General features: G+C 32.2%; 9 protein-coding genes and 1 long non-coding RNA gene across 11 annotated transcripts in view; 7 read left to right on the top strand and 3 right to left on the bottom strand.

Annotated features, from left to right (window-relative positions):
- Positions 1–2,458, top strand: part of LOC125855165 (protein C2-DOMAIN ABA-RELATED 11-like) — a 3,700-nt gene extending 1,242 nt beyond the window's left edge. The window contains exons 2-4 of the mRNA XM_049534848.1: positions 1–87; positions 963–1,058; positions 1,907–2,458. The exon at positions 1–87 is cut by the window's left edge and continues 74 nt beyond it. Coding sequence (XP_049390805.1) covers positions 1–87; positions 963–1,058; positions 1,907–2,209 — 486 coding nt within the window. The 3' untranslated portion in view covers positions 2,210–2,458. The remainder of the gene's footprint in view (positions 88–962; positions 1,059–1,906) is intronic.
- Positions 2,459–3,579: 1,121 nt separating this feature from the next.
- On the top strand, positions 3,580–6,643 carry LOC125855148 (DNA oxidative demethylase ALKBH2). The gene is made up of 4 exons (XM_049534830.1): positions 3,580–3,930; positions 5,854–5,970; positions 6,059–6,248; positions 6,437–6,643. Exons 1-4 carry the CDS (start codon positions 3,673–3,675, stop codon positions 6,631–6,633), a joined length of 762 nt encoding a protein of 253 aa, XP_049390787.1. The 5' UTR covers positions 3,580–3,672; the 3' UTR covers positions 6,634–6,643.
- A 395-nt stretch (positions 6,644–7,038) lies between these two features.
- Positions 7,039–7,747, bottom strand: LOC125855520 (uncharacterized). Its single transcript, XM_049535250.1, has one exon. It carries the CDS (start codon positions 7,723–7,725, stop codon positions 7,039–7,041), a length of 687 nt encoding a protein of 228 aa, XP_049391207.1. The 5' UTR covers positions 7,726–7,747.
- Positions 7,748–18,890: 11,143 nt separating this feature from the next.
- Positions 18,891–24,210, top strand: LOC125855605 (acetyl-CoA acetyltransferase, cytosolic 1). Its single transcript, XM_049535344.1, has 14 exons — positions 18,891–19,163; positions 19,930–20,028; positions 20,130–20,303; positions 20,386–20,491; positions 21,086–21,224; positions 21,459–21,536; positions 21,615–21,680; positions 22,226–22,311; positions 22,545–22,644; positions 22,720–22,830; positions 22,903–22,944; positions 23,099–23,185; positions 23,544–23,629; positions 24,018–24,210. Exons 1-14 carry the CDS (start codon positions 19,127–19,129, stop codon positions 24,049–24,051), a joined length of 1,245 nt encoding a protein of 414 aa, XP_049391301.1. The 5' UTR covers positions 18,891–19,126; the 3' UTR covers positions 24,052–24,210.
- A 2,161-nt stretch (positions 24,211–26,371) lies between these two features.
- LOC125855324 (WEB family protein At1g12150-like) lies at positions 26,372–28,916 on the top strand. Its single transcript, XM_049535043.1, has 2 exons — positions 26,372–26,689; positions 27,286–28,916. Exons 1-2 carry the CDS (start codon positions 26,372–26,374, stop codon positions 28,900–28,902), a joined length of 1,935 nt encoding a protein of 644 aa, XP_049391000.1. The 3' UTR covers positions 28,903–28,916.
- Positions 28,917–31,930: 3,014 nt separating this feature from the next.
- LOC125854352 (U-box domain-containing protein 36) lies at positions 31,931–34,144 on the top strand. Its single transcript, XM_049533869.1, has 4 exons — positions 31,931–32,406; positions 33,072–33,190; positions 33,593–33,708; positions 33,809–34,144. The coding sequence occupies exons 1-4, from the start codon at positions 32,085–32,087 to the stop codon at positions 34,059–34,061; spliced, it is 810 nt and encodes a 269-aa protein (XP_049389826.1). The 5' UTR covers positions 31,931–32,084; the 3' UTR covers positions 34,062–34,144.
- Positions 34,145–34,452: 308 nt separating this feature from the next.
- Positions 34,453–39,775, bottom strand: LOC125854351 (serine/threonine-protein kinase D6PKL2). 2 transcript variants are annotated; one of them, XM_049533867.1, is made up of 3 exons: positions 39,564–39,775; positions 36,930–37,985; positions 34,453–35,902 (listed from the first exon to the last, which is right to left on the bottom strand). In XM_049533867.1, exons 2-3 carry the CDS (start codon positions 37,874–37,876, stop codon positions 35,026–35,028), a joined length of 1,824 nt encoding a protein of 607 aa, XP_049389824.1. In that variant the 5' UTR covers positions 37,877–37,985; positions 39,564–39,775; the 3' UTR covers positions 34,453–35,025. The 2 variants fall into 2 exon arrangements, with proteins under 2 accessions (XP_049389824.1, XP_049389825.1); XM_049533868.1 differs by having other exon boundaries at positions 39,605–39,716.
- A 13,698-nt stretch (positions 39,776–53,473) lies between these two features.
- On the bottom strand, positions 53,474–59,266 carry LOC125856641 (phosphoglycolate phosphatase 2). The gene is made up of 11 exons (XM_049536230.1): positions 59,027–59,266; positions 57,827–57,894; positions 56,724–56,816; positions 56,562–56,633; positions 55,368–55,439; positions 55,185–55,244; positions 55,046–55,098; positions 54,786–54,883; positions 54,574–54,673; positions 54,324–54,427; positions 53,474–53,907 (listed from the first exon to the last, which is right to left on the bottom strand). Exons 1-11 carry the CDS (start codon positions 59,112–59,114, stop codon positions 53,813–53,815), a joined length of 903 nt encoding a protein of 300 aa, XP_049392187.1. The 5' UTR covers positions 59,115–59,266; the 3' UTR covers positions 53,474–53,812.
- Positions 59,267–68,009: 8,743 nt separating this feature from the next.
- LOC125854808 (uncharacterized) lies at positions 68,010–68,842 on the top strand. Its single transcript, XR_007445425.1, has 2 exons — positions 68,010–68,584; positions 68,704–68,842. It is a non-coding gene; the product is annotated as an uncharacterized LOC125854808 (long non-coding RNA).
- A 10-nt stretch (positions 68,843–68,852) lies between these two features.
- Positions 68,853–71,282, top strand: part of LOC125854807 (C2 and GRAM domain-containing protein At1g03370) — an 8,347-nt gene continuing 5,917 nt past the window's right edge. Inside the window, exons 1-2 of the mRNA XM_049534390.1 lie at positions 68,853–69,308; positions 70,934–71,282. The exon at positions 70,934–71,282 is cut by the window's right edge and continues 890 nt beyond it. Coding sequence (XP_049390347.1) covers positions 68,960–69,308; positions 70,934–71,282 — 698 coding nt within the window. The 5' untranslated portion in view covers positions 68,853–68,959. The remainder of the gene's footprint in view (positions 69,309–70,933) is intronic.

Below are 71,282 nucleotides of genomic sequence, written 5' to 3'. Positions count from 1 at the left end.
AAAGTGACTGTTATAAAAGGAAGACGTTTGGTGATTCGGGACTTCAAGACAAGTGATCCTTATGTCATTCTTAAGCTTGGAAATCAGGTAGCTTTATGTTTCTTCCTTGAGATATTTAATCTGTCATCTCGTGTGACTCTGATCTTCTTTATTCTTCGAAAGTTAAGAGCTTTTACAAGGACGGTTTCAAATGCATACTCTGAATCCTAGTTAACAATTTGTGATAATGAAATGTGATTGTCAAATCAAATTTAATTATTTGGAGTTGTGTTGAGGTCACAAATATCGGAAGCAAGATCTCTACCTTCACCAAGTAGGGGTAAGGCTGCGTCCACTCCACTTGTGGTATTACTGGGTATGTGGTTTTTGTTGTTGAGATCACAGATAGATTGATCTTTTCTTGCTAGTTATTTGCCTGTCTCATGGGGGTTGCCGGAAATAGGGCGTCTCTCTTTCGTTTACAACAGTGTGTTTGAAATTATTAGTAAAATTGCTCGGAAAAGATTATACTAGGCATAATACATAAATATGACCCTTGACTTGGCTTCAGCAGACAACTATGCTCTCCAACTTTGGGAGTGCACAAATAGACACCTAAACTTGTATAAAATTGAACAAGTAGACATACATGTCCTACGTGGCATAATACATGTAGGACGCCACGTACGACACAAAATTGTCATGTAGGGTGCCATGTAGGATGAATGTGTTTATTTGTTCAATTTATACAAGTTTAAGTGCCTACTTGTGCACACCCAAAGTTAAAGGTCATAGTTGCCCGCTGAAGTCAAGTTAAGGGTCATGTTTATGTATTATGCCATTATACTAATAGCATCTTTTATGTTGTATGTCACCTCAGACATTTTGTTGCGATTTGTGGTTCTACCCTTTCACTTTGCATGAGAGTTTTGAAATTGCTTTTCTTGAGCTAACATCTATATTACATTTTACTGTTATACTAGACTGCCAAAACCAAAGTCATAAATAGCTGCCTTAATCCTGTTTGGAATGAAGAATTCTGTTTCACTATCTCTGAGCCGGCTGAGGTTCTCAAATTGGTATTTGCCCTTTACCTCTTAACTTTTGTTTCATCATCTCTTATGTTCCTCCTCTGCATGACAATTTCAATGACTCGACTTTTGTTAGATGACGTAACATTATTTTGTACTTTTTCTGGTGTTGTTCCTCTGTGTAATTGTTACATTGCATGTTTTTTATATGTTTGAACTTGAAGATCAAATAAAAGGTGCTCTGAAGTTCTAGCACCATTGCTTGTCAACTATATCTCCCGTATCTAAACGAGTGCATTGGACAAACAGGAAAATAGATAAATCTAGTGAAATAGTTTATTAGGGGGAAAAAGGACAGCCCGGTGGACTAAGCTCCACCACAAGGGTCCATTGTAACCAGCCTTACCTTGTATTTCTGCAAGAGGTTGTTTCCACGGCTTGAACCCGTGACTTGAAATAGTTTATCAGGAAAGATAAATGATGAAACTTTCACCTAAGGAAACAGAAATCTTTAGTGGTATGAGTGTATGTAGACTCAAGTATCGAAGAAAAGAAATTATGAAGCTTCTGAAGAGAATACTTTTACCCCATTTGTATCTTGTAGGAAACAACCATAAGTAAAAATTTAAAGTCAAATGTCTCGGAAGAAAATCAGAATGTCGTCAACGTTCAACTCTTCAATCTTATGCATTCGACATAGAGAAAAAGAAAAGAAAAAGAGGAACAATCTGATGACGATATATATATTGTATTACATATTGAAAGGAGTGATATCTAAGGCTATTTAAAGTTGCCATTTTGCTGAAATGAAGCTAATAAGTAGTTTTCTAGTGTACATTTATTTTGAGTAATTTCTGTGAAATTCATTCCATGACATTGAAACACAATTATAACAGGAAGTGTTTGATAAAGACCATTTCAAAGCAGACGACGAAATGGGAACTGCTCATCTCAGTCTTCAGCCTTTGGTTGCAGCTGCTAGATTGAGAACGATTCTCGGGGTTGCTTCTGAGGGGACAACATTAAGGAAGGTTATCCCGAATAAAGACAACTGCCTAGCAATCGATAGCAGCATTAGTTGGGTGAATGGTGAAGTTGTGCAAGATGTTTGGTTAAGGCTTTGTGATGTGGAGTCTGGAGACATCGAGTTGAAGATCAAATTGAGCGATCTTTCCTGTGTTGTTCCGGCCTCCACGTAGAATGGTTATCAGTGACATCGATGCAGGTCTCGTTTGAGCTATATACGTCTTGTTGTAGGCGGAAAAAGACGTCTAGTAGAAGAAGCGCCTATGTTTGACATTTTTCGATTGGAACTCAAACAAATGATATTTGTAGATTTTGATCAAGTATGTGCATAATTCAAATTGGAGTGATTTAAGAAGTGGAAGGGGGATTTTTGTAGTATATGTTTTTATCAGTTTAATATCCGATACACATCTTCATTTCCCTTCTATTTTTTTAGCTTTCACCTTTTTGTTCCATTTGGTGACTCGAACTAACAACCTTTAGATTGAAGTGTAGAGTGCTTACAATTTGAGCAACCCCTCTTCTCGACATCTTCATTTTTCCACTTCCCTTCACACTCATCTAAATTTTTCATGTGTTCATGTTAAGTTTTATCAACATGCAAATTGCAAAACCTGCGACCAAATATATATAGTTCATTTAAAAGTTGTTTAGGGGTAAATAAACACCTGTGTATTTAAAAGTAAATATTTTTGTCAAGTTCAAGGCTGATTTGATGAATTTTTTCATATATTTATGACTAAATGTAACAACATTAGCCTATAAAATCATAACTGCTTCAAGTTTGAGTTGATTATTGACCCACATATATTTATGAAATACTTTTATGTAGAATATCATCCCATAAACTTTATTTACCATCTATTTAGCCATACAATTTTTTTTAAAAAATGATTGTTTAGTCATGTTATTTATAAAATAAAATGTCAGATGCCGCCTTTCTCTTCTTCTTCGTCCTCCCTCCTCCTCCTTCTTGCTCCCTTCTTTTTCTTTGTTGTTTTCCTTTTTCTTTAAAATTCAACATACTGTATTGCAAACGTGAATCATTTTGAACAAATTATATAAATATTTGAAATATCCAGAGTATTTCACATTTTAAATTTAGGAATGTTTTAGAGGATTTTTTGAATTGGTAGGGATTAGTATATTTCATGTATAATTTAACTTATATTCAACTTTTTGAGTTTATCATAATATATAGTCAGTGCAAGTAAACTATATTTTTTGAATCATAATGTATATTCAATATTTTTTTAATGTATCATAATGTATATTCAATGTATAGTCCAGATATATTTTCAATGATTTTGAGAAACCATTGGCCACAGACAATCGGACCGAGTCGGGTCATAATGTACTTGATCGTATAAGTTAACTTATATTCAGTCTTTTAAGTGTATCATACTGTATTGTCAATATAATGTATAGCTCATGAATAAATAAACTATATTTTTTGAATCTATCAAAATGTATAAACTATATTTTCTGAATATATCATATAATTTAGCGTATAATATACGTATATTTTCATGATTTTGAGATGTAAATCATTGGTCAAGACAATCGGACTGAGTCGGGTCGAATTTGCCGCCATCTTCTCTAGGGCCCAAAGCATTTCGAATCTCTTCCTACGCCAATGGCGACGGTGACGAAACTGAACCTGAAGGCGGAGACCGGCGACTGTCACCACCTTGAGGCGGAGCAGAGTGAAGCTCCGGCGGAAATAAGCGATTCTAGAACAAAAAGAGTAGTTGAATTAGGAAATGGATGCGAAGTAATATACATGCCTAGGTTCCTAAATTACGATCAGTCATGGGATTATTTAGAATACCTTAACAGAAATATACCATGGAATCGTCCAACGATTCGCGTCTTCGGTCGATCTTGTGTCCAGGTACTCATTTTTCTTCTGCCTTTCTCCTTCAATTTTACTCTGTATGTGAATTGTTTAGGGTAAACTGTAATGTTTTAAGAGGCAAAATGGAGACTAAAGTCTCATGCTTTATGATTTAGTAGTGCTGAGGAGAGGTAGAGGTAGGTCGAAAATATATTGGGGAGAGGTGATTAGATAGGAGATGAAACACGTGCAATTAATTTATCAAGGACATGACGCGAGATAGTAGGTTATGTAAGTCAAAGATTAGGGCAGAAGCTTAGTAGATAGATTTCTTCCATGGAGCTAGGAGGCCCAAGGTGTGAAAGGTTGACTATAGTATTGCTAAGGGAAGGTAGAGGTGGGTTGAAAAAGTATAGAAGAGAGGTGATTATATAGGACATAGCACATGTGCAACTTACCGAGTACATGACGCTAGATAGGAGGTTTATGGAGGTCGAGGATTGGAGTAGATTAGTCGAGCGTAGTCTAGGTATTGTTATTATTACTTTCTTATTATCTTACTCTTCGATTCCAGTATTATTTGTTGTTTCCTTTGCTTTGGTTATCATATTTGTTGCAATTGCTCTTTTCTTCATTATTTGCATACCTGATTAAATATGCTTTACTTGAGCTGAGGGTCTATTGAAAATAAGTTCTCTACCTCACAAGGCAGGGGTAAAACCGCGCACACTCTACTTTCTCTAGACTCTACTTGTGGAATTACATTGGGTATGTTGTTGTAAATAGTAGGTCTTAACTTCTTCGTGTGTTTACTTATTTATGTTTTGAATCCTCTTAGTGGAAATCCTAGCTCCGCTATATTGCATACTTTTAAGTTATAGATAGGCTGCTTTGTATTTCCTTGTCTGACTATAATCGTACAGCTTTGATGTAGTTTTATGTGACATACTGTTGTTTTTTTTTTTGAGGGGCTAGTCCCATGATAAGTAAAATGTTTCCACTTTGATCTTTTAGAATAGGGGGTGAATCTTAGGCAAGTTGACAAGTGCATGTGGTTCAATCTGTTCTCCAGATGTGATCCCTACACTGTTATGCTGACTGCTATGCGTATTGTAGGATTTCATGGATAATTACATTAGAAAATCAACTATGTTGCATTTGGGTTGAGGATTTGATTGAGATTGATAGTTTTCAAATTCCACTGTGCAAATATAGGTGATAGATTGATATAGTTTATCTGAAATTCACAAACTACCATTACATAGATCTCCAATGCCACCCGAACGAGAGGGTTTGGAATGGAACAAGGGTGATAATTCAAACATATAGTTACTAGAAAGAGCAACAGAAGAATTTACTAATCATTCGCTCCCATGTAGCTTATTCTCCCAAGAAATTTGTTGGGGTTGTGGTTGTGGCAAAACCATAGTAAGTTTGTTATAAAGAAAAGGTTTTTTTCCCTCGGAGATGGAATTAATGCTTTTATCTCTTCCAAACTTAGAAGCTTCGACTGGGTGGAAAGCAACACACACAACCATAAAGTTTGAACGCTAAAGCTGGATGCTATTTTTATTCTCTTATATTGGATCGCTTCTGCACTGACTTTTTTTGAGTAATGAGAAAGCACATGGACAAAGATGGTGTTCAAAGTCTGAGTCTGTATTGTGGGCAGTTTTGTTTGTCTGCCCATGACTGACTATTCAAATTCAAAATGTTGTTGTGTTCTCATGACGGACCGTTCACAGTGAAAGTGATAATATTGTTCCTTTACTCCCCTTTGGTGTGTTATATCTTAGCTTTGTTTGTCTGGCGCATGAATGATCATCCAAGTTGAAAATGTTGTTGCTTTACGCTCTCTCTCTTAGTGTGTTAGTTTCCCCTTTGCTAATATGAATGCTAAATGTTACATGTCATAACAATCTGATACCACATGTTCCTATGAGGAAAAACAGATTAACAATGTTTGTAATATTTCCACAGCCCAGAGACAGTTGTTATGTGTCAAGTGAAGGATTGCCACAACTAGTTTACAGTGGATACCAGCCTCATGCATATTCTTGGGATGAATTTCCTCCACTTAAGGATATTCTGGATGCTGTAAGCTTGCTCATCTTCAACCTCTCAAGTTGTAGTTCCCAGTGATCAAGCTAGTTGTCTTTCTTATACCATCAGTGTTGCACTTTAGGTCCATAAAGCTCTTCCAGGAAGTCGTTTCAACAGCTTATTACTTAATAGGTATAAGGGAGGCGATGACTATGTAGGTTGGCATGCTGATGATGAGAAACTTTATGGACCAACTCCAGAAATTGCTTCTCTTTCCTTTGGATGTGAACGTGAATTCTTGCTGAAAAAGAAACCAGATAAAACATCCCGAGGTACATATTGATTATGTAATATCTTTTTATTTGTCAAATGAGGTGCGAGTATAGCAGACCTTCCGTTCAGTTACATATTGAGGTTCGATCTCTAAGAAATCAACTCTTTACATTTTGCAAATGACAATGCTGATTCCATGGAAGTCGTATTTATCACTTCCTCTTCTGTTTGTTATTCATTACACAAGGTAAAAACACCAGTGTTGAACCTCCCAGAAAGCGATTGAAGAAGGATGCCTTTCCAGAAAAACACTCGTTTGTCCTAAAACACGGTTCATTGCTGGTAATGAGAGGTTATACTCAACGGGATTGGCTTCATTCAGTGCCTAAACGCGTAAAGGCAGATTCATTACGCATTAATCTCACCTTCAGGCTTGTTCTTTGAACAATCAATGCATTTCTTCATTGTTAATACCTGGGGGTTGGAAATTTTATGCAGTGCACTTAGCAACAAAAGGAAGGCGATTTTGTGCCTGTGGTTGATGAAAATTACTAGTACTAGATATTGGTTTTTCTTTTACTTATGAGGAATGCGTTTGATGCAGCAAATTTACTCATTAGCTGATTTCTATGTTTCTATGCTATGAACTATGAAGGTACGTTTCAGGTATAGGGAATATCCTAATGTCAGATTCCAAATCTGAAAATTAATGCAACTTGTTATAAAGATTGAACCTTTATTTAAACCATTAATATATATACAAGAAACCCAATGTATCAAAAACCTCTACAAATATTATAGACTAAAAACAAACAAAATATGTAATTATAAGCTAGCGTACGTACCTACCTAGAGAGAAAAAAGAGGGACAATTAAGAGACCAGTTAAGCCAGAAGAAGAGACGGCTTTAGCTGCATCTGCTTTAGATAACATTTCAACAAGAGCGTAACTTCTCTTCTTATTCTTAGAACTCGAACCCATGATTACATGTTCAACCTCACCAAAATTACTAAACAACTCTCTCAATCTTTGGCAAGTATAATCTTCACCACCACTTTTGCTCCAAGATACCTTAAGCACCTTTTCCTTGTCAACACACATCTCTGATGACTCTTTCTTTGACAGCAATATTTCACGAATCCTAGCAATTTCACCTAAAAGTTTTATAGCAATTCGTTCCTCCTCTTCTAATCGAGCCAAATTAATATCAGGTACAAAAGACATCATCTTTCTACGCTTTGAATCTTGTTGTTGTTGTTGTTGTTGTTGATGTTGTTGTTGATGTTGTTGTTGTTGTTGTAATTGGATCATCTCATCAAATAACTTCCTCTTTTTGTCATCCTTGAGAATGTCATAGGAAGCCTTGAGCTTTTGAAAATTTAAGTGAGCGTTGATTGGATCATCGAGTCTCTTGTCTGGATGCAATTCTAATGCTTTCTTTCGATACGCTTTCGATATATCGATTTCAGAAAGCTTTGCCCCTTCCTCACCGGAGGGTAAATCCAAAGCACTATAATGATCAACTTCAATATCCATGGTAGAACCCTAATTTCTAAATATTAGGACGATTCAATAAACAGACTTGTTCTATTTATAGGTTTCGAATTATTTTTTCTTAATCCTACAATGACTCCAACTACCTTGTTATTTCGATTCCTAATAAGTTAGGAATTCTATACTACTCCATCCGTCTACTTTTAATTGTCATAGTTTCCTAATGTTTTATGATGTATTTTTCATTATATTGGTATGCAAACAAATTGCAACTTATAGTACTTTTCGTATAGTTTTTGAATATCTAAATTTTTTGTTTAAAATATTGAATTAATGTAATCTAATTTAACTTCGAAAATTAGTCAAATTGACTTTTGAAAAGCGCAACATGACAAATAAAAGTAGACAGAGGGAGTAGTGGTTTTTAGTTTGAATTTTTTTAAAATCAAATATTTTTATATTAGTAATTATAAATTGAGAAGTTACCTACGGTTAATATAACTTCTATTTTTCAGTTTCAATTTTATTCTTTTACAAAATAAGCAAAAACGTGTAGTTACTTTTGGAATCAACTTCCCTGAAATGGTAACAATCATGGCTTACATATTTTTATTTAGAAGAAAAAAAAAAAAGCAAAAACGTGCAGTTATAACTTATGGAATCAAGTTGCCGTGGAATCAGCAAAAACATATTGTCTACATATTTTCTTCTATATTATTGTATTTGAAAGAAAAAAAAAGTATAAAAAAAATTCTCTCCAATCTTCTATGCAACTCACTTTTTATTTTTCAATTTGAAAATTGCACAATTTAAATCCCTTTTTTCTTATTTTTCCCTATGTAAACTACACATGTTCGAGCTGAGAAAAATAAATAATCAAGGCAAAAAATTGGAGTTACAAAATATAATATTTTATTTTCTATGAATCCTCAGATTCTTCTTTTTGAATATAAATTCAAGGGTCTTTGAGCTTGATCTTGAATTTGTCAGGTTTGATCTTTGATGGATTTGGTCTCGACTTGTACTTGAATTCAAGGGTTTGTGAACTTGTTCTTGAATTTGATGGTCTTGATCTTAAGTTGTGAATTTGATCTTGACTTGTGCTTGATTTCAAGGGCCTTTGAACTTGTTCATGAATCTGGTGGTCATGATCTTCAGTTGTATCTTAAACTCAAGTGCTTAACGCTTGAACTCGTAGCTTGTTGAAAAATCTTTGTGTTTGATCCACGAGTTCAGGCTTCTTGTTCTTGAAAGACTCATCCTTTGAGAATAATGACGACCCTTTTTTGTGGTGTACCCGTGAGATTTGATTGGTTGATTAATCGATTTGAACTGATTATGTACATGTGACATTATTCTAGTGGCTCATTTAATTTGACTTGGATTGCCACATAACTTTGACACGTGACATGATTCTAGTGACTCATTTAATTTGACTTGGATTGCCAATACAGTATATATATATATTGTATTGGTATCATTAAGGCTGATAATTTCGTTGAATTGATATTAAATCAACATATATAGATAATGTATTGGTATCGTTTAGGTTTCTTGTTAAGAAATACTCATTAGTTAGTGATACTATAAGAGTATATATATACTCTTATAGTATCATTGACTAATGAGTAATTTCTGAACAAGAAATTACTTGATACCATAACATATATATATATATATATATATATACTCTTATAGTATCACTGACTAATATGTAATTTCTGAACAAGAAACATTAATGATACCAATACAGTATATATATATACTGATTTAGTATCAGTTAAGTGAAATTATCAACCTTAATGATACCAATACATTATATGATACCGATTTAGTATCAGTAAAGTGAAAATTATCACCCTTAATGAATGGGGGTATTGTAACACCCCAGAAAATTTTTAAGCTAAGACTCGAACCGTTCTTCATAGTGAGTGAGATTTTTGCAAGGAATTAAAAATTTCTTAAGTCTTAAGGTCACTAGAGGTAGCATCTTAAGTTTCAAGAAGAACTTAATTGGATATTTTTGGTGTCATTGCTGTCTATCCTATAATTGTTTTACTTCAAGCAAGATTTCACTACTTGGATATTTTTGGTGTCATTGGAAATTGAAAAATGTATTTTTGCTGTTTTATACAATAGAATGTATCATATAAGCAACATTCACTTTACATGCTTTTTTTCTTTTACAGGGATGTACAAAAAAATGAAGATGATGGAGGACTTGGTGGCACGGGAACCCAAAAACACTGGCCCTCGCTCGGAAAGAGGAGGAAGAATATAGAAAAACCATGAGACAGCAAATAGAAAAGATTGTAAAGAGAACTGAAAAAATAACAAGACAAGCACAAGCCTATAATAAGGCCTGTCTGGATGAGGAATCTCTAACTGCAGGAGAATTCAGAGCTATTGTATAGCAAAAACTGAGATGTAAAGCTAGGGAAGTTCGAGAAAACAACTGAGATTTGGATCCGGTTGTGAACTATGTCATTAAATTGATGCTTCGACACAGTATTTCGCAAGATTTCTTTCTTCAGCAAGGCAGCAGTGACTTCTGCAAGAAGTTCGATCCACAGAATTATTGATAGTTTTTTTTTTTTTAGTAGTGTGTAGTATGTACTCATGACCTCTTTAGAGAAACACATGAAAGATTTTGTCTTTGTATGTCATCCTTGTCACTGTCCCTATACTAGTGGCATATAGTTTACACAAACAGTAGCATTTTCTACTTCTTTCTTCTGCTTATATATTCTTCTGTCTAAGTTCATTTTCATTTTTGAATCTTGTGGTCTTAATCATGTCACGTGGAAAGTTGAAATTATGGAGTTGCCAAAAAGGAAAAGAGACATTTTGTTTTGAACGGAATAAAAATTTAAGACGAACTAATTGAAACGGAGGGAGTAACTTACAGGGGTCATCTTTGGGTACAATGAATGAACTAATACTCAGTCAGCTAATGTAGGCTTGTACAGTGGAGGATCTTCCCAAGCAAAAGTGATTTTAAGACAGCTTCACACACAACAATATCATACACAAGTAAATGGCCACCATCAGGAACTTCATGATACTGAATCCAAGGAAACATTTGCGCTACATATTTTTATAATTAAACTGGAATGAACTTGTCCTCGTAACCTTACCATATGTGAACAGAGCGTTCGTTTTGTGGGTACGGGTTACATAGCTCCAGCCTCCAGTGGATCAAAAATTCATAAATGCCACAATAAAGTCATGACAAAGGGAGTCGAATACCCTCCATTTCCTTATCCCATCCTGCCAATAGAAGTAAAATTTGTTACAAAATAGTTCCTACACTTGTATACATTAGTATGAAATCAATGGCAGCGAATGGACGGGTATATATCCTATGGAATCCACGATGGTATGATGTTATACAGATTGAAGAGGAGGCCCAATTCTTACATTGCTTAGTGAAAGGAAGAACTGATGGGTTTGAAGTCATAGTCACTGTCATATATGGCTTTAACAATCTAGAACAAAGGAAGTCAATGTGGCCGGAACTACATAGAATTGGACAAACGGTGAATTAACCTTGGTTGTTGTGGGGGTGATTTCAATGCTGTATTATCGCCAAAGGACAGACTAATGGGTAATCATACAGGATTTTTCTGACTCTGTACAACACTTATCCCTAAATGAAATATCTTGGAAAGGAGAATTTTTCACCTGGACAAACAAGCAACCAGGGGCTAATAGAATATGGAGTAGACTGGATGGAAATTTTGACTGGATGATGAACTGGGCATATGTATGTGCAGGTTGAGTATGACTTGCCCATGATCTCTGACCACTCCCCCATGGTTCTTAAGTTACACACAGCACCCCAGGTTAACAAAACTCCGTTCAGATTCATCAATGAAGAATTCTTTCCTATAGTCAATGAAGTATGGAGACAACAAAAAGACCACTAGAGTATGAAGAATGTATGGCTTAAGCTACGGGCAGTCAAGAAGCTGAATAACAGAGAATTCAAGAATGTGAGGCAACAAATTGACAATGTCAGGACTGAGTTGAAGGTAGTCCAAGCACAACTTACTAGGCAATGTAGCAATGAGCTGATCAATGCAGCTACGTTACAGGAAGTCATAGCCTCTATCATCTGGATTCATTCCTGGGAGACGAATTGTATAAAAACATTCGTGTATACAATCTTGAATCATACAGATTCAATGACATCAAAGAGAAGCTACAAGAAGAGAATCGATAGATCAACAGATTGTCGATACTTACCAGATTTGATCTTCAACCTGAACCATTTTCTCACTTTCCTAAATGATTGAGACATTAGTGTTGATTGTTTTTTGACTTATCAATAAAATCAAGGGAGAGAATATTACAAAAAAAAGATAAATATCACTTAATTTTCTCATCAGTTACATTTTCAAAAAAAACTCAAATGTGTGCCTTTCTCACAATGTATTTATGTTTTTTTTTTTCCAGAATTTTGTAACCTTTTTTAAATCGTATTCATTCCAATATGTATACTATTTGTACTCATTCTAGTTTTCATGTTGTATTTTGTATAATGAAACTTATTTTTTTTATTGGTTTGTATTCATTCCAATAGGTATGCCAAATGAATATGTAGTTATTTAAGAAACATATTTGTATTTATGTATTTTTTTACTGTGTATTTATTTTTCTTCAGAATCTTGTATCCTTTCTTAAGTCGTATTCATTCCAATATGTATTTTATTTGTATTTGTATTCATTCTAGTTTTTTATGTAGTATTTTGTATAGTAATATATAAAAGGCTTAAGTCATCTACGGCCCCTTAAAGTTGTCTGCATAGTTCACTTAGACACCTCAATTAAATCTGGTACCTATTGAACACCTCTATTACTTTGAATTGATACCACTTGAGCACTTTTTGCTTATGTGGCATTTTGGGTGTGATTCACTAATGAGAAGCGTGTGAAAGCACTAAATTTAACATTTTTTTAAAATTAAAATAATCTCTTTCTTCTTTATTGTGGCATCCGCCATGGCAGCCATATAAACCTTCCTTCTTCCTCATTTGTTTTTTGTTCCTTTAATTTATCATTATTATCATCTTATATTTTCAGATTTATTATTATCATCATCACATCCATTTCTTTCTCTTCTTTTGAGCAACCACCACCACCACCGCCTTTACCATTATCGCTTCCACATGGTTATTTATTTTCTAGATCTAGAATTAAATCTTGTCATATTGTTGATTTATGAAAGTAAGCAAGTTTATAAATTTACAATTTAACTCTTTGCCATAATGTTTTCTTCCTTGTCTTTTTGCCATCATTTCCTTCGCCACCATTGTTGATTTATTATAAAGAAGAACAACAAAAAAAAAGAGTGGTTGTTCTGATAGGTAGCAGGGGAAGAATTTGGATGGTGGAGTAATAATGTAACTATTAAAGTTTTTTTTAAAAAAAAAAAAAAAATTGAATCTACATAATCTGCCATTGTTAATTTATGATAAATAAGATGAAGAAGAAAAGAAGTAAAAAGACGTTGGGGGCCTAAAATCTGATGGGTAGCATGGGAAGGGTGGGTGGATTGTTTAAGGGTACAAAATATTTTATTTTATTATTAAAAATTTAAAATATATTTTAAAATAATTTTGTGGATCCAATGACACATGTCATAATTTAATTTATCATTGTGGCATGTCATCGCAAGTGTATCTCACACACTTAATATTTTAAGCTGATTGACAAAAAAATGTCAAATAGGTGTCAATTCGAAGTGGTAGAGGTGTTCAATAGGTACAAACCATAATTGAGGTGTCCAAATAAAATATGAGGACAACTTTAGAATGAATACAAACCTTAATTGAGGTGTCCAAATGAAAAAGAATAAGTGAATATTTGTTGCAATCATTCTTAAATAAAATACATAACTTGTTGATATACCTTTAGAATAAATACAAATTAGGAACAAATACCAAATTCATAAACTATGCAACATGATTTTTGAATGAATACAAATATTAATAGCATACATGCACTTTTGAATACAAATTGAGAAAGGATACAAAATTTTGGAAAAAGAATATAAAAAAATAAAACAAACTAATAGGAAGTTGTTCTTACTATAAATAAAATACATATCTATTTGACATACCTTTGAGATTAATTCAAATTAGAAACAAATACAAGATTCATAAACTATGTAACATGAGATTTTGAATGAACACAAATATTAATAGCATACATATTGATTTGAATATTAATTGAGAAAGGACACAAAATTCTAAAAAAAAAAAACTATAAATTCAAAACAAACTAATAAGAAATTGTTCTTCCTCAACTTGGTCTTCAACAATTTTTTTGAAATCTTCGGCACCCATTTTTTTTTTAATAGTGTCTTTATATAATAGAGGGAAATCTCAAAAGATACTTGGTGACAATGTATTTACCTTTATTAGTTGGTGAAAAATATTTTAAAGGAATTGTGAGATTTCTTGAACAAATTGAAGAAAAATAGAAGAGGTGATTTTCTTAGACAAGGAAAGGAGAAAACAATGGTGAAAAACTCGAGAAAGAGAAAGAAGGAATTTTGGGTAAAAACCTAGAAAGAAAGAGGGGAAAGTGGGTAATGAGAGCTTTTTTCTTCTTCTTTCCGATAGAGGAATAAAATTAGTCCAATATGGGGCCTGATTTGATAAATAAAAGGAAAGAAAATTAATTATATTAGGATAATTTTATTTGCTAAAATATTGACATATTGACATTTTTAATAATTATTTTAAAGTACAGATATTTTTAATAATTTTGTTAGGGAGTTTGATTAGTTTGCTACCATTTAAGGCCGAAAGAGAGGTGGCATCTGAAAGGCCCACCAATTAAATCAAAGATTAATAATGGTGTTACATTTAATAAATTCAGTCCATAACTACATGCGTAGCATTTAGTAGAAGATTTGTGTCAATTGATAGTCTGACTCATTACAATTTTAAAAAAGTTATCAAAATTCCTATAGATTTTCTATTTTTACACATAAATAGTAATAACAAAATATACAAAACAAAAGATTTGTCGTTGACAGAATTTTTGTTAGAAGTTAAGATTCTACATGTAATTTTTTTCAACGTCACTCTCATACATCTGATCAAAAAGATGTGTATCAATTTTAACTATGATTTAAATAACACTCCTCAAATCAACTATTTGTGCACTTATCCCATATGATACTCAAATAAGTTTAATTTTTGAATGAGTTGAATTGAAAGGATCAAAATTGTTTGAATCATCAAATAGACAGATCTTAAGGGAGTGGTAGAGGTGTAGGGCTTAGCCTTATAGTGAGTTGAACGTTGCTTGTACACATACAATGGATGTCTTTTCAACGGATGCCTTCTCAAATTATCACATATGTTACCACATTTTATTTTCTTTTTTTAACCTTCAAGAGACCTTTTTTTGGTCCAACCTAGCAGCCCAACTTCATTCTCACCAAATTCAGCAAACCACCCGATCCAATACCACACCTACTCTTCTTTATCAAAAGAAACGCAAAAGCAAACAACATGTGTACAATCGTCAAGATAGACGACCATACAGACCAAAAACAACAGCTTTCACTCACGGCGTCTTCATAGAACTCCAACGTCTCAATAGTACGTCATTGATACAACAATTCCAGTAGAGCAGTGCACTCATAGCTTCTTCCGAATGAAATATTTTCGTCTTCGTTTCTTGATTTAGAAAGAATGGATGAAGTATTTTCGTTGATTCACCAAAACCTAATCAAACCACTAGCTCCATAGGGTTCAACAAGAAGTGAAATGTAACACCATGACAACTAAATTTGTTATCAAAACCGGAAAAGTAAGTGTTGGTATTTATTGTAGGTTAGATTTTATTTTTGTATCTGATTTTTGTTTGTTTTCAGGCCAATCATTGTCTTAAAACAGGGCCCAATCCTAGTGAAATAGATGAAGACCGGGCTTTAACTGTTGGGTCATATTTTTATACACAACTTCTCATATATGGGGTAAGTATTAAGTATGGTGAGGAAATTTAATCAGGTTTGATTTCAAAATGTTTAAAGTTTTTTTTTTAATATCAGGAGCTTTTGCTAGCGCATTGCATAAGAAAATATGAGATGCTAAGAAGATTGAAAACTTGAGACTGAAGTTGTCGATCTCAATGAGCATAAAAAAAGTGTTGGGGTTACTATGAAAATTTTTCATGGAGATGCTAATAAGATTGAAAAACTGGAGACTGAAATTGCCAAGCATCAAAAAAAGTGTTGGGGTTACTATGAAAATTTTTCACAAGTGGAAGCCCGACTTCAATTATCAATGCATAAGTTATTGAATTAGTTAAGTATTTTCCCAAAATTTTGTACTTCTAGTTAATTTTTTTTTTTGGCTACTATAAAGGCCCAATCAAACCCCCAAATTCTGTTATAAAGGCCCATCAGACCCCTTAATTCTGCTATAGAGGTCAATCAAACTTTTAATTCTGCTATAGTGGCCCAATCTGGCCCCCATTGATACTACTCAATTTCTGTTGAAGTGAATTCAGTTAAATTTTATTTTACTGTTTGGGAAGAAATTTTTGTAATACAAATAAGTAGAGAATACAACTTTTGTTTAAATAAAAAATTAAAATAAAAGTGAATAATTAATTTGATGGACAATTAAGAAACGACTTTAGAATACAATTTTTGAAATACAAAATCCAGTTTAGAATACAACTTTTTTTGTTTAATCAAAAGTTAAAATGAAACTATATGAGTACAAATAACTGATATATAACATAAAAAATACATTTATTTTGAATACAAATATAGTTGATAATTGAACTTGAACATAACATACAAAATGAATGACTTGATTGCACATGAATACAATACAATATGTTAAAATAAATACAATATCACTGAAAAATACAATTAAAATATAAAGAATACAACAAACATATTAATTAGTATGAATACAATTTTAAGTAAGACTATATATAATTTATTTCACTTATAATTTCATTCAAACAAATGCAATGTTCTGAAAATATAATTGACAAATGAAAAATACAATTGACAATACTAATATGAACACAAATTAAATAGTAGTGAGGTTAATAAAAATATTAACCCAAAAGAAAATTTACTAAATAAACGATTTTATATTGAAACACAAAAATGCATAAAAGACTCAAAATATACAAATCAAAACTAAAAAGTACTGATATGAACTTAATAAATATAAACTCAATAAGAATTTATCCGATCAAATGATAATCTAATGCATATATACTGATATGAACTTAACAAATACAAACCCAATAAGAAGTTATCTGATCGGATGATAATTTGATGCATATCTTTTGTATAATTCTTTTTCATTTTGAAAAAAAAAAAGAAAAAAGAATTTGGACGGAGAGATGGGAATAAAAATAATGAATAGAGAGGTGGGATTGAAGGAGAGTGAAGATTGTGATTGAAGGGGAGTGAAAATAGGATTTATTTTATGAGGATAATTATAAACATATAATTTGCTATATATGACAGAGAATATGATGAATACTAAAATATTGACATATTGACATTTTAAATAATTATTTTAAAATATAGTTATTTTTAATAATTCATCATCACCAGCCCAATTACTATCACAATAGTCAATACTCAATACTCAATAGCCAACAAAATTGAGGTGAACTTTGGAAGATTAAAAGAAGAAGAAAAATTCAAATATATACAATCAACAAATATAGTCATATTTTTATTTGTATAAAAAGTAGTCAAATGTCATACAAAGCAAACACGGATTATTGATGCACTCAAAAAGTTAAATATAATTTACCTACATATGAATTATACATTGAGTATACATTATGATACACTTAAAAAATATAGTATAATTTAACTATACATATGAATCTTTCACGAAGGGTTAACCCTCTTCCTATACAAGCCCTTCATATGGGCAATTTTGTACCATGTGAAATTTACGTAGCACTTATATGGCGTTACAATGTGACGAATCAGTACATTTTTGTTATGTAATGGGTCTGGAGTTTTAAAAAGGAATAAAGATTTTTGGAATATTTGTATTTTAACTATGTTATAATACTTAATTTGGAAATTTGGGTATGTCACAATATTTACGTGAGTATGAAACTTTTTATATTTATTAAGGATAAATCCAAAAATGCTAGTTAAATTGATTCCAAATTTAGAAGGAAATGATATCATATATCCATTGAGTAAAAGAATACCATCTATAAAGATCTCCTATTTAATTTTTGCACAACAAAAAATTGATTCTAAATTTTTCACTCAATTAAACACGTTTAGCATACTCTTACACAAAAAGCAAGATCACAATAATGGGTGATATTGAATCTAAATATTACTTTATCTTATTTATTTTGATTTGATTAAAAAAAATAAGATTTTTAAATTTTTTCAACTTAAATTAAATATTCATATAATATGTCAAAATATCTTGTAATCTTATTTTCTTAAGAGAAAAGGCTCAAATATGTTATCCATTAAATATTTGACTCACTTATGTCATTTTTATTTGAAAAAATGTTATGCTATTATTTATTAACTGAAATGGCATAGATGAACCTTTTCTCAAAATTCGATGACATATTTGAACCTTTTTTCCTTTAAAAAAATGATTTAAATAATGACGTGACCAAATCATAATTAACCACGTGTAAAAAATGATTTTGCAAAACTGAATTTGTTTTCAATTAACACATAATGACATGAATTAACCTTTTTCTCAAACAAAAATGACATAGATGAGTCAAACTTTACACAAATGACATAGATGAAGTATTTTCTCAAATTTTGATGACATATTTGAACTTTTTTCTCTTTTGTTAAACACATAGTAGTGCTAAAAAGTTAAAAAGTCACTCCTTCTTAAACGAATAAAGAAAAGTAGAACAAATAAATTAAAACGAGAAGAGTATATAACTAAAATAACATTTAGAAATTAAAAGAAAAACATTAAGAAATGATCATAAAACTAAATCTTTTCAGATTTTAAAAGAATTATTCCTTTTAAAACAAATTAGTTAGGAAATGTGATACTATATATTTTAGGAAGGAGATATTCAGATTTAATTTCGAGATTTCATTTTGCAATCCTTTACAATTTTTTTTTTAAATTTATGTTTTATTTATTAAAAAAAAAAGAATTCACTTTTCCATATAAGATCATATTGGCACGTCATTCTATGCAGCTCTATAAATACAAAATCCAAAATCTCCGCACAAAAAAAAAAAAAGATTTGAATCTTCCAAAAGAATCAAACTTTTTGTGAAAATCTTGTTTAGTGTAAAACTTGAATCTCTTAAAAAGTTTGTTATTGATCGGAGTTATTTCTTCTGTTGTTACTTTGTTTTGGTTCAAAATAAGTTAAATTGGGTCCAAGTCATTCTTGGTTCTTGATTGATCATTTTGGGAGAAATCTAATGGCAAAAATGGTTCAAGATTCCATCAAACCTCGAGGTAATTCTTTCTTTTTTCATTTTTCTCTCATGGGGTTTTCATAAATTTCATAGTTGATAAGTTTTGGTTTGGGGGTAGGGGAAGGGGATTTGGGGAGGGGTTTACAAGTTGAGGAATCAAACTATCACCAAAAGGTGGAAGTGAAAGTTCACGTAGTCTAACTAACTGAACTAAGATTTCGCTTAGTGATTTAGCTCATCTGAATTGGGATAAAAGGGAGTAGTTTGGTGCCATTAGTGTTTGTTTGGTTAGAATTCTGAATACATATAATTAAGCTGTGATTGTTTTTTTATTTGTCTAGACATGCTTAATTCGACAATTTACTGGTATTGGTGTAGTACTAAACGATATGATCGTAAAGATACGATTTTTTTATAACTATGGTGTGGAGTACCTGCTACTTTCCACCAATACAGGTATTAATTAACTCTGTCCACCAAACTTGGACAGTTGGAAATAAATCACCTAGTGTTTTTGCCTTGCTAGGGACTTGAGACCTCATGATTCTCAATTGACTACTAGGCCACACCGTGGGTGCCGTAAAGATCTGATTTTTAACATTGAATATTTTTAGTTTTGAGATTTGCCTCATATAGGTATGGATTAACTCTATCCACCAAACTTGAACAGTTGAGAATAAATCACCTAGTGTTTCATGATCCTCAATTCACTTCGTTGACTACTAGGCCACACCTTGAGTGCTGTAAAGATATGACTTCGTTTTGGGATTTGTTTCATATGTATAACAAAATGTTTGAAATTCCAGATGTATGCATTGTGGGTGTTGCTCGAACACCTATGGGTGGTTTCCTTGGTTCTCTCTCGTCATTATCTGCTACAGAGCTTGGTTCTGCAGCAATCCGAGGTGATAGTAATAGATAGCTAACTTTTCCATCTGTTATCTGATGTTCATTTACTTCAGTTCTTTATGTTGACAACCTTCCGATATATCTGTTATGACTGTAGCTGCCCTTAAGAGAGCAAATGTAGATCCATCCCTTGTTCAAGAGGTCTTCTTCGGAAATGTTCTCAGCGCAAACTTAGGTCAAGCCCCTGCTAGACAGGCTGCCTTAGGAGCTGGGATACCTAATTCAGTGATTTGCACAACCATTAACAAAGTGTGTTCTTCAGGACTTAAAGGTAGGATCTGCATCTATACATTTCGATTATTTCTATCATGTTTTTTGCCCACTTCTTCCTGACATGTTTACGTTTGTTGTAGCAACAATGATTGCAGCACAGACTATACAATCAGGAGCCAATGATATCGTTGTGACTGGTGGCATGGAAAGCATGTCTAATGTACCAAAATACCTAGCTCAAGCAAGGTCTGATTTTTTATTCTAATGATTGTATGTATCTGGACAATAATAAAATGGAAACTGCCACTTCCCAAGAAACAAGAATAAAAAAGAAAAGAGAGCGGAAGCACATTAAGTGTTGGTGTTAAACTGTGTTTCTTCCATCAAAAATGTTCAAATCCTCGATCTGTTGTGGCTGCTAAGCTGTCCTTACGAAACAATCTTCCTTATGTGAAAATGAGAAATCAAGATCTAGTTTTTTGGTTCTCCAGGAAATTTTGCATGTATTATAGTTTGCAATGCCTCAAAGTAAAATTGGCAATTTTGGTGGAAGACACTATGCCAATGCATTCAAAGTTTTTGCATTATATCTGTGTATTACGTTGTTTCTTGATGTTCTAGTATGGATCTTACAAGTGGCAAATCATAATCCTCTGAAAGACCTTTGTTTCTCTGATTGTCGGAAGACAACGTCCTTAAAGGATTTTCTCCTTCTTCTTTTTCTTTGTCTGCTTTGGGGAAGCTCTATTTTGAGGATGACTAGCACTTAGAATTTATCAAATATAACTTATAGTAAAAATAATTTTCCATAGTCATTTATGATTTTCCTTATTTTGATAGGAAGGGGTCTCGTCTAGGGCATGATGCTGTTGTAGATGGCATGCTAAAAGATGGACTCTGGGATGTCTATAATGATTTTGGCATGGGCGTCTGTGCAGAACTATGTGCTGATCAGTATAAAATTACAAGAGAAGAGCAGGTAATATCTGCTGCTTCCTGAAGTTTTGAGATTTATCTTTTCATTTTTGTTTTCTTGCTTCCTGTTTTCTTACTTCTCCTTCTGTGGGAAGTAGCTGTGCGTGTTTATGTAAAGCTTAGAGCTGTTTTGTTTTCTGGAAACAAGGCCTTGAAAATTCTTGAAAATAAACTTAGTTTTCAACACGATTGTCTATTGTATTTTCTAGTGGTGATTTGTCTTCACATTTTTCTGTAGGATTCTTATGCTATTCAAAGCTTTGAGCGAGGAATTGCTGCACAACGTAGTGGTGCATTTGCTTGGGAAATAGTACCAGTGCGGTTCTACATTCTTTCTTAAAATGATGCTCTAGAAAGGTTGAGAGTTCAGATTAAAATCTTGACGCTCATGCAGGTAGAAATTTCTGGTGGAAGAGGAAGACCATCTAGTATTGTCGATAAAGATGAAGGCTTAATAAAGGTGAATCGGATTGGTTAACAAACTCATGGATTGTACTTGAGTTATATGTATTTGTTTTTTGGTTTCCGGGTGAGATCATCTTTTGGTAGATCATTCTTTTTTATGATCTTCTTTACCTTTTTATGTATCCTTTACACCTACTTTCACCCTTTAACGTGGGATTTTTGCTTCACTAACTGTACAAAAATCCCTGTACGATCTATCCTTAATATTCTATCTTGTGCAGTAAAATAGTGCTTCCATGTGCAAGTTCGCTTTCTATCAATGCCATTTGTAAATCTTCTTTGTCAATTTTTTTATATTTGATTTCAATCAGTTATACTCTCGGACAGCAGACTTGGCAATTTTCACGTGTGGTTTTCTTTCCCCTGCCGTTGTCAAGCACATATACTTGATTTCCCAGTTTTCTTCCACACGTTCTTGATGAAATTTTTGTCTGTCCACCCTTGGTTTCCAAGTTCTGAATGTAAATGATACCTTGATCTGCTGAGTTGCTTATTTTACCTGTCAACACTTTGAACCTCTTTTCATTGTTGTTTTGCTAGTTTGATGCCTCCAAACTAAGAAAGCTTAGACCAAGTTTCAAGGAGAATGGAGGTTCTGTTACTGCAGGCAATGCTTCCATTATAAGGTATTCTTTCGTCTGTCTCTCTTTCTCTGTGTTACCACACGTGCATGTGCCTAGGCAGATTAATTTCTTTTCACGCATTTATTATAGCGTCTTTGAAATATATGACAGTAATAAGAACCTGCTCCTAGAGTTCCTTTAGTATTTTTCATGACACTGCCCTGTGTTTAGCGTTGCTTGATGTAGAAAGTAGGTTCATTTGCTTTATTTTGACCTCTTGTATGCTGTAACTCTAGTGATGGCGCTGCAGCATTAGTTCTGGTGAGTGGACAAAAGGCGATTGAACTTGGATTGCAAGTAATCGGTAGGATCAGAGGATTTGCAGATGCAGCTCAGGTAGAAGAGAATTTTCTTTTGTTGTCTCGAGTTTTACAACTTACCGTGACTTGTCTAACAAGATTTATTGGGCAGGCACCTGAATTATTTCCAACAGCTCCAGCTCTTGCTATACCAAAAGCAATTAAGAATTCTGGCCTCGAGTCATCTCAAATTGATTATTATGAAATAAACGAAGCGTTCTCTGTAAGGATCTGCACTGTGTCTTCTGACTGTACTTTTTTTGTTTGGCCGTAATTTATCATGTTTCCTTTGCAGGTCGTGGCTCTGGCCAACCAAAGACTGCTCAATCTTAATTCGGTTAGTCTCCCATTGCTGTGCACATTGGATGCTTACATAGTGAAATATTGTGGCAAATTTAGTTTTGATAAAAAAAAAATGGATTTCTAATCAATTCATCCAATTCCTGTCCTCTCTTTCTCAATCCCGGTGTAATTATGTTCTCTGGTCACAGGGAAAACTAAATGCACACGGTGGAGCTGTGTCATTGGGACATCCTCTAGGGTGCAGTGGAGCTAGGATTCTGGTAACTCTTTTAGGGGTATGTTGGCCGCTTCTTCCTCTAGTTATTAATCTTAATTCTTAAGCAATTAGACTTGGCGTGACTGGTAAAGTTGTTGTATGTGATCAGGAGGTCACGGGTTTGAGCAGGGTAAGGCTGCATACAACGAATCCTTGTGACCTGGCCCTTCTCCAGACCCTGTGCATACCGGGAGCTTAGTGCACCGGACTGCCCTTTTAGTTAAATTTTCATATTCTGCTAGTCATTGATTTGATATGATATGTCCATATGCTATACGTGGATATTGATAGATTGTTGTCGTAATGGACAACTGAATAGTATCTGCAGAAAGTTGCTGCTTTTGATTTGTCTCACACAAAGTGTAACTATGGTTCAGGTATTGAAGCAAAAGAATGCGAAATTTGGTGTTGCTGGAGTCTGTAACGGGGGAGGAGGAGCATCTGCCCTCGTTGTAGAGTTCATGTAAGCCTTTTCTTTTGTTAATTTCAAGATTTATTCGCTATTCAACCCCTTGAAATTTCTCGTATAACTTTGTTTTCTCTGCTTCTCGTCCTTTTGGATAGCTAGCTCAATCTCATCTGATTGAGAAAATTTGGCAATATACCCTTAAAACATCAGTGAATTATATCCGAAACAGCCTCTCTACCTCTAAGGTAGTACGGGTTCAGACCCCACTTTGTAGAATTACATTGGGTACGTCATTGTTGTATCACTGACTTCAAATGAGCTCAGGTTCAAGTCGGCTCTAAACGTTCTTAGAGTCTGAACTGCAATTGACTCGCTGCAATCAAAGATTGCAGTTGATACAAAGTAGTGTCATTTCTAAGTACATTGTGTTTGCATCTTTCAGGCCTGTAGGGATGGTGGCGCGTTCCTCGCTTTGAAACTGGAAAAACTTCTTTGCACTATCCGCGCCAACAGTAGCAAGACGTCTAAATCTTTTACTTTATTGTCGAAAACTATATTAGCAATGGTCTAAAGGTTCAACTTATATGCATTGACAGTATAAACGTTATATACAATAATAGTGGATATTACAACTTCTTGTAGCTGGTTATCTGCTTTATTTTCTGTATTACCAATCAAGGCTTATTATAGAAAGTTATTTGCGCTATGTCACTACTTATATAGTGTCTCACATAAAAGGGAAAATTACACGACTAAGTAAATATATACTAGTTAATTATTTAACATAGCTATTAGTTTGAAGAAATTACTTTTCGCCACTAACATATAACCTTATTTACTAGGCCATGTTCAGAATTTGTATAATTCAGTTCATAATTGTATAAATTCATAATTTGTATATGCTTACCCTAGCTTGTATATAATTATCATGTTTGTATATGATTTGTATATGTTTTGAAAAATTTCTAAATGTATAAATAAATACATAATTTGTATGTACTTACCTTGTTTGTATATTGGTAAGCGAATTATACATACCGAAATAATCATAGCAAATGAAACTATTGCTATGGAGTGTAATTAGGCAAACTGTATTTAAGGAGGTTTATTAAGTTTAATTTTTTGCTATTTATGAAATTTCCCTAGAAAAATACACCAAATCTCTTAATTTTATATTATTTTATATAATTGCTAAATAAATATAAATGTGAACTCCAAATAGGTTGATATTTTATTTTTAATTTTTTAAGGTGAGGAGTTTTAAAAGATCCTCCGGTTCATAGTAAATTCTGATTTTGATCCTCATGATATATGTATGACACAACATATTTAACATTTCGTTAATTAAAATAATTGTTTTTGATCCGCTTATGAAAGACATATGTTATATTTGGATCACTTTGAGATTATATTACCGTCAAGTATTGACTAATAACACATAACATAACAAATGGTCAATTAAGTGGCGGATTAATTCATAATTATGTTAAATTTATGAATATTCACAAACAAAGAAATAAAAAATGCATATTTAATTAATTAAAGATTGATAAATTTAATTAAATATCATAAGGATTAAATTATAATTTTTTAATTTTCATTTTTTCCTTTAACATACATTTGGATGATGGAGAATAATCATCGTGTAATTACCAACATATTTTTCGTGCTTAGTCCGTAAAAACCTCAAAAAGCTTTTGGAAAATAGTAAATGTTTTATCACCGAAAGAACAGCAAATAAAAATAGAAAAAATGAAATCACAAACATTTTGGACTCATTTGTTACACAAATATTAGAAAATATTTATATCTCATCTTAATTTTCTTTCATTCTATTCATATCCTTTGATCATTTTCTTGCACATAGAAAAGGAAAAAAAAAAGGAAAATTGTTATTTCTTGAGAATTGGAATACATACATGCAATGAGTTGGTAGCCATGGAGATCACAATTTCTTGATTCCTTGCCTTCTCTTTTATGAATAACAAGTGAGTTTTCTCTTTATATTTCCGGGCGTATTATTTGCGATAGACGTTAATTAAGCATATATAATATCTCTAGACTTATTTGAAATTGAGATTTATAATCTTTTAACGATCATAGAATTTTTATGAATGCAATGACCGAGACACCATTTTAGAAAAGGTGTCATTATGCATAACTTCACAACTTCACATATGTGTTTGTGAATTATTGATTATTGTGTCAGATATATAGGTTGTCTATATCACACGCTTTTGGAATAAAACCATTCCCTAGCGCCTGCATGAACATTGGATGATTCGTGCACCTATCTACCCTTTTTCTCATAAAATAATTTGGATATATATAGTAATGAAAAAACAAATCACCATCATTTTAAAGTGATAAAAAAGTAAATTGATTCGAGACGGGAAGTAACTTAGGTCTTAAAAATCAACATACTCCTAGATTCAAACACATTTACAATCAAAACTGATAATATAATGCTAACATCGCTTACATAAAATTCTGCGTGCCCTACTGCATACATGCACATTTCTTGTCCTTCGATTTCTGTTACTTTTTGTTGTTCTTTGTACCTCGATTATTGTATCATTTTGTTGTAGTTTTTGTTCTGTTACTATCAATTGTTTTGTTATTATCTATTGTTTCATGTATTACCGTTCATTCTTTTTGGAATTGTTTTTCCTTGAACTGAGGGTCTATCGAAAATAACCTCTAAGGTAAGGTTTGCGACCCTATTTTGTAGGACTACACTACACATATTATTGCTTCTTTTCCCTCGAAACAATAGAATCTCATAATCTTGAAATTATGTATCATTTTATGCAGGACAGAAGACGTAATTATAGAGATCATATTATAGAACCACAAAAGAATAAAATGTTTGGATTCAGTATAAGAACAGGTAGGCAAAATGCCTCAGGTTCACCAAGTTCAAAAACAGGATCTCCATCATCTGTTGGTTCACCAAAAACAGCAGGAAGTACAGGTTCACCAAAGGCAGAAGTTGGTGAAATTGACACAAGAGCACCTTTTCAATCTGTTAGAGCTGCTGTTAGTTTGTTTGGTGATACTGGTTCTTCACCTCAGGCTAAACCAACAATTAAAAGATCAAAAACCATTGAAGAGGTATGCTAACCGGTCAAATTCAATATCTAGAGTCAGTAGATTCAAAATAAGTGTGATCTGAATACAATATTTTTTGACATTAGGTCATAGTAGTGGCGGAGCCAGAAATTTATACAAAAGGGGATTGAATAAAATACTAGAATGTTCATATTTGAGATTCACACAATTTTTTAACCCATTTATCGCTACGTCAAGGACATTCAACAGTTTATAAATAATCAACAAAACTCATGTTTGTCGTACGTGAGACGTAGAATTTTTCGATGAAAGAGATTTGATTGAACCCTTACCTAAACTTAGCTCCACCCTAGGAAATGTGTAGTGGGCATAATAATAAGAAACTCTTATTAAATTTAAATTCTGAATTCACCTGTTAGTACTTTTTAATTTTATTTTAGTTTTGCATGTTTATTTATACATGGTTTATGCCAAAAGCAATAGGTTCAATCTACATTGTCTGGACTTTCCCGTGTTAGATCCTTAAAAAATGCACTATTTTTGAAGGATCCGACATGTATCCAACCACATTTTTGAAGAGTTCAAGCATTATAGGGTTCAATTACCATATACTAACAACTTTTTTTTCTCCTTCTCAGAGGGTGTTAGAGAAGGAAAGTAGGCTTCATTTGGCCCTAAGAGAACTAGATGGCTTCAAAGAACAGATAAGAAGTACAGAGACAACAAAGACTCATGCTCTTCGAGATCTCGAAAAGGCTAAAAGAACACTCCAAGAACTCACAGGAAAACTTGAGACACTATGCGAAACGAAGCAAGCAGCTATTGAGGCAACAGAGACAGCAAAGGCCCGAGCCATCGAGCTCGAAGAACAGAAATCAAATAAACCTCCAGTAGGCACTGATGCTTGGAAACAGAATGTTGAAGCTGAAAGAGAACAATATCGAACATCTTCTGGTGAACTAAATTCCGCAAAACAAGAGCTTACAAACCTCCGTCAGGACTTTGATGCAGCCCTGACTGCTAAACTGGCCGCGTTTCAAGAAGCTGCAGATGCACAGCATAACGCGGCCATCAATAGAGAGAGGCTAGGTAAGCTCTCGAAAGAAGTCACTACATTACGCGAAACATTAGGACAAGTAAAAGTTGCATCTCTCCAAGCACAAGACGAGCACGAAAAGCTTATCCAAGATAAAGAAGTTCACTTACATTCACTGAAAACAGCTAAAGAAGAAGCTGAAGAGAAAATCAGGACCCTCAAAGAGGACCCTGACTCTCAACTAGTAACAGAAAACCTCGTTGAGAAACTCGAGGTAACCAACGAGGCAATCCATGTCTTACAAGAACAACTCAATAAAGTCCGAGCCCTTGATTTAGACGCGTATAACAAAGCAAATGAAGAGCTCAATGCTACAAAGAACATGTTGAAAGAGATAGTCGCGGAGGAAAGTTCCCTCCGTGGCATAGTTGAATCCCTTAAACAAGAAGCAGAACGTGTAAAAGGCGAACTCAATGAGCTCAATAAGAAAGCAGAGGAAACAGAGTCTCTAGTGGAAAACTTAAAATTAGAGCTCGAAAACAGCAAGAAAGATCTGGAAACAAGCATTTCAGCTAAAACACAAGCTGAAGGAGATTCAAATGATTTACCTTCAAGAATCCAACAGTTAACTTCCGAGGCGAATCAATACACAAAAGAAGCAAATGAGATGAAGAAAAACACAGAGTTACTCAAACAGGACGCGCAATCAGTACATGAAACAACTAAAGAAACAGAGGAAAAGCTAAAAATCGCGCTAAAAGAGGCAGAAGAAGCAAAAGCAGCAGAGAAAGTTGCAGATGAAAAGATACACAATCAATCAAGAAACAACAAAACAGACAATTCCACTGATGATAACAACGACGAAAAACATTCATCATCAGAATCATCTAATGGGAAGATAAGACTATCAGTCGAGGAATTTGAGGCATTAAAACGAAAAGTAGAGGGAATCAAGAATGATGCTGACATAAAAGTTGCAACTGTGATGGCACAAGTTGAAACCATCAATGCAAATGAAAAACAAGCAAACGAAAAACTCGAGGGGTTGTTAAAGGAGAAAGAAGATATCAAAACCGCGACACAAGAAGCATTGAAAACAACAGAAATGGCAGAAGCAGCAAAATTGGTAGTTGAAGGAGAACTGCAGAAATGGAGAATAAAGGAACAAGAAGAAGAAGAAATTGGAGAATCATCTAATGGAAATGTTGAAGAGACATAGAAGAGAAAAATTGTATAAAAAACAAAATAAGAACTTTATAGTATAAATTATGGGAATTTTTTTATGTAATTTGGTGTAATGTTTGTGTATGTATATGATTTTTTTTTTCATTTTTATTATTGAAGGCATTCAAATGTGCAGAAAGTATATGAATGTCTATTACCTTTCGAGAAATGCAGAGTATGATTGCGTATAAATAGATCCTTTTAGTTCAATCTTAGGTCTTTGAACTTCTTTCTTCTACCTTAATTATCTTTTTCGTTAAAAATGCAGAGTAAAATTGTGTAGTAGATCCTTTTACTTCGGTCTTTTCGAACCCGGCCCATGCATTTATTACAAGGGATGTCTTTCTTCTTATCTAGGATAAAATTCATAAATAGTCACTTTTCGGTCGTTATAATTAAAAAATATTCGTTATTATCATGAAATTTCAAATTTCACGCTAAATCTCTAGGATAGTGTCATAGAGTTTCACTTTGGTATATTTGAAACTCCATGTCAATTGCTATTTTTGATTATAGAGCTACACCTTAATTGATGAAGTGTGTAAGCAACTCGCACTCAAAAGGTATAGTTTAGTGATCAATGAAATGACTGCGGTGAACATTGACAATCATGGGGCACAAAATATAAGTGAATTAATTTCTTTTTATCTATCTAAATCTTGATATACGCAGTTACATGGTATCTTGATATGCACAACTATACGATAGTTATGTTGGTGGAGGTAAAAAGTATCCGATCATATATTGCAATGCCATCCTGTTCACATCGAAAATTACATTATATAGATAAATTTTTAAAAGATGTTAGATATTACACTAGATATATTGAATAGTACCCTTGATTTCTTAGTTTGATAAAAAGTCTTAACTCCGTAATTGTAATTATGAGTGTGAAATAATTGAGATGATAATGTTTTGAATTTCAGTACGAATATTCATCGAACTTAATAATTATCATCAATAGGTTTCTTGTTCAATTTCCTTTTAAATAATTCAGTCAATATAATCATATAACAAATCGATCAGCACTGCGATTCTCATACAAGTTTCAACTAATAACACTTAATACATAAAATATAGTCATGTTCAAATTTCGAAAGTCAACGAAGTTTTTGTTTGATCGCGATTTTTTCATATCTTTTAAAAACTTAATTACTATGACTTATAGCACTTTTTTACATAGTTTACAAAATTCTACGCTTCAATTCTCTATCAAAATTTAAAAATTTGACTCTCAAAATTCGAACTATGACACGTAAATTAGGACGGAGAAAATATAATATAATATTGTAAGCAAAATGCATTGACTTTGGACAATTTCATTGGTTGAAAGCGCTGAGATGCTGGTACGTATATTCGGATATTCTTGTACAAGTCTCTATTAGAAAATAACGTCTCAACATTTATGTTTTTAAAAAATAATAAAATACTCATAACATCATTCATATTCATTTAATTTATTAAAAAATGAAATGAATAAATTAATGTTGTCTTTTTATTCTATCAAATATGCATATTTTTTTGGGTTGGGGGACCGTGTATTGTCAGACATATTGAATTGAATACTTTTCGTCGAAAAATAATACAATACATATTAAACGGATTTAATTACTATCCTTTTTTTCAAAATTAAATATTTTATTGATATTTTTTAAGAACAAAATGTAGGGGTGTGCATTTGGTTTTTCGATTTGGTTTTACACTATTCGGTTTGGATTTTCGGTTTTTGGTTTTGTAAAAGTGTAACCCAATCTGATCCAAAATAAATTTGGTTTGGTTTGGTTTTCCCCTATTCGGTTCGGCTTTTTTCGGTTTGGTTATTCGGTTATGTCAATAATTAATAACATATATAACCAAAGTAATAATATTTAATCCCTTAAATATTCTTTCTAATATAAATCATAAGTAAAACTTAAAACACAATTCTTATAAGTGTACCTATTATAGATGTAATTCAAACATAAAATATAAACGTAATCATCATGAAAGACAATAACCAAAAAGGGACAAAAGTGGTTAACTTCAACTTAATTCTAAACCTAAACATTATATATATATATATATATATATATATATAATTCGGTTTTTTCGGTTTTTATTTTTTAAAATTCGAAACCAAACCAAAAAATCAAATAAAGTAATTTATTAATCCAAAAGCAATCCGAAAAACCAAAAAACCAATCCAAATAAAAATTCGGTTTGATTTGGTTTGGTTATTCGGTTTAATCCGAATAGTACACACCCCTAACAAAATGAGAATATTAGAATTAAGAACTTCCTAAATATAGAAATGTAATGTTGTTTATAAAACACATGGAAAAAATAAATAAGACAAAAAAAGAGAGAGTACCACAAAGTACATTTAACATGATAAGTAGTGACATTACATTGAGTGGGTGGAGGCAAGATTTCTATCGGGGATTCAAAGAGAAACAAAAATGAACAGGCAAATATGTGAAAGAAAATTAAACATCTAATATATAATATGTTAAATAAAATATTAACATTTATATACATTGTATAATTTTTCGGTGAAAGGGCCGGGCTCAGATAAACCTCCTTCCATCCCTTAGCTTCGCCCATGATCACATTAAGAGCCGGGTGTGAATATTTTTCAGGGGGCGTGTGGATATTATAATCTACACGTTCAGTCAACTCCAATAATTTTAACTCAAATTTTATATATATGTTAACAAAAATCTATTATGTATGCAACAACAACAACATACCCAATGATTGTACACATATCTTGCCTTTATCTTTACATGACAAAGAGGTTGTTTCTAATAAATCCTTGGATCAAAGGTATGTAATCGACGAAGGTTTCGATTGTGCATACATGAAAATCTATTATGTACGCATGAATATTAAATTCTAAACTCATAAAATTTAAATCTTGAATCCGCTTCTACCTTATAATTCTAAAAGAAGAGTTATTTTATAGTTGCTAGCTTACATCATTAGTTTTATCCTCTATATAAAAATGTCTCACTTGGTAACAACTTTTTCCTACACTTGTCTAAGTTTTCCAAACAACTTAAATCTTTTGGAAGCAAATAAGAAAGGACAAACACAAAGTGAGTCTATCATCATTAATCCCCTCTTTGGGATTTTGATAATATTAAGGTTGATCACCTTCATCTTGATTTTTCACTAATTTTTAAGAAGAAGAAAACAATGAAAGAAATCAATGACAATAGTTTGATCAATGAAATTGAAGAAGAAGAGGAGGGGAATTTTTATAATTCTACAAGTGATTTGTTTGAAATTGATCATCATGGTGGTGGTGAAGTTGAAGGAAGTTTGTTTTCCTTTGACTTTCACAATCATGAGGATCATGATGTTGTTTATGTTGTTGTTTGGAATAAGAATGTTAGCCAAGAGGAATCCAGCATGGATGCTTTGCTTTGGACTCTCAATCATGTTGTGACTAATCCAAATTCTACCATTGTTTTCCTCATTCATATCTTTCCTCAAACTAACTTCATCCCCACTCCTTGTAAGTGCTTTCTCTCTATCTCTCTCTCACACACACACAAAGATGCATAAGAAAAATAATATTTAATTCTTGATTTCGTTACTCCTGTTATTTTCTTGAGCCAAGGGTGTATCAGAAACAACATCTATATATTTCAAGGTAAGAATAAAATCTACGTATGTATTTTTCCAGACCCCACTTATGAAACTATACTAAATATGTTGTTGTAGTTATAGTCTAATGGTTTAGTTGTAGGAGGATTTGGCCACTTTGATTAAGGGAATACTTTGTTCATTCATAAATTCAACCTTGTATCTTTTTATCTTTTTTTTTAAAAAAAAATCATGATATAATTTTACTCATAATTATCTTAATTTTACCTTCTATTATACTATGAGGTCATGCATACCCTTGTTGTTTAGCATATAGTCTTGTAGTCGTCCTTGATTGTAAAAGAGTTCTAACTCCAAACAAACGGAGTGAATTCAACGTGTCAATATATATTTCTCTAAAGATAAGAGTATGAATAATATCCAAATTATAACAGACGATAAAATTAAGATATTGTTTTGAATACTCCTGACTATTTTACTTTCTTATTATTTGAATTTAGATCTTATTTAGTTTGTTATACTCTATAAAGACACAAAATTATATGAAACTTATTTTGTGATGAAACAACACAGTGGGAATGATGCCAATAGGCCAAGTGAATGAAGAACAGAAAGAGAACTACATGACTAAAGAAAGAAGCAAGAGGAGGCAGTTCCTTCAAAAGTTTGTTGACATTTGCTCTGCTTCCAAGGTGCACATACGAATCACTCTTCATCGGAAAATTATATCACGTATATACGTCAAATATTACTTTTTATACATAAATATATTAATCTTATATTTCGGTTATCATACTATTTTATTGTTGTTACTGTCTCCATATTAGTTGTTAACGTTTTCTTCATTGTCGTTCTGAGGGTCCTCCAAAAACAACCTATCTACCTCCACAAGATAGGAGTAAGATATACATAAACTCTACCTTCCCCAGACCCCACTTTCAAAATTTCACTGAGTATTATTATATACATATATATAAATCCTTAACACTCTTAACGAGATTTCAGGCTTCGCCACTGGGAAACAAATGAGTGCAGGTACCCACTTGCATGCCCTGTATAACTAAGGCTGTATGAATATGTGCCATTTTTAACAGGTTAAACTGGACACTATACTTATTGAGAGTGACATGGAAGGCAAAGCTATACTGAACCTCATTCCCTTCTGCAACATAAGAAAGCTTATTCTTGGTACTTCTAAAGCCAATCTCAAGTATGAGCAAAAAAAAAAAAACTTTTTAACTTCTACTCCACTTCTCCATCAGTTTTCAGCTGTCATCTTCTTAATCTTGTTTCATGAATTTCTCTGATAGGAAAATGAAGTCAAGAAAAGGTAACGGAACAACGGATGAGATATTACAAAATGCACCAGAGTTCTGTGAAGTTAAGATCATATGTGAAGGCAAGGAAGTTGTTGAGCTGCAGATGTTTGAATCACCTTCTCTCCGATACTCCAGTGGCAGCCCAAAGTACATTGAAAGCCAGATCCAAAATCAGAATCAAGAAGTCCAGAATGATCAATCCATTGGATGTGGAGGATGTTTCAGAGCCAAGGTCATGTCTTAGATATCATATAGCTCAATAGTGTCCTACCTCAAGGACTTCAAGGATGTAAATTTCTATCACCAAATAGCTGGTTTCCATAAGAATCTCCCCTCTTCATCATACCACATATGACATGTTACTTTTTACAGTTATTGTACATACAAGAAGTAATAAAACAACAGCATACTCAGTGTAATCCCACGAGTTGGGTCTGAAGAGGGTAGAGTGTATGCAGACTTTACCCCTACCTCGTAGAGATAGAGAGGATATTCCCAATAGACCCTCACTAATAAAGAAGCAAATCGCTGTTTTACCATTCCATGAGCAAGGACTAATAAGTGGGCTGAAGATACTGATGTTATTACCTGATACATAAGGAATGACAATGACAAAGGAAAAGCAAAAAGGAAAAAAAAAGAACTCCCTCCTTTACTTCTGAAAGAGCAAAAAAGCAAATATTACATAGGAGAAAGTAAAATGTAGCAAAATTCACTGTGGTCTAGATGTCTTGGAAATACACCGACATCCAAAAGTATGGTTGTCGCATAACTTAAAGATAAGATTGAATCTAAACTTTCTCACACTGTACTATACCTTTGGGATGGAATACAATCTAGGCAGCATCGAAAAGCAATATACATTGAGCAATCATCTCGCTTAACTTGGTCATTTGGCCAAAAACAGTTTCCTGTTCATGGCAATGCCATCTCACCTAAAGCCACACACTGATTTTGAGTTATCCAATTGCATACTTCTAACACTTTGTACTTCAAGACACTCGCCTTTTACCGTTCAGACACCCTTGTATATATGGAGACTAATAATGGAAGGCAGCTCTAGCTTGAAGCACGTACAAATTCACAAATAATAAGGTCTAACACTGTTATGGACAGTGACAACAGGACCCTGTGCATATACCATTATCCCTGAATTCAGGATTTGCTGTCCACCAATTCATAAAAATTACCAGTCAGGCTGATAATTACTAGAAGAAATCAAATTCGAGGTAGTTATCAGAACCCTTTTGGCTGGGAGCTACTGCTGCTGGAACAGTCTTTTGATTGGTAGATGGTGCTGGGACTGGTAGTCTCTCAAATTCAACCGGTTTAGGCACCTCGGGAGGGCTAGCACAGCGTATTAGTGCCCAATTAACCCCTTCAAAGAAAGGGTGTTGTTTTATCTCAGTTGCCCCTCTTTTGTATGCCAATCTGTTCTGTGGTTCTTTTATGAGTAAACCTCTAATCAGATCCCTTGCTGCAAAACTAACAACTGGTGATTCTGGAAATCTAAGAGGTTGCCCGACGACATTGAATAATGTAGCTCGGTTACCAGATCCTTTGAATGGAGTTTTACCAAACAAGAGTTCGTAGAGAAAGATCCCAAAAGTCCACCAATCTACTGCACTTCCATGGCCTTCACCTTTGATAATCTCTGGTGCCAAGTATTCATGAGTTCCCACAAATGACATAGAGCGAGCACTAGTAGGTTCTGCCATGAGCTCTGGTAATGGCCTAACTTGATTACCTACGTCATTTTTGGGTTTCCGATCCTTCTTGGACTTGCTGGAAAAGATGCGGCGAGAGAAGCATGTTGTAGGAACGACACATGATGGTTGAATGCAGGAAGGCTCAATGCACGCCGGCTGAACACAGTATCCAGAGTTCTTCCTGAGAGGCTCCAACTCCAGGGAAGATGTCTTGACCAGCGTTGGGCTAAAAGAACAACAAAGTGACAGGTCAAAGTCTGAAAGCATTATATGTCCATCTTCTCTAACAAGGACATTCTCAGGCTTGAGGTCGCGGTAGATAATCCCAAGCATATGGAGATACTCTAGAGCTAGAAGGACCTCAGCAACATAAAATCTGAAAAGAGAGGAAGTTAATCATCATTAAATAGATCACGTCAATAAAATGCTTCAACAACAACATACCCAGAGTAGTCCATAAGTGGGGCCTGCGGAGGGGATTGTGTACACAGCCTTACCCCTACCTTGTTAAGGTAGAGAGGCTATTTCCGAAGGACCCTCTGGCCCAAGTATCGCATATACTAAAACAATATGAAAAGGAAATACAGTAGACCATATTTTGTTGCATAACTATAATTCTAGTTGGACCACGGGACAATTGTATGCTGAAGGGAACAGTAAATATTCATTTCAAATCTCTAAAATGAAACCTTGGAATATGCAAACCGGAATATGGGGACATAGTAATACGCTCCTAATACATTCAAAAACAAAATGCAAGTCCCACTTACTTAATTCGGCATTAAGCAACTGTTTATTAGATCCAAATACTGTTATCCCAGAGAGCTAAAACCATGAATTGCTGCTCAACCAAGTCAGCTAATACTATGCAGCAATATAGATGAAAGTTATAATGAAATTGATTTCACAAAGAAAAAACTTCTGTGACACAGAAGATGTCCAAGAAAAGGGGCAAGAATCCACCAAACTCCATAAAGGGAAAAGGAGAGGAATTTTGGTAACTTGGTGGAGGAACAAAAAGAATATGAACAGTCTAAACGCGAAAAATAACTGACATCACAGACAATGGACCTTATTACTCGACAAATGCAAATTCAGAACCTAGACATTCTCAAAGTGAAGGATGCTCCTAGAACTATGGTAATAGGCTTCCAACAAAATTTAAAGGCCTAGTGCGACATCACTCATCCAGCAGCATAAGGTTCAAGTGCATTTGACAACATAAATATGCACTTCCAAGTAAGATGAACAGCTAGACTGTTTTGTTGCAACAGCCTTCTCAATTGTGGATCTTCTATTGAAATTACAAAAACAATGATCTTGTAGAAAACAGTAAAATAACGTGGAACTCAGAAAGTATCAATAGGAAAAATCATATTCAAAAGACAGAAAAGAAGTTATACTTCACTGCTTGTTCAGAAAAATGTTTCCCTGGCTGTCTCTGCCTAAGAGTATGCAGATCCCCTCCAGGACAGAATTCCATGACCAAACATGAAAACTTATCAGTCTCAAAGTGGCTGTAGAGAGAGGGAAGAAAAGGATGATCAAGTGATGATAAAATTTCTCTCTCTGTCTGAGCACGAAGAAGCTTCTTGCGGCTGGCTAAAGATGCTTTATCCATGACTTTCATAGCAAAGTAACACTTGGTTCCACTCAGTTCAGCCAGGTAAACACTTCCAATATCTCCACAACCCAACCTTTTCAGCAGTCTGAAATGGCTCAAACCTAAGCTACCATCTTTAGATCGGACAGCTTGGATAGCTTCCCATCTCACGTCATTTGTTTTGTGGGGTTTATTTACACTGCTGCTAAAACTGCTAAAGGTGCTTTCATCACTCACATCAGTGCTGGTGCTTCCTCTACACATGCTGCTCTTTCCACTCTCAACAAGATCAGCATGATCACTTATCTTGCCACTTCCACTATTTTTGGCTAGACTACTAGTACCATCACTAACTTTTGCAGAAACTGAACTGTTCTTGCCACTAGTTTGGTTAGATGTTTTCTTTTCTTGATCGGTAGAAGACTCAAGTGAGCTTCTGGTTCCATTAACTTCATGATTCCCAGGTGTTGACACATTCTGAATATCAGTGGGCGCATTTTTAGATTTATCAATTGACAGATCATTAGACCCCCTTTGATACTTCTTATCATTCCAGACCCCGTCCACATCATGTGTTGTAATTTTGCCAGATTCTGGCAATTTACCAGAAAGAGCAAGGCTGAGTTCATTCATTTTTGACACCTGCGTAAGAAAAGAGCTAGAGTCATTTGTCTCTGCTGTCTGTCGAGCTCCAACAGGTTTTTGTTTCGGTTCAAGGGGAGCTCTAGCACCAAAATTCGAAGCCATCAGTGACACAATGATACAGATGAATAAGTTACAAAGGAGAGCACGTGTTTCCGTCAACCATTCCAATTGCCATCATCTTGCTACAAGATTACAGATGTACCTCGCCAATCTGCCAACAAGACAAAAAATTACCCATTAAAAGGACAATTACAAGGTCTAAGCATTCACTCAGATAATCTCTTCTTGGAGATAATTCAATGTGTTACTGTCAAGTTGTCAACAGAAAAACAGGTGTGTATATCAAAGAGGAGGAAATAAGATATTACTTGACCAACAATAATAACAACAACTACGTCTCAGTCCCAAACAAGTCCCAAACAAGTCAGGGGCGACTAATCGAATCCTCACTACTCCATTTAACCATTTCACTTGAGTTACAGTGTTTTGGACAGCGAAAGGCAACAAGGGTCTGCCTTGCCACAAGGCGAGGTGAGCAAGGCGCTTGCCTTATTGAAGTGTGGTGCCAATAATACCAAAAAATTAAAATATTTAATTGCATAAATAAATAATTAGAATCTCAATAGCAATAACATATTAGCAAATATTTCAATTCAAAAACTGAAAATGGATAGTAGATACTAAAAGTCAAGATCTTGAATGAGAAAAAAACAGAACAAAAGTCAAAACAGTGAGGACAAAACAGAGGTAGAAGTAACTCTGAAGTCTAAAGAAGAAGTAGAAATGAAGAACTACGTATTGGTTGGACTTTGGAGTCACCGGAAAAGTCCAGTCAAGTTGACGGGTTGGAGTTGCTGTCTAAGAGTACAACTGTGCAAATTTGGAAAGAAAACCTTAAAATTACTTTTTAACTTTTAAAACCCTAAATTGGTTGTCTTTTTTAAGAAAATACAAAAGGTAACGTCTTTCTTGCCTTTTTCGCCTCTCACCTTTGTCGCCATGGCGTGGCCATTTGAAGATCGCCTCGCCACAAAGCATAAAGGCGATGAAGGGTCGCCTCACCTCCGCCATTGGCGACGAGGCGATCACCTTTCTTAAGCTCTGATCAGATAATTACTGGATCATACCCCCACAGCTGGGAATCAACTAAAGTGCTGCTTAGGGTTCATTTGGTAGGATGTCATGTATTAGTCATGGTATTATTTAATCCATTGTTCCGTAGGATTCAGTCTATGTGGTGCATAACTAATACAAATCAAATAACCCCTTAGTATTTAATTATCCCTGCTGCAAACCAAATCAAAAACTTAAACCCTGGGACTATGTACAAGATCTAATTCTCTATTAGCCTCAAGTAAATTTGCATGTAGAACCTTATATACTCTACTTAAGACTGAAAAAACTGATAGCTAAAAACAGATATCAATAAAGTGAACAACCATAACTTACCATTTAAAACACAGATTACATTACTTTAAAGCTTATACAACACCATACATGGATTTCATATCCATCAAAGAAGCAGAAAAAAAAAAACAGGAAAAAAAATATATATTTAACAAGAAACCCACACATAAAAAGTAAATCAAGACTTAGACAACAACCCACAACTTAACCAGACACAAATACAGTGAACATGATTAAGGGTTAATTAATTAAAAATCAGATCTTGATCAAGATTACATTTTTAAGCAAGACCCATATCAGATCCTTAATGAAAACAACAACCCAGATGCCAAAACTGAATCTTGAAGCAACCCCATTTAGATTACAAGAGAAAAATAAGTACCTGAATTACCCTTGTAAACCAAATTGAAGATTTAGCTTTACCTGTGACTAAAAAAAAAGAGTACAGAAGAGAAACAATAGCTCTTTGTATACTCCTCCAGATTAGTACAGTTAGCAGCAGCATAGAGTGAGTGAGAGAGAGAGAGAAAATGAGAGATGTTTTGGACTATCAGGCAAATGAGGAAGAAGAGGGGTCAACAAATGCTAAAGCAAAAACTACCTTTTCTTTTTTCCTTTTTTAATGAAGGGACTTTATTTAGAGTAATTTTTATTAGGAAATTAGAAAGAAAAAAAAAAGTTGGGCTATGTGTAATTATTGTATGATTAACTTATAATAATGAGCATTTGTGAATAAGCACAAAAGAAATTCTAAAATGTGAGCCAAAGTATATGTCCACATAGGCGAAGTCAAGATTGAAAGCATAGTAGATTTTAAATTAATAATTTATTTATATTAAATATACTTTTTAATGCAAGTTTAATATTTTAACTAAAATTAGTGAGTTTGTTGAATCTGTATTTTGAAGGCTAACTTCACCTCAATGAAACATATTATAATTTGAGTTTTTAAATGAAAAATTACCGATAAATGATTTTATTTTTTTTTGGTTGAAGAGGAGAATTGTTTAATTTTCTTTTTCGTTGTTGATGAGTATGAGATAAATTTCATTTTTCATGTAATTGTCTTCAAGTCATATTAAACAAGTCTCGTACAATGAGCTTAATAATTTAATTTTTATTAAGAGAAAAAAACAAAAGAAAATATTGGGTTATGTGCAATTTTGTGTGTGTATGTGTGTGAGCGTGTGATTCGATATTTGCATTAATATTCTTTTGTAAAAATGGGTCCAAACTCCAAAATCCAAGCCAGTCTCTTTGCTGTCTGCCATGCCCATTGACATCAATTTGGCCTTGGCCTTCAACATATAGTTTGTAAAATGACATATATGCCCTTTTCTACAAAAATTTGTAGATTAACACATGTAAAAAATTATTTTATTTCATGATAATGAAATATCGAAGAAAGAAATGTTATTAATAAACCGGTCACCATATTTGTGAGGCTCAGCCTGGCCAAGTTTGGGGAATTAATCAACTAATTACCAGTAAATCAATGGATTAACACACATGAAAATTATTTAAAATTTAAAATTTTTATTTTGTGAAATCGAAATGCAAAAAAAGTGAAACTAACACACAAGAAAAATATTTAAAATCTTTATGACACTAAAATGTTGAAAAAAGAGGTCATTAATTAAAAAAAAATGCAATAAATATTGGACACCATGTATGTGAGGCTTGGTCCATCAAAATTTAGGAGCCATAGAGTCGACGATTAGTTTTTGAAAAATAAGTAGACTAGCCAATACTAGGGGTGTGCACTATTCGGATTAAACCGAATAACCAAACAAAATCAAACCGAATTTTTATTTTGATTGGTTTTTTGGTTTTTCGAATTGGTTTTGGATTAATAAATTACTTTGTTTGGTTTTTTAGTTTGGTTTTGGATTTTAAAAGATAAAAACCGAAAAACCGAAAAAAACCGAATTATATATATATATATATATATATATATATATACTGCGTGGAGTCGCGTGGTGTGCCACATAAGTCAAAAGGTGTACAAAATTACAAAAAAAATGAGTTCAAGGGGGTAATAGGACCTTAATTTAGTTAAGGTGTGTCTCTGTGATTTCGGTCATAGTCTAGGGGGTACTTGTGTCTTCTCCCTTTTATGTTTGAATTACATCTATAATAGGTACACTTATAAGTATTGTGTTTTAAGTTTTACTTATGATTTATATTAGAAAGTATATTTAAGGGATTAAATATTATTACTTTGGTTATATATGTTATTAATTATTGACATAACCGAATAACCAAACCGAAGAAAGCCAAACCGAATAGAGGAAAACCAAACCAAACCAAATTTATTTTGAATCGGATTGGGTTACACTTTTACAAAACCAAAACCCGAAAATCCAAACCTAATAGTGTAAAACCAAACCAAAAAATCGAATGCAGACCCCTAGCCAATACTCCCTCAATTTCATATTAATTAATTTATTGAGATATTTTTCATTTTTCAATTAATTTAATTGTTCAATTTTCAAGACTGCTTTTAGAATTTTCTTCCAAATTTACCCTTCATTAGTTAGTATTGGAATTAGTTATTAATTAATGTTTAGTTATTTTAATCATAAATTTGATAATAATCAATAAGGATAAAAATGGAAAGTTATGTCTAATTTATATCTTAATCTTCTTTTCTTAAAGGATGTGAAACATCTCAACAATTCAATTAATTTGAAATGGAGGGAATATGAAATATGCTTAAAATATTGAATTTTTGTTTCATGATATTGGAACACCAAAAAGTGAGACGACATTAATGAAAATGGAATGAATACTAATCATCAAGCTTATGAAGCCTTGACCAAGTTTGGGGACAACGGAGTCAGCCAACTAATTTTTAAAAAATCAGTGGACTAACACTTATAACAACATTTATAATCTTGAATTTCTATTTTGTGACATCAATATTCTCAAAAAAGAGACACTATTAATATAAATGCAACAAGTAACGGTAACCAAGACTATGAGGCCCAGCCTAGCCAAGTTTGGAAGCCAAAGGAGTCGATGGACTAGTTAACACACATGAAAAACACTTAAAAGCTTGAATTCATGAAAATGCAATGAGTATTTAACGCTGAAAAAGTGAGACGTCGTCATTAATGAAAATGCAATGAGTACTTATTATCAAGCTTGTGCGGCTCGACTTGGTCAGGCTTGGGTAATACCAATGGAATCGGTTGACTAATTTTTGAAAAATTAGTTGATTAACACACATGAAAACCACTTAAAATCTTGAATTTCTATTTCATGACATTGAATTACATCATTAATGAAAATGCAACAAATACTGTCACCAGGAATGTGAGGCTCAACTTAACCAACTTTAGGAGCCAATATATCGACTAATTTCTAAAAAATCAATGGGCTTCAATTGAAAAACACTTAACATCCTAAATTCATATATATTTCGTGACACTACGCTGAGAAAAAAGCATTACTAATGAAAATGCCACAAGTACTAATTATAACCAGACTTTCATCAATATTGCCAAACTCTAGATTAAAAAACTCATCCAAAAAAATTTCTCTCCATATCAAACACATCCATTATTAAGTTCGAAATGATCAAAGCTCACAACATATAGTACCAAAACTCCATACACCTTTTAGTAGGCAAATGAAAGAGAAATTAATTGGGTTGAAATTTCTGGTAAATGTCACAAAACTGTCGATATTGCAATAATTGAATATGTCTGGTTTTGATTTGTTATTATCCATGAATTTCCTCAACTGTGTTTGTACATATTCTTAAAGACTGCGTGGATGTGTTAGGCTTTTATAATTACCTTGTCAATATCACTTTATAAATGTCTTCATCAAAACTAGATGTGGTCCGTTTTGTACAATTATATTTTGCCAGAATTTTCCAGCACCACTTAATTATTATTATCCATTAAAAATTAAATTATTTATAATTTTTTTAAAAACTATCATTCTTTTTTTATAAAACGAGGGAAATGGGGTTGAGGTGGTTCGGACCTGTGAAGAAGAGGTGTGGAGATGTACCAGTTAAGAGGTGTTAGAGGTTGGTTGTAGCAGAGGTTAAAATCGAAAGATAGAGATAGCTATAGATAGAAAAAGAATTGAGGAAGAGGTGAGTGAGGATGATTAAATAAGACTTGACGCAAATTTAATTTACTGGAGACATGATCCTAGATTAAAATATATATGTGTAGAGGTTGATGAATATAATAAAAGGTTTATAGATAGTCGAGATTGTCGCACTTTATTCTGTGCATGATATTATAATTTATTGCTTCATTTGAATTTTTTTTATTTGATTTGTTGTATTTTTCTTGCAATCGTGTTTTAACAACGTAAATATTTTAAAATAAATTCAATTTGTTAAAATGTTGATGGATGAGAAGAGAAGTAGGTATATGATTATTTGATACATGTACATCGTCTCAACTCTCAACAATATTTAATTAGGAACATTGTACACTATTTATTATTTGTGTTTGGTTGTTGTCATTTGCACTTAGGTTGTCAAAAAGGGTGGGTTATACTTAAAATAAATTGAGTTAATAGATATCCCTTCAAACGTAGGTCAATGAAAGGATTTTGGAGATTCACCAAAGTACATGCACCATCTAGGTCTTTGTCGGGGCCGACTTTCAAATTATAGTCCTATTCTTGTTTTGAAAGAAATGGATTATTCACTCGATCAAACATTTGACACAACTAGGTCATAAAATAATCATTTTAAACGAAGGAAGAAAGTATACCTTAATAAATAGTAAAAAGACAATGTTAACCCTTTTTCGCATTAAATTAAGATGATACTATAGAAATTTATAGCATTGTAAATCGGTACATCATATAATATGCTCTTAGAGGTGGACCAATTTTTAAAGAAGTTTTCGCAACTTTTTATATATTTGACTAGCGAATGTAATTATTTTTGGGAAAAATTACAGAAATCCCACATTTTAGTTTACTTATTACCATTATCCCCTATAAGTTTTACAAATCTCCAAAATCCCTCATTTTCGCACATTCGATTAGTGTATTTCGCGCATCAGATTAGTGTATCATGTATAAAATGTACATCAGATTAGTGTATTATGTATAAAATGTAATGTATCTTACTTAACGATTAATGTATCTCGCGTATCAGATTAATGTATCAGCGCTTATATTATTGTATCCGTTTGAAGGATTTCTGTAATTATAAACTTTTAAGAGATAAATTATAATTTTGCCTTAAAAGTATGCGATTTCTGTAATTTGCCCTTATTTTTGCCAACTAGCCAAATGTATAACTTGCCCAAGTTTATATGATATGTATATCTTAGATGTATGGGCCTTTAACCTAAACACCAACTTTGAGATGATACTATTGGGCTTATAAGTTCCTATAACAGTTGAAGACATATTAACATTCATTTGGATCGTTCGTGGCCCATATTAACATTCATTAATAGAAGTTTTTTTTCGGAGGAAATTTCGCAAATAGTCATTATAATAAACTTAATTAGGCTCCTTAGTTGTAGCTTGCATATTTATGGGTTGTAGCTATAGCTTAAGCTGTTATAGGCGACCTTGTTTGTATAATTCGCGGGTACATTTGTATAATTGAGCTATTTTCGTATGTATTTTTATAAACTGGTTAGTATCAATTGATTTGTATTTATTTTTGTATAAACTCGAAAAAATGAATTTAAAAAACACAAACATCTTAACTTTTATACAAATTACATTTTACAAAACTTTGTCTGTATTTATATAAACTGGTTAGTATCAATTGATTTGTATTTATTTTTGTATAAACTCGAAAAAATGAATTTAAAAAACACAAACATCTTAACTTTTATACAAATTACATTTTACAAAAGTTCGTCTGTATTTATATAAACTGGTTAGTATCAATTGATTTGTATTTATTTTTGTATAAACTCGAAATAAGGAATTTATACAAACACAAACATCTGAACTTTAAACAATTATATAAATTACATTATACAAAAGTTATACAAATTATATTATACAAATATACACGCTTAAACAAACTGTAAAAAGTGGGCGACGTAATTATCACTAAATGTTGGTGATGAGTGGTAATTATAATCCTTTGATAATATGTCTTCATTTAGGCGATAAATTTATAGGAAAATTATGTGAAATGCCATATATTTAGAGGATATTATGTAATATAGCTATAGTTTCAATTATTTTTAATCTGTAGCTACAATTTCGCGAAATTTTGCTATTTGATTTTCTAATTGTATAAATCCAAAATTTATATAATTTGGTTCCTGATTATATATATTTAGAATTTATCTATGTTTATCCTATCTATTTGTATTCGATTTATAAAAAAATCATAATAAATTACCTTGTTTGAATTTTGGCAAGCGAAATATACAAATGGAGTTCCGAAAATTTTCTAAATGTATAAATACAGAATTTGTATATACTTACTCGATTTGTATATTAATAAACGAAATATATAAACAAACAAACGACAGTATATACTTACCTTGTTTGTATATTGCAAGTGAAATATACAAACATACAAGTGAAATATATACAAACCGTAATCTCCATAGAAAACAAAACTATAGCTATGAAGCCTTATTATTTCTATTATCTTTTCTATTTCTGGAATTTTTTCTAAATTTATTAATTAGCTATAGAATTTGTCTATCGCTAGCTAATTGTTGTTTTCTTTATACTTTCGGAGTATTCTTTGATTTGTATAACTTTAGGGTTTATAGAATTAGAATGGTGAAATTGGGTTATGATAAAGAACTACACTTGAACATTAAAAATTAAAGTTCATTACATATAGGGCGGATCTAGAAGGTTACATAAGGTTCAACAAAAACTAATAGATTCATAAATCCAAATCATGCATTTGTATTTTTACAATATTACATAAATAATATATTAATCAAACATATATAGAATCAGAGTCTAGTTACTAACATCTAATATATCATATCATAGAGATATGTTAGAATTTAAAATTCATAAAGTTCGTTAAATCTTATTCCGCCTTTGAATGCATGCATGCATGATCTTAACTAGGCCAAAATCCAAGCTACAAGAAGTTGAATAATAATCATCAAGAAACCCTTTGAAGCATAGCCAAAGTTAAAAGAATGAGCACTTGAATGACGATGCCCTCCTCGTCCTGCTCTTGCTCCTCCCCGTTCTGCTCCTGCTCCTGATCCTGATCCTGCTCCACCTCTTGCTCCTCCTCATCTTGCTCCTGCTCCTGCTCTACCTCCTGCCCCTCCTCGTCTTGCTCCTCCTCCCCCTCCTCCTCCTCGCCCTCCTCCTCCTCTTCCGAACACGGAAGGTACAAGCGTAACCAATACTAGTGTAAGAGCAACAATAATTACTATAACATTGATTTTTAGAAACAAGACTTGCCTATTTTTCTTCATTGTAATTATATGAGTACTCTAATGATGCATATAATCACTTTTGTGAGATACGATAGCAAATCTCAACAGCTATATATAAAGTACAAAACTCTCATATACTATGAGATTTTTTATTTTTTTAAAATTTTAATTTTTTTTAAAAGGCAATTTTTTTACTAAATTTGACTTTTCTTTTGAGTGCACATATAAAAGTTACTGTATATTGGCCTTTTATGTTTTCAGATAGGAAAATGTTTGCGTATTTCCATTAACAAAAAATCGTTTCCATTTTAGTAGTACTATAGATATTCATCATAAAATAAATTTTGGAAAATAGAATTTTAAGTAAAAAAAAAAAATACAAAAATGTATTAAGATACATCCGTATAAAAGCTTTCTAACAAAAATGAATTTGTAATTGAAATTACATGAATTGTACTTAAAATGAGCTGGTCTTTATTTTTTGCCCTTAAACTGACATGGTCGTTAATTTTTGCTTTGTAGCAATTGAGCTTATGTGTATAGTAGAGCATAAGTTCTTTAGAAACTGATTACTGAAATCATGTCGGGCATATATTGTGGGAATAGTACGGTACAAAAATATATACTTATGTCCACGACTATACAAATATAAATTAAAGTGAGAATTTAAGTTCTAACTTAATATTTTTGCAATTAAATTATCTCTAGACCAATATGCATTCAGGGCTCAAGATATCGTGGTCAGAGCCGGATCTAGCGTATAATTTATTGATTCATCTGGATACAATAACTTTGGCTCAAACTTTCGTATATGTTATTAAAAATGCACTAATAAGTGCAAATAATAGATTCGAACCCAAAAGATTACATGGACTCTGTTAAAATTAATCTGATTCTCAAACTCATAATATTCAAATCCTAAATTTGGTTCTTGTAACCTCGTTTGATCAGGTAGTTATCGTTTCTAAAGCATTTCACTCTTGGAAAATAATAAATGTTAATATTACTACATATATAAAGTATATTACATGAATAAATAATACAATCAACAAAATCCATAATTTAGATTGATCATCAGGTTAAAGTAAGTTGATATTATTAATTATACATATACTTTTTTTTGGATTTTCCCATGCATACAAATAACTCGGAACAGAAAAGTAATTGATTCAGTTAAATCTAATAAACTCGTGACTGTATAGATTTGTTTTTGCATATGATAAATCACATATGATGAATTAATTGACTTGAGATCATAGATTTATCTCTAGCTTTGTACTCACAACTCGTTTTAGATCCATCCTTGTATACAATCAATCACGTATATTCTGAATCCACTGACTCGATATCATAAATTTGCCCCCAACTTATGTACTTACATCCAAAAAAGAGCAACAAGGAAGTGAATAAATAGACTATTTGAAGCAAGGTTAGAGTAAGATGAAGCACTTGAATAATATTGGTGCTTCTTATTAGGATCGCCACCGGTTCTCCGCCTTGTGAATCCCCGGGAACTTCCTCCTCCTCCGCGTCCTCCTCCTCCTATGCCGCCTTTAATCGCCGCTGTTGACGGAATAAATACGGATGACATTAGTATAAGAACAAGAAAAAACTTAACCAATACCATGATATATAGTATTGGTTCTTGAAACAAGGTTTCTCTATTGGACTTAAAATTATATATATATTAAGACACATTGAAGGAAAACTAATTAATCAACATATATATACATATAATTACATGCCTATCTATGATGCATTGCACTTAAGAAAATAAAACAATAATGTAAAGTTAAAGCTGAGATGAAAAGAAGGAGACAAATCAAACAGCAAAATCTTGGCTGCTACCTATATTATATTTTTATACTATATATAAAAAAATAGAATTTAAATGGCTAAAGGAAACACTACACATTTATAATGTTTGCTTTTAACACCACTCTCCGTCCTTAATCACAAATCTCGATTTTTTTGAGTTGAAGCACTTTATCAGTTCCTTTTTTATTTTACTTGAATCGAGTGTCTTTCGAAAATATATGTAATCTATATCTACCTTCATGAGGTAGGGATAGAATATGCATACACTCAATTATACATCTCTGAAATTTTACTGAGTATGCTATTATTGTTATTGTTATTGTTGGGGGCACAATTCCTAGCTACTTAATTGCTATTATTGTTATTGTTATTGTTATTGTTGGGGGCACAATTCCTAGCTACTTAATTGAACCATACACATTACAATTCTAAATTAATTGATCCAGTGGGCTTTGAATATTAGATGATTTAAATTATAATAATTATCATATATTCGAATTCTTTCTTATTCTTAAGGGAAAAACTTATCAATTCACCGTGTATAAATTTTATATATATATAAAAAAAAACTAAGGAGAATATACTTGAAGAGTATCATATTTGATTTTTACATAGTGATCACATATTATTGGATGTATGCGATCTTTTCACTATTTATTATATATCTTAAATTCGAGTTTAGTGATTGAAAAGACATTTAATAAAAGACGTTTTTCACTTAATCAGGCCTAATATAAAGCGTGAATCTAAATTAATTTGCCTTTTCATATAGGACACGTTACTAATTAAAATTGAAGTACCATTTTTTTAAAAGTTCTCTTTTAGGCTGTGGATCTTTAAAACTTTGAAGAAATGAATAGACAACTTTAGGGTAAGTGGATGCATTATTATTGCCCCACATGCAATATAAATCAATATATTATAACGTGTACATGATTAATTAGCTTTGCAATAATATTACTAAGTTGAAAACTATTTCAGTCTAAAATGTGTTTAACGCAAGGAATATAAGTAAACATTATTGGAAAAAAGAAGAAGCATCATATTAATTAATTCCTCTCCTAAAACGTGCAGCCTTGTAATCAAATGTCTAATAGTATATTATACTCCTTTAGTTTAAATTTATGTAAATTTTTCTTATCAGGATATAATATAAAATTTTAATTTAAAAAGAAAAAGGCTTTTGAGAGTTATAAACTTACACATGTTATAATATTTGTGTAACTATAAGACTTTTGTAACTTATAATCTTAAGCATGTCAAGACGAATATAACATTGCAACAATATATGAATCCAGTACTTCAAATTAAAAATAAATTTTATATTTAAAATCTACTAAATTGCAGTAAATTATAGGTTTGAACTTTGAAGCCATAATTTTAGAGATATAATGTATCTAATATATGAAAAATCTTAAAACTTAACTTATAAAATTTAATCCTAAGTTAGACTTTGTAATTTTGCATGTTATAACTTTTGTATGGTGTCAATATATAAAGTAATATACTTCTAACAATCTGCTTTGTCAGAAGACACTTAACTTTTCAATATAAATTTTTTTAACATAAATTCAAATTTAATTAATTCTCAATTCAAATACAGAATGAAAAATAGAAATTGTAACACTCTACGGTCAATAATGAATCTAAATTGCGCCATCACTTATAAGAAAACACATAACACATATATAAGTATATAACTCGAGTTCGGAGTCAAAATAACAAATTTTTTTCTTTAAAAAATATAAATAACATATCAATTTTTTTAAAATCAAAATGGCAAAATCGATGTTGATGAAGCGATATCTTTCCTACAAAATTAACTAATTTTAAGCCGTTAAAGTAAATAAAGATTGTTGCCGCAGCTTGTACACTATTTCCTTTAGCACACTACTTAAGAAACAATAAATAATATGATAATACTACTATATTGTCCGTTAAATATATTAAATTTAATGTTTTAAAAAGTGTATTAGATATTGAATAATCCTTAATACCAAGGATAAAATAGACACAAAGTGGTAAATTATTTCTTAATTTTTCAAATTAGACAAGTATTATTTGACAACTATTTTTAATACAACGGACAAATAAAAATGGACTGAATAATTAAAAAAAACCTTCAAATAATAAGAGGATTACAAAGCTGTTAAATTTTTAAGAAATTAAAAAAAATGAAAAGTAAGTAAAAAAGGAGGTGGCAATAGAAGAGCAGTACCCTAAACCTAATGAATTAGATGCACTGCTCCTTGCCGGATGACCACCGTAAGGTATCGGCCGCCACCCAGCGCCACCGCGGCGGTCTCTGTTTTTTGAGCCTCGACTAGATCTTCCGCCGCCGCCGCCTCCCCTTCCTCCGCCGCCGGAGCTTCCACTGCCACCTTTAGAGACTGCTGAGGTTAGGAGAAGACAAATTATAGACAGCAATAGGAGAATTTTGAATAACTTCTTCATTAGCCAAAAATGAATTTTATTGAATTTGAAAAAATTTCGATCCTAAGTTGATGGTGGGTTAATATTATATATTTATAGATGATAGGTGGCAAAATAACAAAAGTGCTCCAATTTTTTGGAATTAATTTGGCCCAAGTATTTTACGTATAAAAGCGATGCAAGTAATGGTTATGGTTAAAAAATAAAATCAAACCGCGATTCGAATTAAATGATTAAAAAAATTGATGTTTGATTTGATTTGGTTAGGTTTGGTTTAAATTTTGAAAAATCAATACTATTTGGTTTGTTTTTGGTTTTACTAAAAAATAACTGCAAAAATAATTAAACCAAACCGATAAATTATATATAAAATTTTTATAATTATTTATATACCATTCATGAATAAAATATAAATATTTTGTTAAATTTTAAGTAATCTAAGTCGTTAACTTTACCATTTTCCCAAGTCCAACACTTCAATTTTAGTCCATTTATTATAATCATAAGTCCAAGTCAATCAAAATTTATTACTTTAGTCTTTACCTACCATACATTTCATAAGATTACATCTTCTCTTAATTGAATCACTTTGTTCGTGTAATGATAACTTTAGTATTGTTTAATTGCTTAATTGAACCGACAATAACTTTTCAATGGATTGCTCATGTACTAGGTGTTTGTGTCTATCAAGATACGTATGTCCTCAAAAATTTATTACTTTCAAACTGAAAAAACCAGAAAAACTAAGCCAAACCTAACCAAACCGTCAATAACCAAACCGATGGTTATTTTTTTCGTTTGGTTTGGTTTGGTTTTAGATATTTAAAAAACCGACTAGATTGATTTGGTTTTGGTTTTAACAGATCCAAACCGAACCACGAACACCCCTAACTATATGTATATTAAAGGGGAATAATTAGAGATGTCAGGTTTGAGTCCTGATTAGGGTGAAATTTGTTGGAGTTTTGTCATGATTTTCTTATAAAATTTGTTTTTAAATTTTTCCTTAAAAAATATTAAAGCATTATCATAATTGATTTTTTTTTCTAAAACGAAAATATAATTACCTTCCATATTTGGCTCCAACCGCGAGTGGCCCATACAGAAATGCTCAAACCTTGCTTCACCTACCCGAGTTAAAATCCCAATTTTGAATATGCACACCTAGACATATAACTTTTTTTTTATCGTGGTAGTTGAACACTCTAACTTATTAAATTATTACGTAGATATTTCTAAAATTTGTGTATCACATCAACATTGAATATCATAGAATACACTAAATACAAATTGAAGTGTTTAAATACCAATTGAGATCAAGTTAAAATGTTTAATCTCAAATACTTGGGGTTACGCGTTACACAATTGAGATTTTTTTGGAAAAACATAAATGACCCATAAAATTCAAAATAATTACATGTTCATACCACAATCCAAAGTAATTCAAGAAATATCCATTCTCTCAAAAAATTTACAGCACATATCCCATTCATTAAGACTGATAATTTTCGTTTAACTGATACTATATCAGTATCATATACTATATTGGTATCATTATGATTGATAATTTCGTTTAACTGATATATATATATATACGGGTTCTTGTTCAGAAATTACTCATTAGTCAATTATACTATAAGAGTATATGTATATTGTTGTGGTATCATTGAAGTTTCTTGTTCAGAAATTATTCATTAGTTAATGATACTACAAGAGTGTATATATATATTTTTATGGTATTATTAAGATTTCTTGTTTACACCCTACTCATTAGTCAATGATACTATAATAATATATGCATATTGATATCATAACAATATGTATATATTCTTATAATATTATTGACTAATGAGTAATTATTGAACAAGAAATCTTAATGATACCAATATAATATATAAATACTTATTTAGTATCAATTAAGCGAAATTATCAACCTAAGTGATACAAATACAGTATATGATACTGATTTAGTATCAGTTAAGCGAAATTAGTTGAAGATATATAGTGTAATTATCTAGTGAGCTATGAATATAAATGGATATATGTTTATAATGATTTTACTTGTATGAAGTATTTACTTGGTTTTCCCAATTTTTTAAAAATAGCTAATCAATCAAACGAAAAGATGACAAGAATACAAATTCAAGACTACATGGGGAGCACTAAAATAAGCATAGCATCCAGTCATAATATAAATTAAGGGGTCGTTTGATTTCCACTCTAAATTATTTTGAAATTATAATTCTGAGATTATAATGGTTCAACTAATTTATTATATTTGAGATATGCTCTAATATAATATCAAATTTAATAGGATACGATATGATATCCAGAATTAAGTCTAATACTTTGTTAACCAAACAAACCCCTTAAAATTATCATTTCATAAAGTTTTGACATATTTCAATTGGACTTTCTATTTTAAAATATATTTTTGTTATGGGTTCAAGTTTGAAATTTTATCGTAGCACATTTGATTATTGAAGTTCAATTTTTTAACTGATTTATACTTGTTTAATGAAAATTTAACATATATATATTAAAGTCTGAGCCAAAACTTTTGCATTTATACAAATGAACCCATCAGAAAATTATAATTCTATAAATAGGTGGAGGAAGGGGATTCAGTTGAATCTCCCTATCGGAAAATTATAATATAAATAGGCAAATGCCTTTCGATTATATATAAACAGTTGAATCCCGTTATCGAAAGAAATATTCTAGTATGTAATGAGAAAGAAGGTTCAAAAGCTTTCCTTAACTTAAACAGAGTTATACAACAACCACAACATGTCAGTGTAGTCCCACAAGTGAGGTCTCATATAAAAATTCTTACACACACCAAGTTAGTTAGAAGAAGTCGTGCCCACCCCAGACATCTGCAACGTCCTCCTTTGTTATTCTAATACGGAAGAACTAAAAGAATGATCCATTCGGTACCATGGGCAGGCAGCTTTTGCTGTTTGCAAAGAATGATAAAGATAACATACCACCTTCAAATATCAATCTAGATATACTTGAGCATGTCAGCTATAGAATTGGTATAGTATTCTGGTTTAACTTCTTTGGATAAATCTTCATAATTTGATTCATTTGTTACACCTGCAAATCATAGAAGCAAGGACAATTTCTTGTTTAACGTAGCTATTATTGGAAATTGAATCGACTAATTTAAAACAAGTCGAGAAAAGGGTCAATTCTGCTCTGTACTATCAGAAATTGTTCAACTTTGCCCTCCGTTTGAATTCTGGTCTAATATTATTACCTTTGTCGCTAGGAAAAAGTCTTGTTTTTGGCCCTGACCTCTAACGGAAGCTCCAACATGGATGTGGAGTTCATTCATTTCATGTTGGAGCTCCGTTAAGGGCAAGGGAAAAAACGAGACGATTTGCTAATGAGAAGGGCATGAATTGACCAAAAAGTGTAACAGATGGAAAAACTGAAGAATTTTGAATAGTACTAGAGCAAATTTGGACCTTTTCCTAAAATAAACAAGGAAATGGAAAGCATTCGTATACCTGAAAATACAAGGAGAGTTCTACACCCGGCATTCTGTCCAAATAGAATATCGGTGTCCAATCTGTCACCCACCATGCACATCCTGGATGTAGTGATGTTATACCTGTTGAATGAGAAATGGCACCAATATTAAGTTCGCAAAGAATTATGCAACTCTGAACTACCATAAAGTGCTTTTTCAAACGTATCGTTCATAACTAGCTTTCTCAAAAATAGGTTTATATGCTAAGCTGCATATAAATTTCTTACTTCTGCAATAGAAAATCCATCAGAAAAGTCGATGGCTTCCCAACTGTAATAGGCTCTTTTTGGGTTGTCCCGCATATTGCAGCAACCATACATCCCGCACCTACGGTCACAAGCAAAAAGATCATTAGTAAAGTAGCAAGCTTTTGCAGAATACTCAAATGTAAAATCAATCTTTATTGGTGCAATGAAAAGGCACTAAAAGTGATATTTACCAGGCCACTCTTGAAGATCAGTTAAATGTCCCACTGCATCACGATTGGTCGCGATAAAAAGGCAACCAGGATTCTCGCGGATGCAGAGAGTTCCATACCTACACGCAGCCACCAAGAATGACATTTCAAGGATAAGTTTAGCATCATTCTTTCATACATTTAGTTTACCAAAACTCCCTCGATGACAAACGACTGTTCTCTAAGTGAAGCTACAATTCAGGTTCATCAAAAAGGCAGGCCTTATAAGAGATGATACATACTGTAGCTTATAAAAGTTGATATATTGGTCAAGTCCAACGATTACAGCTCCAACCTGAAAATAGAGATAGCATAATTTGTGCTCAGTATACAATAATCGAGAAGAAGCCCGCATTAGTTATAGAGAATGATGTACTTTACCTTCTTATCATGCTCAAAGAGACAATCTGATTTCAGTTCAATATTCTTCTTTCCATCTGCCTGCAAGAATGTCCGAATTCAGCTGCTAAATGTAAAATCTATGCAGCAGCCAAACCTCCGGGGAAGGGGGGGGCCCACAGCATTCAACTTACTAAGAATATGAGAGTAAAGAGGATCACATACCGGGCCACCTAGTGCTGTAAAGCCAGCTTGTTCCAGTTCTTCCAGAATGCCTTCCTCGCCTATTACATAAACCTGCCAAATCAAGTTCAGGTCTAACCTTTAGATGAGCTGGGACAATGAGTGAGAAGTTAGAGGATAACAAGTCACACTAGACTATGCTTCGACATGCCCTCAATGTGGAACGCTTTTTGGGAAATAAATGAAGACGTAAATCAAGCTGCAAAATAAAATTTTGGGCAATGGAAAGAATTTGCATTCAGCTGCACACAGCCCACCATCTCCAATTACGATGGAAGTACGTGAATGAGAAAATTGGAAATCTATTGAAATTTAAAAAAGAAACAAGCAGACTAATCAAGTTTTGGACTTTGAGAATAGAAACGACAAGACTACAATCCCTCATTATAAAAGATATGACATGTTTTCATATGCAAACAATGAACAATAAACTCAGAAAATCTCATATTTTGACATATGTAGAAAGTGATTTAAGTAAAATGGAAAACCCTTAGCACATTGGCAACACAATACTACATGCTCCTTGGGATCCAACTTTGCCACTTACTAATGATGCTACGTGTAGTTTAATGGTGTTAACTAAAGGCACTGGATTCTTCCAGTGTATATTAGGACATTTAGCTTAAAAAGTCTACAATCCACTAAAAAGTTTTAGCTCATAATCACAATGCCTTTCCGTTTTTATTCCCAAAGTTGTACAACAACATACCCAGTGGACTCCCACAAGTGGGGTTAGGGTTAATAAAGAAAAGAAGTGTTTAGTTTGGAATTTGGTCTCTAAATTGTGTGAGGCAACAAATATAGTTACCCACTGTTGTCACTTGGAGCCATAAATAGAAACCTTCAGTCATCAACAGGACTAAATCTTTCAATCTTTGAATTAAACAGTCTGCATGTGATTTGTTTAGCAAGCAAATTTGTAGTTCAGAAAACTTCTATCCTAATTATCCAACTATTATCCGTGGACAACTAGAATACTACTTCCTCAGAACTCAGATCAGCAAGTTTCAAAGTCTCCTATTGAGATCAACTATGTAGTCATCTACGCCTATTCAGTCCAGTAATATACATCATCTAAGACAGATTTCCCATTCTTAAATTGCACACTTTCCCAACAGTTTGTTTCCTTCCCATCCCAAGTAACAAAATCAAGGGGGGAAACGAAAGATAACTGACCTTCTTTTCTCTTGGAAAGTCATTTACTTTCAGATACATTGCTGCTGCAAATGAGGACGAGAATATCTCATCCTGCAGAAACAATGAGAGTTTAGTTTTAAGAAGAACTGATGAAATGTAGTTTTGGTAATTGCAGTACTAATAAAAACTAGAGTGTAAAACCTCATTAACAGGAATTCCAAGGGAGTAGAACTTCTTGGCGTATTGCTTTCTTGATTTTGTTGAGTTATTTGTTACAAATACCAGTTTCTTACCCTGCATATAAACATCATTCAATCTCGATATACATCATACACAGCCAGTTATATAAGCATACGAAATCTACATGAAAGTGAAAACTTTGTTGAGGGCATATGCATCTCAAGATAGATTACACACACCTACTACATGAATTAACCACAGGAAAGCTTAGAACTTTTGGCTGTTATGCATTTGCGTCTCAATTCACATCTATATTAACATACAAAATCCACATGAAAGTAACAACTTTGCTGAGGGCATATGCATCTTGATACACACACACCTAGTACATGAACCATCGACAGGAAAGCTTATAACTTTTGGCTGTTCTGCATTTGCGTCTCAATTCACATTTATATGAGCATACAAAATCAATGTGAAAGTAACAACTTTGCTAAGGGCATATGCATCTCGATACACATCTAGTACATGAACCACCTACACAAAAGCTCATAACTTTTGGTTGTTCTGCATTTGCATCTCAATTCACATTTATGTACACCCAGAGTCGTGGAAAGCCATGCTCACAAGAAAGCAGAACAAAGGTAAAAATCAAAATTTAGATTAGCTTTTGGCCATAGATTTTGGATCAAATTTTGAAGATTTATCTTCAAATATTTGTTTGGCCATGACATTTGATTAGATTTTATCTTAAAATATTTTCAAGTTCCCAAACCAGTTTTTGTGACTTCCACTCACAAAACATCAAATTTTTTCCAAGTATAATGCATGTCCAAACACAACTTCAAGTTCCGAAAATCACAACTTCAAAAGATATATAGACTCTGTATATGCATCCGCCACGGAACAGGTAAATATCAATTTTATCTAATTATAGCACAACAAATTTGCTTTTAAAAGATAAAACTATTGAGTTTAGGAACAAAACAAGTTCAAATAGATAGTGTTTCCAACAAACCCCAAGTCCCCATTAACCTTCCTCTTGTATCCCTTTATCAAATATTCACAAAACACAGAACCAGAAAAGGAAAAAAGGAATATAAAAAAGAAAGGACAAGAAATACATGAGAGCGAAGCAAGTCGAGTGTCTCGGGGACTCCATCAATCAATTTCTCCCCCTTCCATATCACACCTACAAAAGGGTAAGAAGAAAATTTCCTAAAAATGAAGAAAACAAAAATCTTTTACAAAAATCACATGATATAACAACAACAACAACAACAACAATATACCCAGTCTAATCCTACAAGTGTATGCAGACCTTACCCCTATCTTGAGAGGCAGAGAGATAGTTTACGATATACCCTCAAGACAAAATCACTTTATATAACAATAACAACATATCCCGTGTAATCGCACAAGTGCGGTTAGGGGTGGGTAGACTGTATGCAGACTTTAGGTGGGTTGATGTCACTAAACTAATTGTCTATTATCTCAGAAAGGAAACCTTTCATCTTGATTTCAATTTTCTTCAACAAAGAAACTGACTTTATGAGATAATAAGTATTAGTTGAGTGATAATCTAACAAATCAACTCGAATTTACCCCAACCGTGGGAGTTAGAGAGGTCGTTTCTGATAGACCGTCCCATTCTTGAGTAAGCTGGAGCGCAGCCATCTTATCCACTGAACTTGCTAGAAGCTTAGATAAAAGAATACGTTCTTGCATTGCTTTTTTTGTAGAAAGCTCGACAAAATTACTTGATATAAAAACAACAAGATAGATGGTGTTAATCACATAAGTGGGAGTATATGCAGACTTCACTGGGTTGATTTCCCATATAGTCACTCAACTAATTAGCTATTTTCTCAAAAAAACTACCTTTTATTTTCAATTTTCTTCAACAAAGAATTTAACTTATGAGATAACAACTATTAGTCGAGTGACAATATGAGAAATCAACTCAACTTTGCCCCTACTTTGGGAGTTAGAAATATTGTTTCCAATAAACCCTCAAGACAAAATTACTTGTTATAACAACAACAACATATTCAGCTTAATCATATAAGTGGAGCCTGGGGTGGGTAGAGTGTATGCAGACTTTAACCGGAATTGATTTCTCAAAAAGCCATCGTTCTTCTAAATTTCAAATTTTCACCAAAGAAACAAACTTTTTGAGGTAATAACTATTAGTCCAGTAACAATCTTAGAAACCAACTCAACTTTACCCCCACTTCGAGAGTTAGACAAACTATTTCCGATAGATGCTCGACACAAATTTACATGATATGAAAAGGAATGATACGAATTGGGGGTTTTCTTACCATCGCAATCGAAGAGAAATGCATCAACAGAATTGAGAAGCTCCTTAACATTCTCAACAGACAATGATTTTGAGATTTTTCCATTCATTCTTGCCCTTTGAATCAAAAACACCAAAAACTCAAAAAATATTCTTGAACTTACCAAAAATTCCAAAAATAAATAAATTGAAATCAATGAATAATAATAGGATTTGGAATATTATTGGCGTAGAAATAACACTATCTGAATAAAATAGTGCCAATAAGAAAAAAGTGAAATATTCTCACTGAAAAAATATTCGAATTTATATAGTTTTAAATTGGGAGGTGGATAGCTAACATCATTTTATTTATCAACAAATACTACAACGTGTAAAATTAGAAGAAAAATAAAATACTATTTTGCACTTACATCTAAGATCCAAAACATCTATGAGAGGGGTTGTTTACGTGGTAAATAAGGATTGTAAATTTGAATTCTTAAGATAGAAAAGAAGACGTGAGCTTTTAGGAAAAGCTCGAGGATTATTACATTTGTGAGAAGGTGTGAATAGCATGAATAAAAATAAGAGTTTGTTTGAGTTAGTTGATTAAATTTTGTTGAAATTCATTTTTATGTGTTAAAACTAATTTAGCTAAAATTAAGGGGGTTATTCGTAATTTAGTTATAGCATAGGGATGTAAATGACAATAATATCAATAATAATATATTAGTTTAATACTATAAGGAGGGGGGTGGGGGTTGGAGAGAGTGGTGTGTACGTTTTTTTTAAGGTAGATAAATTGTTTCTGATTGACATTGGCGCTCACGTAAAACATATTAAAATCAAGTATGAAAAAAGAGAGTAAAATAATGAAAAAGTTAAAAATAAATAAGAAGAGAACAATAGAAACAATAAATAATATGATAATCGAAGCAAAAAAAATATAAATAATACTTTCTCCGTTTCAAAAAGATTGACTTGGTTTGATTTGGCACGGAGTTTAAGAAAATAAAGAAGACTTTTGAATCTTGTGGTCCTAAATTAAAGTTATGTCAAATGTACTAAATTGCCCTTCAATCTTGTGGCTTTAAACATGTCATGTGGAAAGCTGAAATTAAAATATTACCAAAAAAGGAAAGAGGTCATTCTTTTTTAAATAAACTTTTAAATAAACTAAAAAAGAAAGGAGGTCATTCTTTTTTAAACGGAGGGAGTAAAAAAATTGAAGAATAAGATATTAGTATAAGTTGTTAGTATAGGAGCAGAAGTGATTGGTTTTAAAACAGGATCTATTCGTAACTAATGTGTCATTTATTTGTACTTAATGAAGGTTTTAATCTTAATCATTAGCATCTCAGTCATTAAGGTTGTTTATTTTTAAGATCTGAATTTTAGTCATTCAAATCTTAGTTATTGAGTGTGTTTGTTTTTCTTATTTTGCAACTATTTAATGGGTCTGAATGATTAAAAAGGGAAATGCATAAATTTACCTCCGAACTTGTCCCAAAAAGTCAGTTACACACTTAAACTAATATGGTGACCTATTACACACCTCTCCTACTAAATAGTGAATTTGTTTACCCTCTCAGATGTGTAGCACCACTCTCACGATGAGAGGTGTACCACACTTGCGCCACATCAATGCCATGTCATTGCTACATCTGATACCATGTCAATTTTTTACTAAATTCTTCATGTCATTCAATTGTTTCTTCTTCAATGAACACCACCATGAAATCATTACCATTACCACCATATTACTACCAAATCAATATATTTCACCATGAAAATAAAAAATAGTCACCACAAATTTCACCACCTACGATCAAATCCACCATCGAAATCATATTATCATCATTATCCCCACAAAATTTATAAAGATCCACCACAAAATTTGACATCCATAAACAAACTCATCACCAAAATTACATAATCACCATCAAAAGGTGCAAATCCACCACCAAATATCACTACCACCATTGTCAATATCGATTTTTTTTGTCTCCACCACCTTCAATTCCTACTTCTTTGTCACCCCTCACCAACAAATCCGTCATTATATATTTTTTAAAACTTAATCATCAATTTTATCAACCACCAACAGTTCCAAAGAGAAAAAACAAATATAATGAAAAATTGTGAAATCGAATAAGCATTAAAATAAGATATGATAGGGGGGGGGGGGATTTTGGTGGAGGTATAGTGGGGTGGATGGAAATTGGGTATGAAAAAATGATTAAAAAAAATAAAGAAGAAGAAGAATAAGACGATTGCCTATGAAGAAGAAGAAGAGTCGTGGGGTGGGGATGGAGGTAGGGTGGTTGTAGAAAGAGAATTTTAATTTATTTATTATTACTTTATTTACTACCAAACACACTTTTTTTTTTAATTTTTTGCCACGTCTGTTTTAGGGGGTAAAAAATATTCATTTTTAAATAGTAAAAGTATGTAATAGGTCATCATGATGGTTTAAGCGTGTAACTGATTTTTCAAGACAAGCTTGAGAGTTAATTTATGCCGTTTCTCATGATTAGAATCTTAACAAAGTCTTAGTAGGCATTTGGCCATGCGATACCATATCACGATATGATATCATGAGATGAAATCAGTGTTTGGACATGCAATTTTACGTTGATTCCATCTCATGATTCCATATAATGAGATGTGATTCCACATTCTCCAAAAATCATGATATGAAATTATATGGGAATTCCAAATCATGATTTGAGATATTTTAATACAAAAATTGATCCATGAGTTTATATTGTGTTAAAACAACCCCACATTTATATCTACTAACCATTTATTTCATATGTAAATAAAATTTATAATCACATGATTACATTTTAAAATTTATTATTCTCACCAACATATAGTCACTTTAACTTACATCAACCGATTGTTGAGTAATAAATTTGTTCTGTTCATTTACTCCAACACTTAATTTATTACATCTACCATTTTGTATTTATTACAACTATAGTTATATCTATTTGAACATGGGGTGAAAGGTCTTCTCTTCATTTACTCTAATAAATTGATATGAAATTTAGGTTGGATAGGCTTAAATGCATAATTATTTATACTCAACCATAAAATCTTGAAAAGCACTTGTTAAACCAACGTCATAATTTCCATTTCCGCCACATGGTAACTTTAAATTACATCCTTAGAATAAATATTATTTATTTACAGAAAGTTGTCTCATTTACGTCACATATGCTTTTAGTAATTCTTTATAAAATGTTTGTTGGTAGATAAATATTATGTTGTTGATGCTGGTTTCCGAAACACAAAAGAATTTTTAGCTCCATACAAAGGATTACGCTATCATTTGCAAGATTACCGAGGAAGTGAAAGAGAGCCTCAAAATGCCAAAGAACTGTTTAATTATAGGCATTCATCTCTGCGCAATGTGATTGAACGGACTTTTGGAGCTTGGAAAAATAGATTTAGAATACTGAAACAAGGCATGAACCATTACGATATTGATACACAAGTGAAAATTAGCATAGCTTGTGTAGTGTTACATAATTATTTGCGAGAATACCAAAGTACTGATGAAATATTTATGGTCTATAAGCATGAAAATATAGTTGTGGGTGATATTGACCAACAAATGGCTCAAAGTAACAATGTTGGTTCGTCTTCTCGGTCACATGATCGAAAAATGCAAGTTCAACGTGAGGATATTGTCTGTACTATGTGGGAGGATTATATTAAAGACTAGTACACTACAATTTATGTTCAATTTTTTTTTAATTAAATTAAAGTTAGATGAAATAATTACTTAAGTGGAGATCAAATAGATTTGTAATAATTTATTATGCGATTTTATATTTTTTTGTTTATTTGATAAGATTGAATAAACAATTAGGGCTATTTTAATAGTTTTACAACTTATGGGATTTTTATGTTTATGAGAAAATATACAATACAAAAATTTCATATCGCAGGTCCAAACAAAACATCAATTTCATCTCATGATTCCATATCATGATACCATATCGCATGGCCAAACAGGCCCTTAGTGGATGTTTGGTCATGCGATACCATATCACGCTATAGAATTGTGAGATAGAATGAGCATTTGGACATGCGATTTCACGTTGATTCCATCTCATGATTTCATATCATGAGATTGGAATACCATATTCTCCAAAAAAAAATCATGATATGAGAATTTCATATCATGACTTGAGATTTTTTATATATAAAAATTGACCCACAAATTTATATTTTGTTAAAACAATCCCACATCTATATCTACTAACCATTTATTTCATATGTAAAAAAAATTTATAATCACATCATTACGTTTTTTAAATTTTATTATTCTCACCAACATAAAATTTATTATTACTTTAAATTTGTTCAATACAAATGATAAAGTAGGAATTGATTTGGTGAATATAAATAAGAACAGAACGAGTAATATCATTTTGGTTTTTCATAATAAAAAAAACTTCTCTTTCGGCTACATATGAAAATGTTTAAAGAAATTTAATATGAAAAAGGAAAAAATTGGTATGTATGTTTGATAATCACTACTTCCGGTATATTTGATTTTAGCACGATATTTATGCACTGAAAATGTGTAATTGCACACAAGTGAAACAAAGCATGAACCATTACGATATTAACAAGTGAAAATTGGTATAGCTTGTGCAGTGTTACATAATTATTTGCAAGAATATTAAAAGAGTGGTGAAATATTTATGGTGTATGAGCATGAAAATATAGTTGCGGATGATATTAACCAACAAATGACTCAAAGTAACAATGTTACGTTGGTTCGTCTTCGCGGCCATATGATCGAGAAATGCAAGTTCAACGTAAGGAGATTGTCCGTACTATGTGGGAGGATTATATTAAAGACTAGTACACTACAATTTATGTTCAAATTTTTTTATTGAATTAAAGTTTGACCAATTAAAGTTAGATGAAAAAGTTATTTAAGTGGAGAACAAATAGTTTTGTAATAATTTATTATGCAATTTTATAATTTTTTGATTATTTGGTAAGATTGATAAACAATTGGGACTATTTTAATAGTTTTACAACTTATGAGATTCTTATGTTTATGAGAAAATATACAACACAAANGTGATGAAATATTTATGGTGTATGAGCATGAAAATATAGTTGCGGATGATATTAACCAACAAATGACTCAAAGTAACAATGTTACGTTGGTTCGTCTTCGCGGCCATATGATCGAGAAATGCAAGTTCAACGTGAGGAGATTGTCCTTACTATGTGGGAGGATTATATTAAAGACTAGTACACTACAATTTATGTTCAAATTTTTTTATTTAATTAAAGTTTGACCAATTAAAGTTAGATGAAAACATTATTTAAGTGGAGAACAAATATTTTGTAATAATTTATTATGCGATTTTATAATTTTTTGATTATTTGGTAAGATTGAATAAACAATTGGGACTATTTTAATAATTTTACAACTTATGAAATTCTTATGTTTATGAGAAAATATACAACACAAAAAATTCATATCGCATGTCCAAACAAAACTTCAATTTCATCTCATGATTTCATATTATTATATCATGATTTCATATCATGATTCCATATCGCATGGCCAAATGGGCCCTTAATATCATTAAGATGTCTATTTAACATTTTCTATAAAGATCACAGTTCACTGCTACTCCATCTACTTTCACTCATAACTACCACCAACTACCATCCATAACCTACATCCCAAACTGCTATAATCACCACCCTCAGCCCAACCACAATCAATACTATTATCATCAATCACCAAAATCAATTGTTATCACCATATGTCATTATATACAATCATGACCACCAACCATTATTACATTCATTAATCACTACAATAGTTATCACAATGAGTTAACATTATATATCACTAATCGTCATCACCATTCACCATAGTCAGTAGTTATTAATATTATTCCACTGCTAACTATCGGCCATCACTACCAACAACCACGTTTAATCACTACTGTTAATACTATCACTATCACCGGTCAATACCATCCCAAATTGACACATACAATCACTATCGTTAGCCATCATCACTATCAACTATCATATAAAAATATTTTATTGCTATAATATTTGATCAATTTAATATTTTTAAAAAATAAAAATTATACATTCAGATGTTGATAAACCTCTAAGTCTTAACTATTTAGTGTTCACATGTTAATGTAACATCTTAATATTCAGATTTAAACTTTTAAATTTTAATTAACATCTTAATATTTAAATGCATATTCAAATTAAGACATCTTGATCTTAATAAAAATAAATAAAACCTAAATTATACTTAAGGTTTTAGTATGATTAACCTAAAATATCATTCTAAGCAGTTTTGGATTTATGTGAATACAATATGAGTCACAGGGCATTCCAATGTTTGTTAAAAAATCTATTGAGTAATAAATAAAATGGAAGAGCCTGACAAAACAATAAAAAGTAAACCCATTTATTAGTGTTTGGTTACCAAACTAATTGATGATTGTGCATTAACAATTTTGGCCCATTGACACCAAAGATTAAAACTGATATGACTAATTCAAATTCGTTTATTTTAAATTTATATCAAGTAAAGTTAATAAAGAGTAAATTCTTTTTATTTTTATATCTCAAATTCAAAAATATTAATTAAAAATGAAGCCACATTCTTTTGAAGATGAACTTTAAGTTGGAATAAGTTATTTTCATAAGTTTTTCAATAGATTCTTTTTTTTTAATTACAAGAACTTCTCCTTTTAAATAAGTTAAATGCATACTCAACTCAAATATAATTTTATTTTACAAATATTTTTTTAATATCATATTTTATATCTTCATACACATAACTTATTTTGGAACGAAAAAAGTGTGATCAAAATTCTAAAAAAAAAAAAAAGGAGAGTTGCCCTTTGCATCAAATCAATGAAGTGGACCTCCTTGGAGGACATTGTACCAGTATTGCTACAAATGTAACTGACACAATCATTTTGTTTATTTAGCTGATTTTGAATTATTTATTGTAACTTTTAAAATAGTCGTTTCAGATTATTTATCATATTAAAATAAAATAAATTATTTTTTAAATTTTATTCTTAATGATATTTATTTTTAAGGAAATAAACACACGATTCATAAATAAAATAAATATTAAAAAATGAGATTAATATTTTAAGACATAAATTTAACGTTTATTTGTAGAGACACATAAAAGGAAAATAATTACAAATTATTATTTTTAGTCCAAGGTTCTTGAAATGCGTGTTAAGTGTGACTAAATATTCCTAACTCCTATGATTAGTACTAGTACTAGTACTAAATATTCAAGAAATTAATGAAAACTAATTATCACTCTATTTATTTCATTCTATAATTTTTATTAGGATTGTCCAAAGTGTCAAAAGCTACAACACTAGACCAAAATCATTAGGATTTTTTTTTTTCTTCCACAGAGATTGTTATTTCTCTCATATTTAATTTTGAAATTCTTAAATTAAGTCTATCAAAAATTATCTTTTTATCTCAATAAGTTAAGAATAAGATCAATATATACTCTATTTTTTTTTCTAAATTTTACTTGTAAAATTACGTTGTACATATTATTATTGATTTTTTTATAAAAAAATCCAAAAAGGAATGGTGGATGGGGTGGAATGAAAGCATTTTAATTAAAAATAATGAATCTATGAGCAATGATATATTGGCCTTTAATTTCATCGAAAGTTCCCCTTTAGCTCTCGTTGCAAAATATAGTCTTTCTTCAACCTTATAATATTTTTTATTATATTCACCATCATCAAATTCTTGCTTGACTATTGTGTATAAATGCTCATTAAATATGATCCATGGAATATTTCTTTTTATAAAATAATTTAATTGATGTAAGTTCAAGATTTAGAGACATTTATATTTGGTGCTTGATAAAATTTAACTATAGAAAATGATTGAATAAAAATGATGATAATGATAGAAGAGATCTATTAGGGTAGGATTAATCGTTTTCGAATTCTAGTCTATATGACTCATGCATGTTGATGTATACAATATTAAGGGATAGATTTAATTGAACAATCAATCACATTCAATTTTCATAAAAAAGTAAATTGTTTATAGTTGGCACATCTTCAACTTATAGAAGACATGATCCTAAATAGAAAAATCTGAACTTCGAGTGTAATCTAGTTTTTTCTTTTAAAAAAATAATCAATATTATTTTTATTAGTCTCCTATACTGCCTTATTATTCAATTATTGTCTCATTGACTTCGCCTATCATATTACTATTCTCTTCACAATTGCTTTCAATATGGAATTCTTTTCTAACAATATACTTGATCTTTTGGTATATTTTAGTCGAGCCGATGGTCTATCGGAAATTATGAACAGAGTCACGTCTGACTAATGGTGGTTGGATATACACTTTTCGCTAGAAAATTATGTGGTGTACAATGGTTAAATGTTAGCTATTATGAATGTATATTTCATTTTGTACATCCTCAACAGTACAATTGAGGTGGACATTCGTATCATCTTCATCAAATTTTTAATGTTGTTACTGTCGAAAATATCTTCTCTACCTTCATAGAATAAGAATCAAATTTGCGTACATTTTATTCTATTCATATCTGTGACGTTGTTATTATTCCGTATTAACCTTTTTTTTCAAAATCTTTTTTCTTGTAACTGCAAAATAGATAAAAGGGAAAAGTTGTTGATCCAAAAAAACAAAAAAGCCTTACCTTTTGGACTCAAAAACAGCCAAAAAGCTTAAAAAATTATAACGTAAAGCTATTAAAGAAGAACTTAGTTATATTAATGACTGCTAAAATATTTTAGATTATAGTTTATTTATTTCAGGAAGTAATAACAAAAAAAAAAAAATTCTTTAGAAAAAGTCTTAAATTCATACGCACAAATTGCAACTTATTTTCTTTCTTTCTGATTTTAATTATTTTAATCATTTTTTTTTTGTCTCTCTGCTCTCTTCTCCATTCTTCTTCCCTGCAATCTCCCATTTTTATTTCTCATAAAAAAAAAAATCAACATTTCTAAATCAGGGTCTTTTTCATCTTAAATAGCCATTGCCAATATTTAATTTTCTTGGATTTTTATTAATTTTTTTTTGAGTTTTTTCATATAAAAATCCAATCTTTGGGCCATTTCTGTATCTGGGGTATTTTCTTTTTTAATTTGGAATTGATCCCTTCAATTGTCCTTTTTTTCCACTCAGATTACAATTCTTTTCTCTTGAAAACTTCATGAGCTTTTGATAATTCATTGTATCCATTATTTGGTTTATTGTATAGTATTTATGAAAAACCATTGACCTAGAAAAGTCAAATTCCTATTTTTGTGTATATCTCCTCAACATTGTTGTTAGCTTATCAAAGGGGGTGTCTTTAGTTTGCAGCCTTTGAAGAAATTTTATAATAATAACCCCATGTTTTTTTCCTTGGTTAATTGAACTTGTATACCATTATTGCTCAATAAAAATTTGATCTTTTTCTTATCCTTTTTTTCTCTTGAGTTATTAATAGTTAAGGTCATTTGGTCAGAATCAGTTTCTTGGTTTTGTTTTTGAACTTTAGTAGGTGGTGGGGTTATGTTTTTGTTCAATACAAAATTGATCTTTTTTCTTGTCCTTTTCCTCTGAGTTATTCATAGTTAAGGCCATTTGATCAATCTTGGTTTTATTTTTGAACTTTAGTAGGTGGGGTTATGTTCTTGTTCAATAAAAAATTGATCTTTTTGATAATTGTTTTCTTCTGAGTTATTAGTTGTTAAGGTCATTTCATCAAATTTGTTTCTTGGTTTTATTTTTGAACTTTTGAAGGTGGGGGGTTATGTTCAATAAAAAAAATGATCTTTTACTTATCCTTGCTCTGAGTTATTTAATAGTTAGATCATTTGATCAATCAGAGAAGCTGGGTTTTTTGTGAATTTGTCATTTTTTGTCTGGGGAAAAGATGAAGCTTTTAGTAAGAGTTATTGAAGCAAGAAACATACCAGCTATGGACCCAAATGGGTTCAGTGATCCATATGTGAAATTGTCATTGGGGAAACAGAAGTTTAAGAGTAAAGTTGTGAAGAAATGTTTAAATCCATCATGGTGTGAGGAATTTGCTTTTAAAGTAGATGACTTGAAGGAGGAGCTTATTATTTCTGTTTTGGATGAAGATAAATACTTCAATGATGATTTTGTTGGACAAATTAAATTTCCAGTTTCTCAGGTTTTTGATACCAATGACAAGTCCCTTGGCACTGCTTGGTATACTTTGCAGCCCAAGCAAAAGAAGGGGAAAAACAAGGATTGTGGTGAGTTGTTAGTTTTTGTCTTGTTTTTATTCTCATCTCTGAAGTGCTATTTAGTCTCCCTTTTATCTTGATTATTGTTTGATAATCTATGTTACTCGGAGTCTTAAAAATGTCAATGGGTGCATGTCGGATTCTCCAAAAGTAGTGTATTTTTGGAGAATCCGGCATGGGTGCGGTATCAAAAGTGAAGAGTCTGCAACTTATGTTTGATTAGTTTCTCTGTTTGAATGTTTAAACTGGCATGTAATGTTGCTCCTCTGGCTTTGATGTGGATCATTTTGAGAGAGAGAAATAGGAGGGCTTCTAAAGGGGTAGAAATGAGTTTTAGGAAGTTTAGGAGTAATCTCCGATCCCTTAATTCATTTTTGATGCACCAATGTAATCCAGGGATGTATAGAGGATTGGGGGTCTTTTGTAGAGAACTATATCTTTTTGTAGGTTCTTTACTTTTTGGTATCCGGCCAATTTGGCCTTTTGATTTATGAAATGAAATTGTTTACTTGATAAAAAAAGAAGTTTAACTGGTTTCAGATAGGAAATGTTTCTGTATCTGCTAGAATATATGGTCTTTCCATTTTGCTTTAGGTCACAGGTTCAAGATATTATTAAGGTGGTAGTGAACTTTAACCTGTGATAGAGTGCTAGTTACCATCTTTACCAGAACATCAATAAATGCTTATCATGAGATTTAGGATAGTAAAATTAGCAAAATACTAGACATTCAGCTGATTTCGGATAGGAAATGTTTCTGTATCTGCTAGAATATCTGGTCTTACTTGTCCCTTCGGGGTGGCCCAGTGGTTTGGGCTTGGAACTTCCATGTTGGAGGTCTCAAGTTCGAAACCCCTTGCCAGTGAAAGCAAGGGGTTTGCCTTCTGGGTCGAGCTCGTCGCACCGGGCTTGCCTAGTGCGGGTTACCTCTCCTATGTGGTTTGCGAGCTATTGCATAGGAGCGGGAGTTTTATCCTGTGCGCACCCCAAGGGTAGCGGCTGCGGGTTTCCCTTGTTATCGAAAAAATATATGGTCTTACTTTCCATTTTGATGATGACTTATGTGGTTGAATAATGTTGAGATGTTTAATGCTCGTCTCTGATCACTCATATTCTACTCCTTCCATTTCAATTTGTTCATCTTACTTTCCTTTTTAGTCCGTTTCAAAAACAATGCCACTTTCGTTTTTCGGCCACTCTTTAATTATAACTTTCCATGTGACTTATTTAAGACCACAAGATTAAAGGGCATTTTGGTACATTCTATATATCTTACTTTTAGACCACAAGATATAAAAGTATTGTTTACTTTCTTAAACTCTGAGTCAAGTCAAAGCTAGACAAACAAATTTAAATGGAGGGAGTACTTTTTCCCCCTTTCCAAGTGTTCCTGATTTTCTGTTGCATGTTATTTGCAACAAAGGTATTTTTGCACTAGTCGAGATATCTATATACATCCTCTTATGATTGTTCTGCGTATTCCCCTAGCATGGAATAGTTAGATAGAACAAACCAACTTCATTTGAAACGCTATGATGCTTGATCAAATTCAATGTATTAATTACAAATAGCATTTCTTTTATGGTTTGCACAGGTCCAATCAAGAATTTAATTGTGTTCTTCCTTTCTAATAGGTCAAATTCTTCTCACAATAAGTTTCTCGCAAGGCAATACATTGGCAGACTTGCAATCAGTTGGTGATCATGTATCACTGTCGAAGAAGTTGTCTGATGTGGTATCTGAATCTCCTTCTTTGTCTTCCAATGGCCCTTTGAGATCATCTTCTCCTCTGAGATCTGAAGAAGCAGCCTCTTCAAAGGAGGAGAAGCCTCATGCGCAGACCTTTGCTGGTCGAATTGCTCAAATTTTCAACAAGAATGGGGATGCAGTATCCACAACTAACTCGAAAGCTCCAGATGTTACAGTGCCGCCTGAAACAGCAAGTACAGCTGCTTCTGAGAATGCACAAGAGGAACAGTCCAC

This window comes from Solanum stenotomum, chromosome 2 (genome assembly GCF_019186545.1).
Source record: "Solanum stenotomum isolate F172 chromosome 2, ASM1918654v1, whole genome shotgun sequence".
Classification (NCBI taxonomy): Eukaryota; Viridiplantae; Streptophyta; class Magnoliopsida; order Solanales; family Solanaceae; genus Solanum; species Solanum stenotomum.
The sequence above is the reverse complement of the archived record's forward strand: the minus strand, read 5'-3'. Positions and strand labels throughout refer to the sequence as shown.

Coding starts and splice junctions, on each gene's coding strand:
- LOC125855148 (XM_049534830.1), top strand. CDS start 3,673: ATGGCGACGGTGACGAAACTGAACCTGAAGGCGGAGACCGGCGACTGT. Junction 3,931..5,853: donor TCGGTCGATCTTGTGTCCAG/GTACTCATTTTT, acceptor ATATTTCCACAG/CCCAGAGACAGTTGTTATGT. Junction 5,971..6,058: donor TTAAGGATATTCTGGATGCT/GTAAGCTTGCTC, acceptor GTTGCACTTTAG/GTCCATAAAGCTCTTCCAGG.
- LOC125855324 (XM_049535043.1), top strand. CDS start 26,372: ATGTATCATTTTATGCAGGACAGAAGACGTAATTATAGAGATCATATT. Junction 26,690..27,285: donor GATCAAAAACCATTGAAGAG/GTATGCTAACCG, acceptor TCTCCTTCTCAG/AGGGTGTTAGAGAAGGAAAG.
- LOC125854352 (XM_049533869.1), top strand. CDS start 32,085: ATGAAAGAAATCAATGACAATAGTTTGATCAATGAAATTGAAGAAGAA. Junction 32,407..33,071: donor TAACTTCATCCCCACTCCTT/GTAAGTGCTTTC, acceptor GAAACAACACAG/TGGGAATGATGCCAATAGGC. Junction 33,191..33,592: donor ACATTTGCTCTGCTTCCAAG/GTGCACATACGA, acceptor CATTTTTAACAG/GTTAAACTGGACACTATACT.
- LOC125855520 (XM_049535250.1), bottom strand. CDS start 7,725: ATGGATATTGAAGTTGATCATTATAGTGCTTTGGATTTACCCTCCGGT.
- LOC125854351 (XM_049533867.1), bottom strand. CDS start 37,876: ATGGCTTCGAATTTTGGTGCTAGAGCTCCCCTTGAACCGAAACAAAAA. Junction 35,903..36,929: donor TTTTCTGAACAAGCAGTGAA/GTATAACTTCTT, acceptor CTCTCTTTTCAG/ATTTTATGTTGCTGAGGTCC.
- LOC125856641 (XM_049536230.1), bottom strand. CDS start 59,114: ATGAATGGAAAAATCTCAAAATCATTGTCTGTTGAGAATGTTAAGGAG. Junction 56,634..56,723: donor TTGGAATTCCTGTTAATGAG/GTTTTACACTCT, acceptor TTGTTTCTGCAG/GATGAGATATTCTCGTCCTC. Junction 55,245..55,367: donor TTACAGCACTAGGTGGCCCG/GTATGTGATCCT, acceptor ACATTCTTGCAG/GCAGATGGAAAGAAGAATAT.
- LOC125855605 (XM_049535344.1), top strand. CDS start 19,127: ATGGCAAAAATGGTTCAAGATTCCATCAAACCTCGAG. Junction 21,225..21,458: donor AAATTACAAGAGAAGAGCAG/GTAATATCTGCT, acceptor ATTTTTCTGTAG/GATTCTTATGCTATTCAAAG. Junction 21,681..22,225: donor AAGATGAAGGCTTAATAAAG/GTGAATCGGATT, acceptor TTGTTTTGCTAG/TTTGATGCCTCCAAACTAAG.